Source organism: Callorhinchus milii, unplaced genomic scaffold, assembly GCF_018977255.1.
Source record: "Callorhinchus milii isolate IMCB2004 unplaced genomic scaffold, IMCB_Cmil_1.0 Scaffold2, whole genome shotgun sequence".
Classification (NCBI taxonomy): domain Eukaryota; kingdom Metazoa; phylum Chordata; class Chondrichthyes; order Chimaeriformes; family Callorhinchidae; genus Callorhinchus; species Callorhinchus milii.
The window spans coordinates 50,429,452-50,501,540 of NW_024704743.1; the positions used below are offsets into that span (position 1 = coordinate 50,429,452).

Sequence of the window (72,089 nt, forward strand, 5' to 3'; positions counted from 1 at the left end):
TGTATGCTTGTTGTAGACCTGTTGCCTTGGTGAATTATGAGTGTGCAGCGGGGGAGGGGAGAATATCACATGGAGCTATCACATGGAATATTAAAAAAATAGCATTGACTGAGCTGGAGTTTCAGGAGCTTGGGCAGGTCACAGAAGGGGCTTGCTCTGCACTGGGCTGATCTCTGAAATCTGATTTACTAAAGTACATCACATTTTTGATAAACAACTCAATACTTAAATTACAGCGCTTTCCACAGGATAGAGGGGAAAATGCAGCAACTGATATTTTTACCTTGGGGATTTATTCTCCTCGCTCCCACCCACCCTAACCCTATTGACTGCTTTTGACTCCTTTTTTTATTTGATGTGAAAAGTATTATCAGTTTTAATATATATTGCTTCTTCTAATTTCTGTTTCAGAAGCAGAATTCTGCCCTGGATAGCCAGCCAGTTGGGTCTATTCTGTATTGTTTCCGATGGCAATCTCCACATCAGCTTCTGGCTCATATTACTGAAGAATTGGATTGCTTCAGGGACATTATGTGGGTCATTAGCTTATTGTGGGTAGCCAGTATGCTTCACCCACAGATGCTCAAGTGTTTGGTCTCAATTCCAAGAAGGCTGATAGTGAACTGCATTTAGCTTTGTACATTAGAGGATGATGTTTCTGGCTTTAGCCTTAAGGTTTTAGCTTTTAAAATCATATGGTGTTAGCCTTTGACGGTTCTATGTTTATTACACTTGCTTAGACATGTGAAAATGTAATGCTCCAAATAGACTTAACTGGACAGTGATCTAAAATGGGCCAATTTCTCTATTCCTTAGCCCCAGGCACAGTAGCCAATTTTAGGGAGGCCAGCTAACTGTGCACAGGCTAAGGATCAGTGAGGTCTGTATTGCTCGGTTCACAGGGGAGGGCCCACATCTCTGTAAACCATACCACCTGTCTGAGGGTAGAGTTACCGAGTGCTTCCAATCACTCTATTCGACCCGTGGCCCATCCCTGCAGTGTTCCATCTCTGGAACACGTGAGCATTACTCTGCTCCGTGGCTCTGCTCATCGTCTTTGCGAAAACGATATTGCATATAAATTTTTATGCATTCTGTGCAACAAATTAATTGGCAGGAACTCCACTCAAATCAAGCTGCAGCCATGGCTGCTCTGTTCCACTCCCTTCTCCTGTAACTTTGTCCAGCTCCCTCGACAATGACAATTTGTACCCTTAATTCGGGGTAATGTATCAAAGCACTTAACAGTGGTGAAGCCTAACGCTGAGCTGGGGGAAGGGAGGAGGTCACTGTCAGTACAGTCAAAGAGGAAGATTTTGAGGTATGGTCTGAAAATGAGCAAGGAGCGGGCAAGGTGGAGAAATTGAGTGAAAGTTCTAACATTTTGTGGCGTAGTGGCTGAAAGCATGGCCGCCGATGGTGGAGCGGAGGGAACGAGAAACAAGCAGCAAGCCAGAGCCAACCTAGTGGAGGTGACTGGGTGGTGGAGTGGGGAGTAAGCACGTTGGAGAGATAGGGAGGTGCCAGGGTGTGAAAGGGTTCAGCCAGACTCCTTTGATTTGCTTGGCCTGCCCCACTCTGAATCTAAATTTCTGCATGAGTTACTTTAAAAATCCTGGGTTCGGCCCATTAGTACTTTACCATAAAATATATTTAATCCACTGAACCATCAGTACAGCTAATTTCACATTTTATAATGAAGTTCATACAAACATACAAGATCCACAAGATTGGTTTGAATGAAGAAGAGCCTTCAGCCCATCTGATCTCACTCTTCCAGAACACCCACTACCATTTTCCCAACACTGCATCAGCCTCTCTTTTAAATGAGTCCAACCATCCTTCCTGGTAATTACCCTCTGGATAAAGAAATATTGAAGTTACCCATAGGATGCTAAGATTGGCTAGTTCACGCCATCACATACAGCGTAACATTCTTGTAAACATCCTAAAAGAACTCTGAGATGCTACTCTGTTAAAACAACAATAATTTGCATTTATGTAGAGCCCTTCCCGCAAAGTCCCTGATCCCAATCCCCCAGCACCTTGGGACATCCTCTCGATGTGAAAGGCGCTATACAAATGTAATTTTGTAATTGTTGTATTTGTCCAGACACTCGCATTAAGCTTAATGCCCAATACCGCAAACCAGCACCTCAATGGTTAAGATTCATAAAGAAAGACATTGCATTTTATAGCACTTCATTGTGGTGAAATATCTTGATGCATTTCACAGGTATTTCATGTTGAGTATAGTGACTCTTCTTGTAGGTATGGTTACCAATATTTAGTGTGAAATTGTGCAATTTTCAACCCTACATTTCCTTCATCACAACCTGAGTCAACACATAATAATAATAATAATAATAATAATAATAATAATCCTTGCATTTGATATAGCGCTTTTCACGTTAGGAGGACGTCCCAAAGCGCTTCACAGAACACACTGTAAAGTGAATTGACTGTATATTTGTGGGCGAACGTGGCAGCCAATTATAATATAATCCTTATAATATTGCACACAATTGCGCACAGCAATGTCCCACAAACAGTCGTAGATTGAAAATGACCAATTTATTATTGGTTTTGGTTTTGGAGGGATTATTATTAGGTGTGTGGAATAAGGGAACTTGCCCAAGGTTTCGGCCTGCCTGGAATTGAACTCAGGTCTCTCGCTTGCAAAGCGAGTGCTCTAACCACTGAGCTACAGGACTCCACATGGGAAGTGAATAGAACCATAGAACCATAGAATTATACCGCACAGAAAGAGGCCATTTGTCCCATCGTGTCTGTGCCGGCTCTTTGAAAAGGGCTATCCAAATTAATCCCACTCCCCCGTGCTCTCCCCATAGGCCTGCAAACTCGTCCTCCCCAAATAATTATCTATTTTGGTTTTAAAAGTTGTTATCAAGTTGGCTTCCACCACCCTTCCAGGCAATGCATTCCAGAATGTTTGCCAGATTTCTTTTAAGGAAATATTCCCATTCTCTCTCTGAATCCCTCAACGTTATCTAATATATTATTTTGCTCAGGATTCTTTATTATAGAATGCTATCCAATGACTATTTGAATGTCAGGAGATGTAGCTGAGCAATTATTTTGTTGTTGAATCATCTTAGTGTCAGGGCAGAGAGTGATGATGACAGGATAAAAGCAGTACTGCAGATGGTCTCCATGGCTTTGACCTTTTGCTACTGAAGCTGTCGTAGGTGTCTGTCCACACACTACGTCAAACAGTTAATTCATTTCCTAGAAGCAAACGCCGGTAGAGAGAGTGGAAATAAAAAATTCTTCTATAGTTTCAGATGGTTTCTTGCAGGGTATAAAATGGGACGTTTCACAGCAGATTGGGTAAATATTGAACGTGCTATTAAATCTGTTATGAAATGTCTCATTGTTCCCCCTACAGTTACACACACAATACAACCCTGCTACAAGCAAATGTCTGGTGTGTGCAGATTATTACCAATTATCAACCCATTTTTCACCTAGTAAGTACTGCAGTGATACACTATTTCTGTTATTTGTTTACCAGATCTGGTGATCGGCAACACATTTCACTCATGCAAGCCTTCCTGTACATTGTATGATTCACATGATAGACAGGTAGGTGAACAATAATCTGTTTTTCTGGGTAAAGTGATGAAACATCGATATTATTGCTATTATTCATATGATTATTTATATTTTGCAATCAAAACATATATTGCAGCAGTTTTATGCATGTGTGAAAGGAATCTTCTTTTTGTCAGAGCAATCTAATAAAGTTAATAATAATTGTTGCTTTTGATATAGAGCCTCATCACATCGAAATGTCTCAAAGTGATTCACAGTCATTATTAAGTATGGCAACTGTGCATTACAGACAATTATTTCAATAAGCCAGCAGCTGTGCAGGATTTAAAATCTTGAAATAATGTATTACTGCATACAACTGTTGCCAGATTTTAAAAAGGTCCAATTTTTTTGTGCCGAGTCAGAAGAGAATGGGTGTTTTTTTCACTTTTTGGACTCAATCCCAGCATGAAGCTTTCCCAGCTCAGATAGAGAACTGGTCAGAAGTAAACTAACGTTCTTTTTACTTTCCCAACGACAATCCTTATCCGTAGCTTTACAAGAGCAGCCCCTACTGCAACATTGTGATATTTCCCATCCATTAACAGTGCACTTTTATGCCTTAAATTATGTGCTGCTGACTGCCCAGGGTCATTTCCTAAGACCCTTAGAGCTGACAGCATGGGCTAGATTCAAAATTAGGGCAAGATGGTGTTCAAGTACCCTGCATTATTCAGCCGAAAGACACGATACCAAATGTAAGAACTGTTTTTATTGTTATTATTCTATGAAGTGTGCCAAAAATAAGAAAAATATGTTTCTACTTGTATTATAATACTGTAGGGAATGTGTTATGTGTTTATTTGACTTTTTTTAAATCTCCAAAAAGTACATTTTAAAATACTTTGTTTTTAATACGATTCCCGCCCCCCCTCTACCCTCCTCCAATTTTGTCTCAGCCCAAACCCTGAAGTGTTGACCTAAAAATGAGAGTGAAGGACAGCAAGTGCAGCTTTGTTCAGGAGAATTCAGGATTCATCCACTACTTTGTTCCCAGGAGAAAAAGAACTTACAAACAGCCTTCACTCTATCCCTGTAATCACACCAACCTCTTCATGATCATTTTATAATTTGCTCACAGTTTTGGATAGAGGTGTTCATGGCTAATATCAGGCTATATAAAGATACTCATGTTAATATCAGTTTACATAGAAATGTTCACTGGTATATTAGTTCATGTACACGAGCTCACTGCTAATATCAATGTATATAGAGATGCTCACTGCTATTAGTTGCTATAGAATAATAGTAATAATAATAATCCTTGCATTTGATATAGTGCTTTTCATGCCTTCTAGATGTCTCAAAGCACTTCACAGAATAGACTGTAAAGTGAATTGACTGTATTTTTTTGTGTGGGCAAAATGCGGCAGCCAATTGCGCGCAGCAGTGTCCCACAAACAGTTTGAAGTGACCAATTTGTTATTGTTATTTTTGAGGGATTATTATTAGGTGTGTGGAGTAAGGAAACTTGCCCAAGGTTTCACCCTGCTGGGAATTGAACCCAGGTCTCTCGCATGCAAAGCAAATACTCTAACCACTGAGCTACAGGACTCCACAAGTGTCCGTGTCTGTGTGTCTGTCTGTGTGTGTATGTCTTTGTGTGTGTTTGTGTCTGTGTATGTATCTGTGTCTGTGTGTGTTAATCCGGCTCAATGTGTGTATCTGTGTTTGTGTCTCTGTGCGTTCGTGTGTGTGTTTGTTTGTCTGTGTGTGTGTGTGTGTCTGTGTCCGTGTTCTGTGTCAGCCCGGCTCCATGTGTGTGTGGGTTTATGTCACACGTGCTTGTGTGTGTGTGTGTTTCAGCTCAGCTCAGTGTGCGTGTGACTGTGTTTGTGTGTGTGCGTGTCCTTGTGTGTGTTTGTGTATGTCTGTGAAATACTCACTGCTAATATCAGTTTATATAGAGGCGCTCAGAAACATCACAAGTCACTTTGAAATATTCTTGATGTTGCTTGGCACTTTATCAAGTGCAAATGTGTTGTTCTGGCTCAGTTGGTAGCACTCTTACATATGAGTCATAACATTGTGGGTTCTAAGCCCCGCATGAGGATTTGGCACTCATCTACCCTAGGCTGATGCTCCAGTACAGTGCTGGGGTGCGCTGCATTCATGGAGGTGCAGTCGTTCAAATGATGTTGAACTGAGGCCTAGGCTGCCTGTTCAGGTGACATTAAAGATCCCATGACATTATTCAAAAAGTGAATGGAGTTTCTCTGTGTGTCCTGGCCAACAATCCCCCAGATAGAATTGATCCCTTACTTCATGGCTGATTGTGCAACATCGCTGCGTGAAAATTGGCTACCGTGTTTGCTCACAAATTACACAGTCACCACACTTTATAGAATATCCTTTTGCCCACAAAATATACAGTCAATTCACTTACAATATATTCTGTGAAGCTCTTTGAGACGCCTCAACGACACGATAAAGTGCTATATCAAATGCAAGGATTATTATTATTATCCTGTGAAAAACTTTGGGACATCCTCCAGATGTGAAAGGCGCTAAAACAAATGCAAGTCTGGTGACCAAAGGCGCAGTCGAAAAAAAAGGTCTTCAGCAGAGACCTGAAAATAGGAAGAGAGGGAGCGAGGCGAAGGGAGTGAGAAAGGGAGTTCCAGAGCTTCGGGGCGTAGTGGCTGAAGGCACGGCTGCCGAGTGTGGAGCGGAGGATTCGGGGGACGAGGAGGAGGCCAGACCCGATGGAGCAAAGGCAACGGGCACTGTTGCGAGGAGAGAGGAGGTCAGAGAGGTAGGGGATTGCAGAGGACTGGAGGGATTTGAAGATAATGGTGAGGATCTTGAAATCGATCCTCTCTGGGACAGGCAGCCAGTGCAGTCTGGCAAGGACCGGGGTGATCGGGGAGTGGAGTTTTGTGAAGGTGAGAATGCGGGCGGCAGAGTCTTGAATAATCTGGATTTTGTGGATGGTGGTGAAGGGGAGGCCGGCGAGGAGGGCTTCAGAATAGTCCAGCCGAGAGGTCCCCCCTCTCCCACACAACACTCCCAATCCCCCCAACCCCACCCCCGCGCTGTCTCCCATAGCCCACAGGCTGACGCTGCCCCACTGATTGCTCACTCTCGGTTTCTGAGTGTTTTGGCTGCCGCCCCGACCGGAGTCGCTCTCCCTGAAAATGTTTCTGCTCCCACCCCCACACTTCACTACTCCCACTTTGTCCTTTTCTCTTACTGCCCTCCTCACCTCCTCTATCTTCTGGATCCCACCATTGCCTCCCTCTGCTCCAGCCTGGGCATCCTCCGCCAGACCCATTGTGGCTTCTGGTGTTGGTTGTCCCAGAGCAGCCACCTCAACTGTCACATCGCTCACTGTCTCTGCAGCAGCCCTGCTCCTCAAATTCCATGGCCACTTCTCCCCCACAACCTCAAATCCTCTCTATACTACTCTCTCCATCACCGCCCCGCACCAGCAAACCTATCCGCATTTCCCGCCAAAATGTCCGCTCCCTCTCCAATAAAGCCCTTACCATCCATGACCTCATCCTGGATCAGCACATTGATATTCACTGACTGTCCCTAATCCCAAATGCAGCCGAAACTCTCATGCCTGCATTTGTTACCTCCCTCTTGGATTACTCCAACGCACTCCTCGCCAGTCTCCCCAACTCCACCATTTGGGATTGTGGAGTCCTGTAGCTCAGTGGTTAGAGCACTTGCTTTGCAAGCAAGAGACCTGAGTTCAATTCCAGGCAGGGCGAAACCTTGGGCAAGTTTCCTTACTCCACACAGAGCCTAATAATAATCCCTCCAAAACCAAACGCAATAATAAATTGGTCATTTTCAATCTACGACTGTTTGTGTGACATTGCTGTGCGCAATTGGCTGCCGCGTTCGCCCACAAATATACAGTCAATTCACTTTACAGTGTGTTCTGTGAAGCGCTTTGGGACGTCCTCCCGACGTGAAAAGCGCTATATCAAATGCAAGGATTATTATTATTATTATTCACAAGGTCCAGCTCATTCAAAACACTGCTGCCCACATACCGACCCAAACTAAACTCGCGTACCACATCTCACCAGTTCTGGCCAGGCTCCACGGCCTCCCCATCACAAAATAGATCGACTTCAAGATCCTCACTCTCGTGTTCAAATCCCTTCACTCTCTGGCACTTCCCTATCTCCCTGACCTCCACACTTTCCAATCCACGACCCGGCTCCTCTGCTCGACTGGCAGCGGCCTCCTGCTCATCCCTCGCACCCTCCACCCCATTATCAGAGGTCGTGCTTTCAGCCACTATGCCCCAAACTCTGGAGCACTTTATTTCAATCCCTCCGCCTTGTCCCGCTCTCCCCTCCTTCAAGTCCCGCCTGAAAACTTTCCTCTTCGACCGTGCTTATGGCCACCTCCCTCTCTCCCCGGCTCGGAGTCAGGCTCCGGCACTGTTAAGTGCTCTGACACGCTACCCTGTGTGGAGGGCGCTATATAAGTGCAAGTTGTTGTTGTTAATATGGAAATCCATTTTCTTATTAATGTAACAGATATATGTGAATTTAGTCAAATCTTATATCATATTATTGCTCGCAGTAACAATATAATTGTCAGATTTCATAAAGGTGAAACACAACTAGTTAAAAGGGAGTCTCAAATCTTAATCATTCTAATAATCATAGGTAAATTGGATATGATTTACATACATCATTGATACATTATCCTCATTAACATAATGAATAGATCTGCTGAATTTCATAAAGGAAAGACGTAATGGTTTTAAGCCTTTAATGAAGCTTTAAAACAGAAGGTGCAGTGTGTCACGTGATGATAGGAAGCTCACTTATGGCCACTGTGGCAACTTACCCAGCAGTTCTGCCAAAAGAAAGTTCTCCAAAGGGCAATGACAGATTTTGCTATTCTGAGCAAGGATGACAGTCCAGGAACTGATTTCTTAACTCCTCCCAATGGCCAGCTCACCAGTGGTTTTTTTGTAAAGGCCCAAATGTATTTTTTTTAAATAAAGGCCTGGGGATGAGTTATTGTTCATACCAGGAAGAGAAGCGAAGAGAGGAATGCAAACAAAATTGCAAAAGAAAATGTGAATGCAGAATTTTTCAGCATCTCCTTTCAACTCTGCCTGTGTAGTTCAGTTATAAAGCTCTCAGAGCTGATAGATCTGATGTTGGTTTTATCATTAAACGACTGAGTTACTTTGTCCAGTTACTCCAGAGGTAGAGTCATTTCTGAACTAAAGATGAAGTGATTGAATTTTCACCATGAGCACAGCTGTCACTGGGGAAATTGTTTTTAAAATTTCATTTGAGCATTCCGGATCAAATGTTCTGATAGTGGGAGTAAGTCGGAGTCATCGCGCTGAATACTGGTTGTAGGAACTTCTTACAGAGAGGATTCTCTGAACTTCAGCTCCCAACAGCTTTGACTTTCTGTATATGGCAGGCTAACTTTTTGTAAATGGCTGGCTGCTGCTCAGTCAAACACTAACCTTTTCCAGTGGTGCCATAGTTAATGTAAGGTTTCAGCTCTGCAGTATGAACTGATTGAATTTCTATTGTGAATATAGCTGTAGAAATTAGGTAAATACCATAGAAATGGGGGAAATATTATAGAAAGAGGGAAAATTCAATGTTTCTCAAAACTATTCTCAATCTACAGAACTATCATGAGCTGCTTCTTTCTAGATTTTCTTAGTTATCTCAGACAGGATACAAAGCACTGATACTCGTAATTAGAAACGGCTTGTCATGATCATCAGGAAGGGTCTTTGAAAAGATCTTACAAAACATTTATTCTAGCATATTTCAAGGACTCCTCCAAATACTATTATTTCTAATCTGGAGGTACGACATGTTGTCTTAACAGCACATTACAACTTTAACCCGAGAAAGATGATCCCTGGCTTCTGGGGAATTAATCTATTTCTTTAATGGAACAGATATCATTTGGTGTGGCTTTAATGTAATTTCAGCAAGCTCATTACAGTAGCTACACTATGTTTGTATCAATCAATTTAATGGAAAATTAAGTGATACACTCCATGGAGCAAATATTTCTCAAAACTATTCTCAATTTACAGAACTATTATGAGCTGCTTCTTTCTAGATTTTCTTAGTTATCTCAGACAGGATCAAAGCGCTGATACTCGTAATTAGAAAGGGATTGTCATGATCATCAGGAAATCATCTTTCTCCTATTGAAACCAAGTATTGCAATAGGAAGGCACAAATTGTGTCAGCTTGGCTCAGTTGATAGCACCATCGTCTATGAGTCAGAAGGTTGTGGGTTTAAACCCGTGAAGAGACACCGAACCCCAAATCTAGACTGACACTCCAGTGCGGTGCTGGGTTAGGGTTAGTGTTAGGAAAAAATAAAATAAAAGGGAAGTTTTTCTAGTTACCAGGCCACAATCCCCCAAATATAGTTAGCCATTCATTTGCTTTGAGACATTCGTCTGACATGAAAGGCATTCTATCGAATGTAATGATTATTGTTACTATTATTATAAATAGCGCGTCCTGTCCTGTCAATAACCCCATTTCTCAGGAACGCCACTCCGATGCACCAACAACAACAACAACAACAAGATTCCATTTATAGAGCACCTTTCACGTCGGGAGGACGTCCCAAGGCGCTGGACAGTTGGGTCAGGACCCGAGCAGGGGGTAAATGGTCAGGGTGAGGGGAGGGAAGGGAGGGAGCGAGGAGGGGGTAGAGAGTCGAGAGGGGAGCTGAAGGCACGGTCAAAGAGAAAGGTCTTGAGACCGGCCTTGAAAGAGGAAAGGGAGGAGGCGGCGAAGGCACTGGGGGATAGAGTTCCAGAGGGGGCTGAGAGGCTGAAGGCCCGACCACCGATGGTAGGGCGGTTGGGGCGGGGGATGTGGAGCAGACTGGAGCCAGAGGAACGGAGGGTACGGGCAGGTATGTAGGGGGATAGTAGGTCGGAGAGGTAGGAGGGAGCGAGCCCGTGAATGGCCTTGTAGGTGAGGATGAGGATCTTAAATTCGATCCTCTGGGGGATGGGGACGCAGTGGAGGCGAGCGAGGGTGGGAGTGATGTGGTCCCGAAGCCTGGTGCGGGACAGTACACGAGCTGCAGAGTTCTGAATGACCTGCAGCTTGTGGAGGGAGGTGGCGGGAAGGCCGGCGAGGAGAGAGTTCCCATAGTCCAGCCTTGAGGTGATAAAGGCGTGGACCAGAGTTTCAGCAGCGTGAGGGGTGAGGTAGTGCCGTAGTCTGGCGATATTCCGGAGGTGATGGAAGGAGGTGCCAGTTGTGGTGCGGATATGAGGGAGAAAGGACAGCTCAGGGTCGAACAGAACCCCGAGGATCCTGACTGGCTTTGAGAGGTGGAGAGTGCAGCCTTGGATGCTGATGGTGTCAGCGCCTGAGGTGCGGAGGCGCTGACGTGAGCCAATCAGGAGGGTCTCGGTTTTACGCACGTTGAGCTGAAGAAAGTTGTCTCTCGTCCAGGACTCGATGTCGGACAGGCAGGCTGTCAGGACATCGGTGGTCGTGGAGTTGAGGGTAGAGGAGGAAAGGTAGAGTTGGGTGTCATCCGCATACATGTGGAAGTTAACCCCATGTCTGCGGATGACGTCACCAAGGGGGAGCATATAGAGGGTGAAGAGGAGGGGACTGAGGACAGAGCCTTGAGGGACACCGCACGAGACAGTGCGGGGGCCGGAGGAAAAACCATTCGTGGAAACAAAGTGAAGACAGTGGGAGAGTTACGACCTAAACCACTCAAGGACAGAGCCTTGAAGGTTGAGATGGGAGGACAAGCGGTGGAGGAGGTGGTGGGTTTCAGGGATAGGATGAGTTTGGTGACAGAGGGTGGGGAAACGGGTACGAAAGTGTGTAGGGGAGGATGGGTAGGAGTCGGAGTGTGGGAGGGAAGGGGTGGGGGGTGGGTGGATGTTGGAGGGGAAGTGACCGCAGAGTGAATTCCCTTGATTTTGGATTCAAGGAAATCCAGCATCTCCTCGCAGTGAAGGTTGGAGGAGATGACCTGCGCGGGGTGGCGGGGGGGACGGAGGAGTCGGGATGTGGTAGAAAACAGTAGCCTGGGGTTGTTCTTCGCCTCCAGGATTATCCTGGAGTAGAAGGACGATTTGGCCGAGGCTAGAGTGGAGCGGTAGATTTTGAGGAGGTCCAGCCAGATTTGTCGGTGGACCGTTAGGCCAGATTTGACAGGTGCGTTCAGCGGCCCGCACCTGGCTCTTCAGTGAGCGGAGGTGGGTGGTGAACCAGGGGGAGGAGCAGAGTAGGAGACAGTACGGGAGGTGATGGGGCAAGAGTATCGAGTGTGGAGGAGAGGGTGTTGTGGAGGAGGGTGAGAGGAGAAGAGGGGTCAGTGAGGGTTGAAGGCCAGAGGGAGAGGAGTTCAGAGGACTCCAAGGCAGCGGTTAGGGATTGTGGGGGTAACTTCTTCCAGGGGCGGTAGAAGATGGTGGTGGGTCTGGTGGAGGTGGTGAAGGAGATGAAGTGGTGGTCGGAGACGGCCTTGTCGGTGATAGTGACATCCGAGACACTGAGGCCCCGGGTGATCACCAAGTCGAGTGGGTGGCCGTGACTGTGAGTGGGGGAGTTGATGTGGAGGGAGAGGTTGAGCGAGGAGAGCAGGGAAGAGAAATCTGAGGAGATGGAGCAGGAGGGGGTGAAGTGCAGGTTGAAGTTGCCCAGGATGATGAGGCGATCAGAGCAGAGGCAGAGAGGTGTAAGAAGTGTCGAAATATTGGAGATGAAGGTGGGAGAGGTTTTAGGGGGCCAGTAGAGGAGGAGGATTTTGAGCGAGAGGAAGGAGGGGTGGGAGAGGGTGAGGTGCTCGAAAGACGGGAAAGAGCCAGAAGAGTAGGGGGATAGGGCAAGTGGTGTCCTTGAGATAAGGGCTACACCACCGCCACGGCGGTTGGGGCGAGGGATGTGGTGGGAGGTGTAGCCGGGTGGTGTGGCCTCCGTGAGGGGGAAGGTGTCGCCTGGGGTGAGCCAGGTTTCCGTTAAGGCCATGATGTCAACGCTCTCATCAAGGATGAGATCGTTGATGACCAGGGCCTTGTTACAGAGGGAGCGGACGTTTTGTAGTCCGATGTGGAGGGAGCGGTTGACAGAAGGGTGTGTGGGAGGGGAGGGGGGTCCAGGTTGTGAGGCAGGGGTTGGGGAAATGGCGATAAGGGAGGAGAGGTTGGCTCACCGGGTCTCTGTCCGGGGTGGCTGCCGAGTCTGGTGGGGAATGGGGCAGTCGGTGTGGCTGCTGCTGGACAGCCAACGCCGAGTGCCACGGTGAGCCCGGCGGAGGATTCCCAGGCTGGAACAGAGGGAGGTTGTAGGAGGGTCAAGTGGGGATAGAAAGCGAGAGGGATGGAGAGAGAGGAGGACAGAGCGGGAGAGATGCAGAGGGGAGAGGCTTTGGGGGTAGAGAGGAGGGAGGGGTTGAGGGGGCTCGGGTCAAAGCGGCAGCCATAGTGCGCACGCGGGGACCGGGAGCGAGCGGTCAGGTGGATGGCATTATCCCATATGCTGTAGCTGGGGCAGCCAACCCAACAGGACCATGGTGGGCTCTGATGTGAGCCCGGGGGGGTGGGTGGGGGGGGCGCTGAGGTTTTGTTTTTTTTGCGCGCGCACACTCCTGAAAACTAAACTAGGCAGTAAATCAGGTCAGAGCTGAATTCCCATGAGTCAGGGTGACACGTGTCCAGTTACTGACATGAGTTGCTATTTGCATTTTAGACCCCAATACTTAGTGATTAGGAAATCACATCTACGGAGGGTGGGGTGGGGGGGGGGGGGCACTAGGTTGTGGACATGTGGAAAAAACAGTGTACAATATCTTAATGTAACAGACAATTCCAAATCATTTTTCCAACTTAGCAGTATGTGCAGGTCACAATGACTTCATCAAATACATTTAAATTAAACAATGTGATGAACAAAACATTTATTCTAGCATATTTCAAGGACTCCTCCAAGTATCTCTCAGTTCTAATCTGGAAGTATGACATATTGCCTTAACAACACATTGCAACTTTAACCCGAGAAAGGTGATCTGGCTTATGGGGGATGAATCTATTTCTTTAAAGGAACAGATATCATTTGGTGTGGCTCTAATGTAATTTCAGCAAGCTCATTACAGTAGTTACACTATGTTTATATAAATCATTTTGATAGAAAATTAAGTGAGACACTCCATGGAGCAAATAATTGTGACTTTTCATTATGCTTAGATTGGGTGATGGGGAAGAGTATGGTGTGCAGCATAAAATGCACAAATTGGTATTAACCTACTTATAGTCGAGAAATCCCAGTTTTATTCCAGATATGCATTGATAAAACTCACAATAAAGAGAGCCGTATCACCTCTGTACCAAGAGGCAATAGCAATAGTACATGCCAGCATCTTCTCATCCAAAGCTGAATACTAAACAGTTTGGCTGCATGCTATAATGGCAGCACTGCCTTTCATCAACAATGACCGAAGGCATGTATTGAGATGTACTGTCACGTCTGCTAAGTGCAGAGCCTTCCAGTGGAGTGGAATAGATCGAGATTCTGGCTGAAGGAATTCAATGTTTGGTTAAGTTATAAGATTTTTGAACTGCAAATATTATATGGTGCATTGCTTTCAAAAAAAGGCCCATTGTATCCGTTCGCCCACAAAGCAATCACTGCACTTTACAGTATATCCTTGAAGCATTTTGGGTCATCCGCCTGACATGAAAATCACTATACAACAACTTGCATTGATATAGCGCCCTTTACACGGGGTAGCATCCTGGAGCGCTTCACAGTGGCGAAGTCTGACACCGGGCCAGGGGGAGAGGTAGGGGGGGAAGTGACGGTAAGCACAATCTAAAAGGAAGTTGTTTAGGTGGGATTTGAATGTAGGGGAGGGGAGTGGGCAAGGTGGAACGATTAGGGAGAGAGTTCCAGAGTTTCGGGTCGTAGTGGCTGTAGGCATGGCTGATGATGGTGGAGTGGAGAAGAGGGGCAAAATGGAGGCCGAAGCCAGATGAGTGGAGGCTAAGCAGGTTGGATAGGTAGGGAGGTGCGAGAGCATGAAGGAATTTGAAAATGAGTGAGAGGATCTTGAAATCAATCCGTTCAGGGATTGAGAGCCAGTTGGAGCCTGGCAAGGACTGGGGTGATGGGGGTATGGAGTTTTGTGAGGTCAAGTATCCGGGCGGCAGAGTTCTTAATTAAATGAATTTTGTGTATGGTGGAGCTGGGGAAACCAGCGAGGAGGGCATTGGAATAGTCTAGCTGGGAAGTGATAAAGGCTTGGCCAATGGTTTCAGCTGTGTCAGTTATGAGATACAGACAGAGGCGGGCAATGTGATGGAGGTCGAAAAAAGAAGTCCTTGTCAGGGAATGGATATGTGTTAGAAAGGAAAGCTGGGTATCGAACCTGACACCTAAGTTGCGCACAGGTTCGGAGAGTCTAAGGGAGAGCACGGGGAGGTGGAGAAGTTCATACTCGCAAGAAAGATGTTGAGGGAGCCAAAGAGTACGGCTTCCGTCTTACCGACATTCAGCTGCAGGAAATTAGCACTCATCCAGGCCTTGATATCCATCAAACAAGCTGACAGAACATCAGCGGACTGGGAGTCGCAGCTGAAGTAGAATTGGGTGTCATCCGCATACATGTGGAAGTTGACCCAAGTCTGTGGATGACATCGGCAAGAGGGAGCATGTAGATGAGGAAAAGAAGGGGGCCAAGGATTGGGCCATAAGCTACCACGCAGGTGACGGGGCGGGGGAGGGAGGAGACCCATTTGCCAAGATGCATTGTTGGTGGTTTGGTAAGTAGGACTTGAACAATGCTAGTGTGGTCCCACTAAGGTTGATGAGGGAGGAGAGGCAGTGGAGGAGGATGGCGTGGTTGACTGTGTCTAACACAGCAGAGAGGTCGAGGAGGTCATATACCAAATGTAAGTATTATTATTATTATTATTATCAGCTAGTGCTTAAGCAGAATGGTGTTTGGCCACAGGACAGGGGTTTAAGGTTGTAACATCAATAATTTAATCTCAAAGATCAGGGTATATAAAAATCACACAATAAATAGACACCACTCTAGATGGGGAGGGTGGCAGAAGCCATAGCTGAAGAGAAGGTTTTGAGGGGCAGACTGGCAAAGAATAGGAATTAGGATGAACATGGGCATTTAAAAGCCTTCACAATTTTGATATCATTTGTAAAAGGGACTTTACATATATGATGTTTCCATTTGGCTTGTGACAAAGATTGCAAAATAATATCATCCTCCCACTCACCCAATTGATGTTTAAATAGCCACATATTAATTGTTTGTCAGTACTGTACATTGAACACAGAAATAACAAAACAAATGATTCAACATTTTTTTAATATAAAAAAGGCTGCACATGAAAATCCAAGAATTTGTATACAAAAATGTTATAAATCTTAAAAAAAAGTCAACAGATGTGTTACAGATTTATTGAATAGGCATTTTTTATACACAACCAAAGTTCCACATTGCACCTGTGACTTTGTACAAATAGAGCATTCCCAAACGGAACAAAAATATTCTGAAACAAAGTTTCATCTAATTACAAGCATTCACAGAGGGAAAAAAGTACAGTTTTCCATTATGAACAACAATATGTACAAAGTTCTACCAACATAGGGGTTAACCTCTGCTAGGAAATGAACTGGAAGATGCAATATGTGTATATTTACAAGTTTTTTCCTGCATAAATCTGGAATGGAGCTTAGTGACAAATGTTGCTGCTTGAATCACATGTTGCAGTTGTGGCCTGATGAAATGGGTTACTTTCAGTTGGTTGATTTACATTCAAAGTACATTGTAATGCTGTAGTTGGGTGATCTCTGTGGGATCTTGACAAGTCCTCAGCATTTTTAACACCATAAATTCTGTATTATGATTATTGCACCAAATGAAACTGTGAAGTGTAGTACTAATAGTTACCAACTGGACATACTGTGAATTAATGTGACATGTTGGAAGATTGCATCCTTAACCCTATGCCGTGGGTGCTCCTTGCTGTGCAAGCATTGTGCTGCCTGATTTAGTTTATTTAGGAAGTTAAGAACCTAATGGCCTAACCATTCAGACTTGTGTGCAACACCTAAGTGCCTCTCAGTGGATTAGCTTTTATATCCCACCATTCCCAGTTAGTAGTTCTTTAAGCAAAGAATTTGATAATTTACAGAACTGAGACAATAGGTAGTGACCGTTTCATTGATTACATGTAAGGTAAGAAAAAATAACAAACAGTAATGTGAAGACTATTGGAGTCAAATTTGATATTTCAAACTCACTGGGACTATGAAAAGAGGCCATCACATATCTCTTCCCCATCCCATCTTCTCGTGACATTTATAGAGTATTCCAGCAGGATTCAATGGCTACTATGTTTCGCCCACAAAATATACAGTCAACCTACTTTACAGGATATTCTGTGAAGCGCTTTGAGACATCTCAACAATGTGATAAGGTGCTATATCAAATGCAAGGATTATTATTATAATGTCTTTAGGAGGAGTGGAGAAATTTGTAATAGGAAGGAACTCAATGTTGAAACGCCGATGACACCATATTATTGTGGAAATGTTTTTTTGCTGTGTCCTAAAACACTTACATTATTGTATAGTTCAAATGAAAAATAAACTAAAAAATTACAAATGTTCATGCTGCAGGTGGTAATTTGGTGTATGGTTCTACGAGTCTCATTAACTCTCCTGGATTCATTCTTATTCGACTTGTGTGGGGGCATCACAGCCAAACATCCTGTAGTCAACCGATGACCATGCAAATATACTGCATGGGTGCCCAGACACAAACTCATAGGTGTGCGCACATATGCATACACTGGTGCACACACAATTTTCAGTGGGAATCAGTGAACAACAATCAGACCTTGGCCTAATTCTCTCCATTCCCCTCCTCCAGTCTATACAAGGGCCAATTGTAGCACCATACCTGCTGCTCCAGATATTAGATAACTGTCTGATCTGGTTTGCTTATCTTCATTCCACCCTATTTAACCATAGAGACCCCAGGGAAGCCAGGAAAGATGGAGGAAAACAGAGGAGAGGACAGAAAAAATCTGCTGCAGCATGAACTTTTGGAATGAGTTTTTACAACTTTTAGTTTTTCGTTCAAACTACGATTAAAAGATGAACAAGTAGAGAATCCTGGAGAGTGGCCAGCAGTGTTTACCCAGTATTAATTTCCCCTTTGTAACTAGGGTCACTGAAGCCAATTGTAGCAAGCTTAAAGCTGCCTTGGGTGTGATCATCTAACTGACAAGACTGGGTATGAAACCTGAGACCTTTGGCTACAATAACAACTTGCATTTATATAGCGCCCTTCATGCAGGTAACATCTGGGAGCGCGTACTGCAGTGTGATTTGGCGCTGAGCTGGAAAGAGAGGGGAGGTGACTGAAGGCACAGTCAAAGAAGGAATTCTTCAGGGGTGAGAGAGGGGGCAAGATGGAGGGATGTGGACAACATCTCGGAGCGCTTAATACTACTATATAGTGTATAGTAGTATCAAGAGTATATTTATACAGTGAGTTAGGCTAAACTACTAACTCCCTGTGTAAATTTGCTGAGTCATCGGAAGAGCGTACAGCTTTCTAACTAGTACTTCCATTCGCCGACAGGCATTAAAACATGAATCAATAATTGTGCAAGTCTATCAAACAGTTTGTGACCTAATTAACATTTTGAAACAAAAAGCAGCACATATCAAGCTTCCTGGCAAGGTGTCCATTACATTGCATTTCACAATGTTTATTTGAAAAAATCTCTGGAGAAACTTTGTAATAAATAATGTTTCTTTTTTGACAAGGGGAATTTTTTAAAAATAATCTAAAGACAAACTGTGTGGTACTGCATATTTAACACACACCCACAAATGTCCTTTAAACATCCTTGGAAGGTTTCGCTGAAAACCTACCTTCACATTGAAGAGATCACCAGCACAATCCCAGGCTATATCATTTATAGGTTGGTTACTAGGAATACTTAAATGTTAATATAGGCATAAATTCCTTGGTAAAACAATTTGTGGTACTTCAATAGCTTCATGTGAAAAAGCCATATTTTACATTAGATAGCCAATAACTGATCACTTTTGAATGTTGAGACTTTCATTTCCGAAGGCTGCAGTCTTTAAGATTTCATGTTGTGGTGTTCAATCCTTCACAGAAAGTCTCCAGCTCTGCAATGTATTGAGACACTGAACTAGGGAGTGCTTCGATGGCTGTCGCCTTCCAACCTTTCAGTGTCTCTAAAGCTTCCTCTAGGTTACTTGGAGCCAGCTCATAAACTGCTTGCGCAGCTGCTATCTGCACTGACCATGGGACACCTGTAAGCATTAGATACATCTGTAACTATGATCCAAACCTATACCAATACAATCCCATACCTAGTTAGAAAGCAGGTTTCTCCTTTATTCATTGACATTAGTAATGATTTGTGACAAATTATTTTGTCCTCCAAATACTGAATTTTCACACAAGCATTTTTCTAAACTGGGTACTAATACTATTTGCTTTCTTGTTTTCCCCCTGTTACCATTTCAAAATTATTGTCAAGATGCAGGCCAAGCTATCCAGACAATTTTCCCTATTGGATTCAAGTCTATGTCATCTGACATTGTGCAATTTCACACTCCTTACAAGGTAACATTATGCATATACTGCATTAATAGTACGTTAAGATTTTGCTCTAACCCAATGTCTCTCCATCCTACTTATTTGGGTAAAATTCTTCTTTTAATTCTAAGAATACTATGAGTTAAGATATCACATGGCTTTTACACATTTTTCCAATTCTACTTCATTATATTTCTGGGTTTGAAAGTCATTGATTGCTAATGCTGCCTTGCAATAGAAAAAGATGTATTTTTGTAAAATTACCAAGGCCTTAATAGAGACCCGTCAATGCAGTATGCATTCTGCCAATCTGGGTGATAGTTTGGCTCAGTTGGTAGCATTTTTGCCTCTGAGTCAGGAAGTTGTGGGATCAATGCCCACATTGGGACGTTAAGCTTTACAGAATGACAATCAAATGTAGTTTGAGGGAAAACACTGTATTCTTAGAATCATAGAATCTTACAGCACAGGAAGCCATTCAGCCCACCGTGTCTGTGACAACTCTTTGAAACAGCTATCCAACTAATCCCACTACCTCTGCTCTTACCCTATAGCCCTGCATTTTTTTTCTTTTCAAGTACCTATCCAATTCCCTTTTGAAATCTACTATTGAATTTGTTGCTTTCGGGCAGTGAATTCGCTATCGTAATAACTCTGTGTAATGAAAAAATTCTCCTCGTCTCCCCTCTTTTGCCAATTATCTTAAATCTGTGTCCTCTGGTTACTAACCCACCTGCCAGAGGAATCAGTTTCTCCCTATTTACTCTATCAAAACCCCTCATAATTTTGAATATCTCTATTAAATCTCATCCGAACCTTCTCTGCCCCAACTTCTTTAGTCTCTCCAGATAAATGAAATCCCTCATGCTTGGCATCTTGGAGATGCCATCGTTTGAATAAGACATTAACTGAAATCCCATGTACCTATTTGCATCACACTATTTGAAAAGAGAAAGGGGTTTCTCCCAGTGTCTTCACCAACAATCTTCCAAATAAAATTGGTCATTCACTTCATGGCAACTTTGTGGGACCGTAATTGGCTACTGTGTTTGTCGACAATACTATCACTATCCTTGACAACAATTCCCTACGAGGTGCTTTGGTATTATAGGAGCAATATTAAATGCAAGGATTATTAATAGAATAGAAATCACTTACCCTCTTTCATGGATTGCTGAAGGAAAAGGTTCATCACTACAGACAGATGCTTTACTTTGCTCGTATATCCCTTTGTTATTCCATGCTTACCCAGCCGACCTGGCAATTAAATCAAGCTCAGTTTAGTGCAAATATCTGACAATAATACTGGTCAGAAATGATCCTGGTCTTAAACAAGGTCATTCGCGCTCATTTACTCAACAGATTTGAGGACTGTTTTTACTTCTGTCATTTCTGAAGAAAATAATAACTCCAATACTTTTCTGCCACCACTAGGCAAAACACATTGCGATAGGCAAACGACTGCTGGGCTTCACTGGGTAAGAAACAGCAGGTCCAGTTACAGAGATGTGGAATGATAATATCTCATTGGTAGGGCCAATGAGGTAACCTTCTGCATGTGTGTATGTGGACTGTGCGTGTGGAATATATGTGTGTGTGGTGTGAATGCGTGAGAGACAGATATATGAAAATGATGTGTGAGCGAGAGCTTGTGTGAGTGGTTTATGTAAGAGTGGTGTAAGCATGGATGTTGAAGAGTGGCGTGTGCCATTTGTGCCACCCGCATACTCACCCACATATTCATCAATCAAAATTGTATTATATAATAATAATCCTTGCATTTGATATAGCGCCTTATCACATCTTCGAGTCGTCTCAAAGCGCTTCACAGAATATACTGTAAAGTGAATTGACTGTATATTTTGTGGGCGAAATGCGGCAACCAATTGCACACAAACAGTCGTGGATTAAGTGAACAATATTTTTTTTTTAACAAATTATTACCTCCGGAAAAGCGATCCGGCAATCGACTTAACAACCAGGTTCCTACATACTGCGAGGTAAACAGGCGTGTGGAGTAAGGAAACTTGCCCAATGTTTCGCTCTGTCGGGAATCAAACCCGGGTCCCCCGCTTATGAGACAAGCGTTCTGAACACTGAGCTACAGGACTCCATCTCCTTAAGTCATAGCAACCACAACTATACCCAGTACTCCAGAGTACAGAATACAACTTGACCATAACTTCTGAGGCTCCAAACTCAATTAAGCAATTGTACTGATACTCCACATTTTTATAGAATCATGGGTTTAAAAAGAAGAGTTATATTTCACAATAGTATTACTTGGGTGCTTGGAATTGCACTGGGATTGATGACTATTATTAGTGTGATTTGCGGCAGTAGCAAAGGCAAGGCAATCTTTAACCAGATGCACTTACCAATAAGTCTCAGCACAGCTCCAACAGTGACATCCTGAATGTGTAGAACATATGCTTTTCCTTTTCTGCGCTTCACCCATTTATCCATCAGAGGCCACAACTCTTTACTGAAAAGCACCACAAAAACAAGAGAGGCATTAACCACCTTCAAGGGAAAATGAGTACCATAAATTTATCACTGAAAGTCACAGCACTGAACAGAAAATTACTATCAATGAGATACACATATTTCCCTATATTTCTGCCATTTGAATCAAACTAGAACCAAAGATGACACATTCTAAATGAAATGGGCCTTCTTCCTCCAAACCTCCCTTGTGATCAGAGAGGAAATGTTCAGCAGATGGACCATCCTTTTTTTCGAAGAATAATAGACGTCAGTGGTGAATCATGTACAATCCCTTCTCAATTGTGACTGTCAATCAGGTAGTTATGAGCAATTTGATTTAAAAATATAAAATAGCTCTGATAGGATCATGAAGGGAATAATGGATTCTTAAGATTGACTACAAATCAATGTTCTCATAAAGGATCAGTTGATATAGCTACCATATACATTCTTCTAGGAAATAGCAGCCTTTAATTATATATACATATTTTATATTTGTAAATATATTACATGCATAATTTTATCTGTAAACATAATTAATGGGACATCCTCCCAATGTGAGACGCTATATGAATGGAATTTGTTGTTGCTGTTAATGAGAATAGTTTTATTCAATCCCTTTCTCCTGGTCGGATGACAATGGTGAAGTTTGGAGTCACTGACCTCTGATGACATCCTCATGAAAGAATCAATCATTTTACTATGCAAATCAACATTTGATTACCAGGAAATAAATCAATGCAAAACATGTCAAGGAAAATGGCCAGGATAAGGCCTGTGAGTGGGAGTTATACGGTAACTTGCTCATCTCTGAAATACCTGATGACATTGTCGTGCGTCAAACACCAGGGCTGCTGGGAACACAGGAGATCGATAGCAAAGATCAGCTCCCACATAACACTATTGAAATCCGTCCCCAATTCCTCATGAGCTTGAAATTTTATTGTGGGACTCCTCTGCATTGCCACCAAGAAACTCGAAACCAACTGACTTGCATTCAGGGGTGGATTCTAGGTGAAGAATTTTAACATTGAAAATTTTAAGTCAACAATTTGCTTTTATGTAAGCCTCTTTACATGGAGTAGCATCTCAGAGTGCTTAACTTCATAATAATAAGTTGCATTTATTTACACTTCTTTCAAATAAACATACATTTCAAAATACCTTGCAAAATATGATTATAAATTAAAGTGAATATTGCTATAAAGGTAAGTGTGGCAACTAATCTACATGAGCAATTTCCCATAAACAAAGAGATTAGGGCAAACTAATTTGAGGGTATATTTTGATTTGAGGGTAATATAAACCAGGATAATATCCACATTTTTTGAAATAGCAATGGCAGGCTGTACCTGTCCATCCACCTGAATCGCAAGATACTGTGATCCATGTAAGGTTGGGGAACGGCGAGATGGGTGATCTTATTGTCTTTTCTCCTCTGAAACCTAGGGTTGAATTCAGTCGCACCTCATAGGATGCAAGACTCTTCTATCTAAGCCCTTCAAGGATCTTATGTGAACTAAATTAGGCCATTCTGAACTCAATATCTATGGGCACAGGCCCCCTCCATAAACCTGCTATAATCCAGGGTTAACCAGCACTGAACCAGAGCTCTATCAAAAAAGAGCATAAGGATGGTTGCTGCAACAATATAGGTCTTTACACCTTGTGCCTTCAGTAAAAATATGGGTGCTGATCTTTTCTTGTGGGAAGTGGGATTGCCCAGATTACAATTGGGGTGATATGAAAAGAGAAGACTTTTTCTAGAATATTTTTTTACACACAAAATACTTTCCCTCTCGCTCCCCCAATTCAGACAGATACTATCAAATAAGTGCTGTTGGCTGCTCTCTACTGCCTCAAGTGCAAGTTGATTAATCTGCAAATATTACCTTTTTTCACCATAAAACTAATAAAGCCACTGTTATGTGTGAAATGTTTTGGGTACTTATTACAATTCAAAAGAAAATTTACACAAAGTAGCTCTAAAGGATAACTGCAATAAACACAATACCTTCTGCCAGTCGAGGTATACGGTCAAACACTGCAAAACATCGTCTTTGGCACGTTGCCTGGCAACAACTTGCATAGCCTTGTTAAGTGGTCCCCGCATAGAGAATATATTCTTCCAGACACTGGTGATAAATAGTATGAGTTTGTCTGAATCTGGAAAATCTGGGGGGGTGTTGGATGAGGGAAAAATGAAAAGTATAATATGGATTATGATGAAAGAACTATGTTATTAAGACTTCGGGTTGGAACATGAATCACATAGGATATTACAGCACTGAAACAGATCGTTTGACCCAACTAGTCCGGCCTGGTATTTGTACTTATTTATAAGATCTCTTCCCTCCTAATCCCCTATCCCTTACCCCTCTATTTTCTTCACCTTCATGCATATATCATTTCCTTTTAAATAAATTGATGCTCTCTGGTTCAACGGCAGCTTCTGGTAGCGAGTTCCACTTTCTCACCATCCTGTGTAAAGAAATTCCACTAAAACTCACTTTTACATCTCCTGGATAGGCATGAGTTCAAAAGAGCATTCATTGGAAATAGAAAATGTCAGTAAAAATACAGTATTGAAAATAAATCTACTTTTACTGTGATTTTACATTGCAACGAATGGGTTAGATATGGGGCAAACCCTTTTCTAACTCAAAGATTCAGGGGCACAAATTCAGACCCAATAGCCTCTATGGTGCAGTGGATACAGTTGCAGCTTACGGCCAAGGAGTCCGGGGGCTTGAATCTAAATCCACGCTCAGTTTTTGGGTCTCAAGGTGAGGGTAAATTTGCTTCAGCCTTCGCTGGGTCAGGGAGGGGAAAACCAAGAGTTCCTTCTCCTGGTCCCTCCAGCACCATCTATTGGTTGTGTGGATGTATACCAGCAAATGAGTGGAGGTCAGACAGTTGTAGCGCCTCTACAGTCAACTAGCCCGTCAATACTTAACGCCAAAGCTCACACATAAACAATAGCCACTTGGGCAGGGTATTGAAAGGCAACTTGTATTCGTTGAACAGCACCCCAGCAAGATGAGACAAGACTGGGTGCCGAGAGGCATAGGTTAGTAGCGAAGAAAATTTAGAAAAGGATGTTTGTAACTGGCTTGCCTGTTGGAAATGGATGACACAATTGGCAACTGTCCACGTTCCCTATTGGGAGCAACTAGTGTGCGAATTGGCAGATCAACTCAAGGCCTAGTGCCCTTTACTGATTGGGAGTGCTGAGTGGCTTCAGATATTCATCTGTTCATATCACAGGGCATGGAAGTGCTGCAGAAGGTACGTCTGCCCACTTTTGGTGTTTCTCACGATTCCTAGTTCTATTCATAGAATCATAGAATTATACAGCACAGAAGGAGGCCATTCGGGTCATCATGTCTGTGCCGGCTCTTTGAAAAGAACTATCCGAATCAATCCCACTGCCCCGTGCTCTCCCCATAGCCCTGCAAACTTGTCCTTCCCAAATAATTATCTACTTCTCTCTTAAAAATTGTTGTCGAATCGGCTACCACCACCCTTTCAGGCAATGCATTCCAGTCACTGGGGTATTTTCATACTGTGAGCTTACTGTTGAATTCAGTAGGACAATCAACAACAATCTAACAAGCCCATGTTATCATTACTATACAGGAGAAGAAATCAGATTCCGAACTATACAAGAGGAGAAATCCAAATCAGATTCCGAATGATTTCCAGCATGTTTTAAAACCACAGAGAGATGTTTTACTTGGCAACAAATGCCACATTTTCTCTATTGAACAAAATAACAGGTTTCAACTCTAGTAGTTGAAACCTCAACATCATAGCATCGACAACAAAAAAACAATTTTACATTTATATGACACCTTTCATGTCTCAAAACACTTTGCGGAGTCCGAGCTTGGAGTGGAGGACCAGAGGGCGAAAAGTGATCAAAAGAGTGAGAAAAGTGACCAAAAGTTCTTAAAGTAGGCTTTAAGGGTAGAGGCCAAACAGAACACAAAAGACATTGTATGTCTCAGGATGAGTAATTTCCTTACCTTCTCTAAGAATATCAAAGCAAAGGATGCGAGCTCTTTCCAAATCCCCTTGCTGTCGGCAGATTGCTGTATAAACTCGACAAAGTGCATGTAGATAGTTGATATCGAGAGTTAATCTCTCAGTCTTCAGTTTCTCTTGAATTGCCAGAAGTAAAGCTTCTGATAACTCCTGCCATTAAAAGAATAAACAAAGAGAACAGATGCAATGATTGATTAAAACGATATGCCAGAAGCAATTCCGACTCTGGGTAAGATGGTTGTGGGCTCAAGTTCCTCCTTTGGACTTCCGGTGGTGGCAGTCTAGGGTGGCGTTGCAATACATTGTCAGAGATGCCATCTTCCATGAGACATTAAAATCAAGTCCTGCTTACCTGTTCAAGTAGGCTTCAAAGATTTCATGTCACTATTTGAAAAAAGTCAGTTTCTCCAGTGACCTTGCCAACAATCTTCCAGATTAAATGGCCATTCACCTCAGGCCCATTTGGTGAAAGAGCAATTCATCTGGAGGATTGCTGGCCATGAGAAAGTATCTTTTTGAATGCTGTCATGGGATCTTTTAATACCCACCTGAATACAAACCAGCGCTCTCTCGATGATACACTGAATGGTCAACCTAGACTATGAGCTTAAGTCCCAAAGTGGGATATGCGCCCACAACCATCTGAGCCAGAGGGAAGAGTAAAGCAGGCAACTTGTGTTGACATCACAGATCTCAAATTTTAATTTCATTTTGTTTAAAATACCTTGCCTGTAAACGGCTTTAAGAGCACCAAATACAGTAAATGTCAAATAAGTTCAATCAATCGGTCGGTCAATCAATCAATCAATCAATCAATCAATCAATCAATGATCTACACTGTGCACGCATAATTTAATGCAACCAGTAAGTGCGCATGCAGTGATGAGTCAAAACTACATTTCCCGAGATTCACAGATCTTATCAGATAGACACTTATCAGCAAGCATTGGAATTGCGCTGAATCGCAGGAAAATTAAGTTCTTCTGCGCAAGCATCAACAGATCAAGACTAAGTTTCCTGCGTTTTGATGTAGCCAGTAAGTGCGCATGCGTCAACAGCTCAGGATGTCATTTCCCGCGATTCAATATAGATTCAACTTAGTGAGGGAGTAATGGAGGGTAGGGGAGCGGCACTGCGAGTTAGGAGGTAAGTAATACGAGTTGTACTTTTTAGTAATGGTTTTGATAGGAAACTGAATGGGATTTTGGTGAATGTACGACTTAGGTAATTATATGACTTATAAAGATAAGACTTATGGGAGTTTTACTGTAGATTACGCACTGTCAGCTACGTTTCTAGTTATATTATTCTGTCAGTGTGAGCTAATGTGAGCCAGGCTGCCATCTGCAGGATGAATTCTGCATAAAATAACTAGCCTATTGAGCATTGCTCCATTTCTGTCTGTGATTGTATAACTGTGATCAGATGTTATTATAAAGTTTAAAAAAGGGGTTGGAGGACGTTGGGAGGATGTCCTAAGGCGCTGGACAATCAGGGTTTCGGACCCGAACTGGGGGTCGGGATCGGGGAGGGTAGAGGGCAGGGGAGTGGAAGGAGAGTGACCGAAGGCACAGTCGAAGAGGAGGATTTTGAGACAGGTCTTGAAGGAGGCAAGGGAGGGGGCGAGGTGGAGGGACTGAGGGATGGAGTTCCAGAGGGTGGGGCAGAGTGGCTGAAGGCCCGCCCGCCAATGGTGGGGCAGGTGAGGCGGGGGACTTGAAGTAGGTGGGAGCCCGCTGAACAGAGAAAGTGTGCACATTTGCTATCAGGATTTCAAATGTAACAATTTATATCCCAATGAACCATAATATTTGTCCTCTTTTAAATATATAGAACAGTGCTATATCTTTAGAAAACACAGTACTATTAATCAGGCAAAAGGAAATTTACTATCTCAATTATAGCCCCAATTCCTTGCACCAGAAGGTTTTAAATCAAACAGACACCATCTGAATTAGATTTTTAGTGCAACTGAATTCAATGCATTTGAAGGTTTCCATTCTATTAAGGACCACACAAAGATGGGTAGGTTTTGCTTTCCATCCATCACTTCCTCCTAGTTTAGCCTTCATCTAAAAAAGGTCTTTAACAATGCTGTAACTCTGGGTTTTACAATGCGGTTTCCCCAGTTACTGGTTGACACCCAGATTCTAATGTAAAAAAAAATCACTTTGATAAACAGCTGTAACTACATCACATGGAAGAAGAATATTGCTAATATTACTGATAATTTAAAGCCTGATCTGACTGGTAGAAGCTGGTTTGAAAGAATTACTCCGAAGATGGTTGCTTTTAATATATTTCTCAGCCAACTGAGTGAATTTCTGTTGTGGCTCAACATCAAGTGACGGCCAATTACACAATCCATAATTTGTTGTATAGGAGCTGATAAACTAACTGACAAAGGCAGTATATATATTGAATTGTAAAGATAATTTTGTTGTGTCTATATCGTAACTATGTCTGTAGACCAGATGACTCTCAGTAAACATTACAGGATTCTACATCTATTGCCCTAGGTTGTCATTTTAAGTTGGGAATGGCTGAATCTCAGTTTTGTGTTGGTAATAATAAAAATAATCCTTGCATTTGATGTAGCACTTTTCACATCTTCTAGACATCTCAAAACGCTTCACAGAATATACTATAAAGTGAATTGACTGTATATTTTGGGGCTAAATGTGGTAGCCAATTGCGCCCAGCAGTGTCCCACAAACAGTCGTGGATTGAAATGACCTATTTTATTATTTTTTTTGAGGGATTATTATCAGGCGTGTGGAGTAAGGAAAGTTGCCGAAGGTTTCACCCTGCCGGGAATCAAACCCAAGTCTCTTGCTTGCAAGGCAAGTGCTCTAACCACTGAGCTACAGGTACCTTGGGGTCTGATGTCATTTGCATCTGATGCTCAAGAAGAACCCAATCAAATACCATTATTGAACAAATAAGTGGAATATGTCTCAACAGTCCTTTGTCACCAAAATAGGAATAAAACAAAGAGGAACGGGGAGGGGAGCATAATCCTTATTCAGCCTTGAACAATTATTGGATTTATAAGTACACAGAAGATAAAACTTTGCCTGCATTTAACCAACCAAACACTACAACAGTTTGATTAGATGTTTCGCTAATACACTCAGAAGATATGGAGAGATGGTAAAATAATATAAGCAACAGCTATTAGATAAATAGTTATCAAATTAATAGTTTGGCTTCTATTCCGTTCCTTGGTATATTATTCCATCAAACACGTTTCGCTTTTTGAGTAAAGATGTTTCTCTTGATATCTGTTCTAAATATACTTTTTAAAAACGTATTTCGATTCATGTCTTCTGGTTTGCATTTACGTAATTTTAATTATTTAGCTAAGCCGCTTAATATTTTATCTACTTTAAGGAGGTTTGATTTGGCACAATTCTTCAATTTGGTTTCAGAAAGGACTGCATCAAATGCAAGAATTAATGTAATATTACGATATAATTCCATGATGGAAACTATGAGTCTAAACTAGGAGAAGCTATAACGGAAGCTAAAGGTGCAGTATAAAATCAGATTCTAGAGGCATCAATTGAGTCATGCTCCAGGAGGAGGTTTCTGAACAGAAAAGATATCAGCTGCAATATGAATCCGGTTTGTACTGCAGTCCACTGCAAACGAATTCAACTAAAAAAATATTAACTTTCAAACATTTGTGGGAAATCTGATGGACCACTCTCAAACTTTTGAATGTTCAAAATAAGCCCTGCATTTGATCAGATCATTGATGAGCTTTGTCAGCTCTCCAACAAGATTCAAACATTAATTGGCTCTTAATACTGGTTAGCGTACATAAAGTGTTCCCCTCAGACCCCAACAAAAGGGATTTAGAGCAGCTCAGCATAAATTAGGTTACTTCTCTTTGTTGCTAGGATCAATATCAAACCTTTCCAGCAGCAGTATATACATATTATATTCTTCGTTCCCATTGTCAGTGACCTTTTTGTTAACTTTTATTCTTTAATATATAGAAGAGCATCCCTTTACACCCTAGCATCTCCGTATCTCTTTGATCTCCTACCACCCCATTCGTCTGTTCACTGCCTTAGCCTTGGCTAACTTGGGCTCGTTTCACATCCCTCGTTCTGCATGTAGCACCACCATCCTCAGCTGAGCTTTCTAAAACTAGAACACTTTCCTTTGATTCCTCCCTTTGCCCCCTCTTGATCAATCTAAGTTTTGCCTTAAAATCTACCACTTTGACCACGCTTATGTTCAGTTCCCCTTCCCCTCTGCTCGGTGTCCATCCACAGCACTGTAAAGCACTCAAGACATTATTGTACTTAACGGGTATTTATAAATGGAAGTCATTGTTGTAGTAGGCGTACCACCACCAATACACATCATTTTAAAAGGCATTGGCTCAATTGAGTTTACAACAGAAGTGACTTCACATGACCTATCCTTACCTTATTTTCACTAAATTCACTAATCACTTGCTTCTCTTCATCTCGCAGCACTGGGAGTGAAGGAATATTCCCAACAAATATGTGGCTGCGAATAACTGGGAGCAGATCAAAGCAGGACTGAGCAAGTTTTGCTAATGCACAGACCACAGCCTCTTCACTGGACTTAACGGGTTGTTCTGGTGGCAGGGAGGAAGGTTCAGGACTAGCTTTATTGTGGGGTTTCTGTTCTGCTAACTCATTGTGGAATGGTTTGGTTGTGCCAGCAGCAACTGCAGTAGAGGACTCATTTGAGGCAACTATAGGAGAAGGATGGTCTGCATTCTCAACACCCTGTGCTAGTTTTATTTTTTTAGGCATTTTCCCAACAAGGTTTTCCGCAGCTCTTTTGGCAGCAACCTTCTCTTCTTTGGGAGTATCTCCCTTCTCAGTCACACTTGCAACTACTAGCTGTTTCTGCTCTGGATCCGTTGCACGCTCCTTGTTCATTCTGCATTCAGATCTGCAGTTGTTCCCTGCTTTTACAAATGCAGTTGCAGTTGAGTTGATTGCTTTGAATCCCACAATTTGGTTCACGGCCCCGGCTTGGCTCTCTCCGTCTGGAGGCCCACGCATACTGAGTTGAACGTTCCCACGGAGAATATTTAAAGTCCTGGCACGGGCTGAAAGGTTGGGATACATTGCATCCAGGATTTTGACTGAGTTCTCCTGAGGCAGACTTGTAGCTACGGTTGCTGACGCAGACTGAGGTAGTCTCCCAGGAACAGGAACTGCGTGTTTTGGGGTAGCAGTACAAAACTGCAAGGGCGAGGACTGGATTCTTTCATTCCTTGCAAAATCTAACGGGGACGGAGAGTGTACAGATGGAGATTTCTGACGAGCCTGATCAAACAGAGGTGAAACGGAACAAGGCTTTGGGAGCTCCACTGAGGAAAAGGACAGTTCATCCACAGGCGAATGCACAGACCGTACATTTGAAGCTAAAATCAAAGGTCTGATTCTTGCTGTGGTTCGAGGTGGTGTAGCTACAAGTGGAGCTAGCAGAGGGGGCAAAGGCTGCCCCATCTCTAACATAACTTTGTGGATGTTACCTGCACTCAGTGGTGATACAGAAGTGTCAGTCTGAGATTCCCTAAGTAGACTCTCATGGTCTGAACCTCTGCTCTTCACTCTCGAAGTGACACGGCGCTTGACAGTCCCAACCTTGAACTTCTTTGCATTGCTGCCAGTTTGCTGGTCATTCTGAATTTTGTCAGTTGAAGTGAGGAGCAAATCCTTGTCCAGCCGCAGCTTCTTGCCTTTTCTAGTCTTCCTGGGAATTGGCTCACAATCTGAAATTTCAATTGTGTTTGCGGCCATTGGGTCATCCAGTGTGCTTTCAAACACCTTGTTTTTGAGCAGCATAGATGGCTCACCAGATGCCCCAGTATCAGAAGCATCATTGAGAAAGGTTGGGTTCCACAAGCCACTACACTGAGAGCTCCTTGTCTCTAACTCACACCTCCCATTACCTTTTTCATCAACTTCCATCTCCGGGGCGGGCAAAGCAACAGTCGATGGGTCTCTGTTGATGTTAAGCGTGTGTTCCATACTACTAATTGACAGTTCAGTCTGCGAAGAGGAGTCCACTTTCTGTGTGGTTGACATGCAGCTGCAGCTTTTCTTTTCAGTTTCATTGGCATGTGTAGAACTATCTGCTATTTGATCGTATGAGATGGATCCAGGCATTTCCTCGACAGTTGTAGTATTTTCCTCATTCATTTGGACGCTAAAGTGCTCTTTTGTACAAAGGCCGCTCTCAGTATCAGAACAACTTCCTGCAGACTTGTCCATGCCTCCTTGCGATTTATTCTGGGAATTATAATTTGCAGGTAAATTACTTTTTCCTGATTCACTGCATTCTGACAATGTGTTGGTCTTCGGCAATAATTCAGTCCAAGTCTCAATGGGGTGAATGTTTAGCTTAGAGTTACCTGAATTTATAGGTGGAGTTTCACACCCCACTGATATGGCATCTGTGCTATCTTCATCTGCCTCAATGTTTTCTTTTGAGTCAGCGTCCGTTTCCAGCTCAATTACTGCACAGACAATTTGTAAAAGGTTACTCGTTGTTTCTGTCAGCTCCATGTTACTCCATTCCACGTTCTGGATTGGCCTATCAAGAGGAATGTTGATGAACTCTTCTTCAGAAGTTGCTACAATTTCCTCATTGAAGATGCTTTCTTTTAAGTCAGGTACATTTTGGGAACCAAGGCGCAACTCGCCACATTTATCAATGAAACGATCAACATCATGATCAGCTTTGTGACCCTCTGACCAACAATTCGTATTTTCAGTTGTTGGTGCAGTCTCTGTTCCAGCTTCTTTGTGGCTACTGGTTCTGTGTTGTTCATTGCTATTCACTTCTGTAGCTTCAACAGGTGATTCCTCAGGAGTCATAGACTCAGAGTGCTTTTTACTCCTGACTTTTAAAACCAACACTGGTTTCTCTGGTTCCAAGCTTTGAGCATCTTCACTTGTCTCACAATTCTGAGCTGTGCATAATGGCTGAAGGGATAATGTTTCCTGGTCATTAAAAGGTACTTCCCTGCTTTTCAAAGCTAAGTCTGTACTTTTTTCTGGATTTACATTTAGTTTGGAATAGACTACGTTATTATCTGTATGGTTATCGATTGGTTTCTTCTCCCTGGCCTCAGTAAAGCATTCTTGTCCAACACTATCCAATGACACATTTGGACCTTCAGATTCATCTGCAAAAGTATAAGCTCTAACACAATCTGTTATCTTCTGCTCAGAAGACGATTGATTATCCAAATCCCTTGGAGCACCATCCTCATTGCTGAAATTACTCCCCTCATTTTCTTTTTTCTTTAGCTGGTCTTTTTCTTCATTCAGTTCACAGAATGGATTTTCACACACCACCTCTTCTACTGTTCTCATCTCAACAAGCACACCTTTGCTACTGTCCCCCACACCCAAAATGGTGGATTCTTCCCTCAATTCAGAGATTACAGTGAATAAATCTTGCTGTTCACACTGGTGAGACAGTTGCTCAGTAAAACTGTGTTCCATAGACTTGACACTCTGGTTGAATAAATCCTCAGTAGAACTTAACTCCACAGACTTGTCTTTCTGGTTGGCTGGATCCTCAGTAGAATTGAACATTACAGACTTATCCCTCATGTTGGGCAGGTCCTCAGTAGAACCAAACTCGACAGGCTCGACCCTCTGTTTGGAGAGATCCTCAGAAGAACTATAATCCATAGATTTGTCTTGAGCCAGGCCAGCTACCACAGAGCAGTCTGATGCAGGAAGTGTCTCCATCAAGTTAGCAGTGTCTTTTTCCTCTCTCATTGTAAACTCTCCCCAATTCTGCTTAGGGGAAGTATGGGCAGAAGCCACTGCGCTTTTAGCATCCTGACCAGCAGATATAGAACTACTGGGATTGACCTCTTCTACCTCATTATTAGAAAAACAATCTTTGAAGTTGTTCTGAGCAGAAATAGATAGCACAGAACAGTCAGATGCAGGAAGTAAAGGCAGCTGTTCTGCAGAAACAATCTGCATGATTTGTCTCCCTGCTACTGCTGGTTTCATTTCACAAAGTTGTTTCCTCTCCCTTGTTGAACACTCTTCTTGGGCCACCTCGGCATCAGAGGACTCAGCAGCACCAGCTTGCACTGAACAATTAAACTCTGGCAAAGGAACTATTTGGCTTTTTTTTCTTTCAGACTTTGGCTCAGATTGTTTGACATCAGAGAACTCCACTAACATTGCTTCAGATTTATCCCCATTTTGACTGTGAGGTGTGAAACTACCTAGACTGGCTCCCTCTATCTCATCTGTAGAAACATCAACCTTGAACTGATCCTGAGCAGCATCAGCTGCTGCATAGTGGTCAAACTCTTGAAGGAAAGATGCTGTCGACTCCATTTTATGAAGTGGGCTTCTCTCCTTTGTCGTATACTCCGTGTGGATGAGTTCAGTAGAGGATTGCACTGAAGTTACTCTGCATGAATATTTTTGACTATCAGACATACCACAGTTTGAATTAACTTCTCCCATTTCATTCTTCCCCCTGAAAATGCATTCTTTTATCTTGTCCTCCACAACATCAGTCATCGCAGAATACTCAGGCTTAGGTAGGGGGGTTACCATCACCGTTTTCTCCTTCGTCATAAATTGAATTTTGGTGTGCTCCATTTCACACACTGGAATTACTCTACGCTCATATTCGGGGTCTACAGGTGCAAACCCATTGGATTTAACACCTTCTAATTCTATAACAGAAGTAGAACTACCCTTGTCCAACTCAATTGGATCACAGGCAGATGTTATACTTTCCAATTCTTGATGTGGCACTTCATCACCCTCATTCTTTGCCATAGATTCTGTTTGGGCAGCATTTGTAACAAAGGGTTTAACTGAAGCTTTTACCCATTCAGTATCGAATGGTAAAGTATTGGAATGAACTTCTTCCATTTCCATTGGTTCAGTATTCAGTTCACATGCACGGCTTTCCTGTAGTAAGATTTCACCCTCTTTCTCTACTTGAAGAACAGCTTCTAATCCATTCTCTTCTTTCCTACATGGCATAGTTCTTTCATGTTCAAGTTCTATCCTTTGGTAACTAGATATCAATGAATCTGCAATGTCTCCTGAAACTTCTGTATTGCCAACATGTGCACTGCTGCCACCATTACCGTGATCATGTTGAGGAGATGGTAATTGATCTTTATAAATAGCATCATGTGCAACAGCAGAATCAGTACTCTGTGTTTCTGAAATCGCTGGTGCATTGGATTCCTTCACATCTCCCTGAAACAAAACTGTACTTTCTACTTCTTTTTCATCTTCCAACTGTAGATTTTTACACTGTATTTCTCCAGCAGTCAAACAAGGAACTAACAATTCGCTCTCCACCAATTTGCTCTCTGTTTCAGTTTCCATCAAGCTGGACTGACTCAAATCACCCATTTCTGTATCTGAGCAATCTGTTTTTCTGGCTGGCTTCCCTTTGGTAACACTTTGGAGAATGATTGCTTCCACCTTTGGTGTTTGGTCTGGGTTTGGCGGCTCAATGCACACAGACACATCCAGAGGTTCAGCTGCAGTGCCAGTGTCCAGATCACCACCATTGTAGGTTCCTCCAGATACATCGCCAGCCTCATCATCACTTGAATCTGTAATATTTCCAAACAAAGCTTGCTGTGAAAGATAAGAAAAAGTCAATTATTTTTTGTAGTTATTTATCCTTTAAATTTGTTCACGAACAAAGTTATATTAAAGTTTCATTGCATCTTGAATAACAAACACAATGTGAGTCATAATGGGACACTAGCCCCGATAACAAAAAAAATCAGTTAAATCAGAAGTGTGCTCTTTAACGTGGGACTTACTCCTACTGACCTAGTGCTCCGTGGCTATGATGCAGAAAAGATGAACGGCAAATATTATCAATAAAATTTTGATCAGGAGACCCTATTGTATGCCATTCCTGCTGGAACAATCCAGGTTAGAACTCTGCTTTGCAGATGGATGTATTTAGGGGAGGGGGAATCTCTTCAAACAACACAGTGCCCTTATCTGCTTGTAAAACAGAGTGCCACTGGGCACATGAGCCCCTACTACGGATCGCATTTTCTCATGGCATCATGGAGTCTCAACTAAACCATTTGCCAGATAAAGGTAAAGGGGTTGTAATTTTCCTATAGACGTAGAAGGTGAACAATTCATCCAGTGATGCTCTGGCAGCACAAAAATACAAAAGAAACATTGGGCTGAACACAGGATTATTCATTTCAGTAACTAATCGATTACTACAGATTTATGTGAAAGAAATATCTTGAAGCTCTTTATGGAATAATCATAATTAGGAATAAAGTGAATGCTGTTAGAGGGAAAATCTGGTTTATATTAGCAACATCCTACAACAATGAGACATATACCCAATTAACTTGGATTTTTGGGCTGAATTTGGGTGAGGAGGAAACATAAACCAAGATAACCAGGGAAAAATCCACTTCTCTTTGAAGTGTGAGAGGGGTCCATTCAGGCCCTCTTGGCATACGAGGCATAAATCAATGACTCAATCGAAAAAGGGATTACGATTGGGAAATTAAAATGATAAACCTATGTTTAATATAGGCAAATGTTGGCAAACACAGCAGCCAAACTGCACCAGCAACTGTCCACACACAACAAAGAAGAGAGCAATGACTGTTAATGCAATTGATCATAGTAGACTGAAGGACAATGAAGCGATCAAAAAAGACTGAATTAAATTGTTCTTGCACAACTATCACCACTTTGCTCAGACGTGCCTCTTTAGCTGAAGGCGAACATGGTAATGGAGACAATTGTGGAGGAAGAGGCTCAGTCCAATCAAGTATCTCTTGTAGTTGTTGGCTTAAAGATTCTTGCTCAGCATCATCATCATCATCAGTATCAGTTCCAGAAATGTACTGACAGTCAGCTGGATCTTTCTGGATAGTCAGTTCAACAGTTCTGTCATCGTAGAAGGCACGGTCACTAATGTTTTTCAGTCCCTCATCATTCATACTCTCGTCCACCTCGATGTGAAATCTATTTTCTTCGTCGTCGCATTTAAGCTGAGGTGAGGGCAAAGACTTTGATAGCTCTGCGATTTCCAGTGGACTGCTGTTGCTTGGATTAAATAAACTGTTCCTCAGTTTAGATTTAATCCGTGAACTCCTTCGTTCGGCTGCAACAAATGGGAAAAAAAATTGTAGAAACATTCATAACTTTTGCACTTTTTTTCAAGTTGAGGAACATTGGAGACAGTTCTGTCCACTTTTGTACAGCAACAGCAATACACAATCGGAATATGTACAGCACACACGAGGTTCAGAGTAAAGCTCCTCGTGCTATCTCAGTAGTAGAACAGCAATATCGGTTTCTGTAACTCAGTAATATTGACAAGTTGCAGCAAGGTTCCACTGAAAACCAAGGCTGCATACAGAGAGCATTGAATCAGTTTGGACATAATTAAACTCATGTTCTAGGAACAGCAACCCTCGGCCTCCGCAGTTCAGTAAAATTGACAATCTACAGGGATTTTGTGCGGTGTTCTGTTGAAAGAGGGGGTCGAGGCTACCAACAGACGCAGAGTACTGGGAGATAATTAAACTCGCGTTCCGGGAACAAAATGAAAAAATAGATTCCAAATCACTCTGCTCCCCAGTTCTTTTGCAGTTTGTATCCAGTCTGCTCTTCCTCATCAAGTACTGGAACTCTGTCGTCACCTCGGCCTCCGTCTCGCTCCCCGTTCTGTTCAAAAACCTCTCTTCAACTGAGCCTTTGTTCACCTCCCTCCTACCCTATCTATTCCCGATCTTGCTCAGGTTTCTAAATAGTAATCCCTATATTTGGTATAGCACATTTCAAGTCAGGAAGACATCTCAAAGAGCTTCACAGGATATACTGTAATGTGGTGTTACTGCATTTTGTAGGCAAACATGGTTTGAGATATTAGCATATGAAAGAAGCTATAAAAACACAAATTGGTAGACATAGTTAAATAACCACATAATTGATAAATAACCAATGTACTGTTCTTAAGCCAAGGGTTGAAACATTTAGTACACTGTTCATGATGGTTCTGGTTCATGTCCGCATTATATCAGCTGATTAACATCTCAGCTGGGGCAATTTCTCACAGGACTGTGTGGTTCAACAGTGAAGCACCGAATCGCTAGAACACTAGACTGCCATAAATAACTCCTATCACCACACAGTCATCCATAAAAAGCTCATACATATATATATAGTGTTCAAAAATAAAAATAAGACTGTTCCAATTAATACATCACTAAGCAAATTATCCCATCTTCGATCTATGTGCCAGAAATCTAAAATGGACACTGAGACCCAATGCTTTTTTGTTAACTCTAAATTTAAACTCTGCTTCACATAAGCCATTCAAGACTTGTGAGATACTCAGCAAGATTGCAAGTATAACCTTGCTATAACATTTCTAATTTTTCACTCAAAGCTCCTCTTTACTTGGCAATGCAAGGGACCAATACAGTTCATTCCAAGATTTAGTTGTGCTCATTTAATTTATCTGAACCTTCTTTCTATATTTTGAGCATACCTGGGCTGTATACGTCCTCCTTGTCCGGGGTCGTTTGTGCACTGGGTTTTTCAATACACTTCCATACCTCTTCCAGCAATTCTTTCACTTTCTCTGTGGAAACAATGAACAGTCGGCAATCCAGACTCAATGTATCATTCTACTACTACTACATGCTACCAAAGCTATCAAATCACTAAAATGTACAAAAACACATTGAGGCGATGTTTGAGGTTAACATACTTTAATGATGAAAGTTTTTTTGGGGTTAGCTGGGTGTCTGACACATGCGTAAACCCATCACCATACTTAACGGTATACAAACCAAACTTTTTTCTTGAGAGTTCCATACATCCTACCTACACATGGAGATTCCAGAGATGATTTATCAGAATGGACTGTGGGCTCTCTCCCTGCTTACCTAATTCTAGAGAGTATGAGGTGCAGGTTAGCAACAGTCGAGGCTTAGGGGATCCCAGAGCGTGCACTGTAGTACTGCCAGCTAAAATCACACAGCTTGCCATTGATATTGCTGTCCAGCCAGCTTTCCTGCTGCTTGTCCAGCTAGGACCACCCTACCTGTTAGGGTTTTGCTTGCAGGATTAATGGGAGATGAATGGGAAGAGTACCTACCCCCAGTGACAGGTCTGCACTTCCAAGTCCTGCCAATGACCTAGGCGGGCTGTGCTGTCATCAGCAGTTGCCTGGAATACTCCGGACCCATTTGGTTTAGGAACTGGACTACCGAGACCACCACAGAGGGTGGACTCAATTACGACATTCCATTGCCAAATATGTCACATTAGAGCCAGTTCAGCAACAAGGAAATCTCAGGGGGTATATTATCTGAACATGAAGCTGTTTTTATTTTATCCAGCAGCTCCCTTTTAAAGAACACAGCAAAACACAGATACTTTCACACATTATGTGATGTTGAGCACTTACTTTTATCTATTGTATGCAGTGCTTGTTCATTGATCTTCCTGTTCTGCACCTGCTTTGAAACTGTAAAACATAAACTCTTGTCTTCAGAAACATTTTGTGCTGCACACCAAGGGGAATTATTTTAGAATGCAGATTTCACTTCTTACCTTTTATGCCATTTTCCTGCTGATCCATTAGTTTTTTCTATTGATTTAAAACAAATTTAGATGTATCAAACCTTCAGAAAAGAAAACATAACCCCCCAACTCACCTTCAAAATTTCTCACATGGAGCTTGAAAGGTACAATGAATACAGATAAGTGACTAACCATGAATATTATTGAAGAATCACAAAGATGCACAGCTCAACAGTAGCTGTAATTTATCTTTCTGAACTGGTTACAAGTTAAGATTGTCTCAAGTATTTTTTTCCAACCATTTCACGCTGGCAAAAATATGCTCATCTATTTAAGCATACTATAAAATAAGCACTTTAAAGATCCCAAATGAGTTTTCTATCAACACCAATATCAAAACTAGGATCATAATTTCACTCCTTGAACTTTACAGACTTTTCGGCTGCTTCTTGCATGAGGCAGTGGGTTCGATATTGGCATTTCACCTCTGGGCTCACATCCAGCTTGGAAGATGGGAATACTGACTGTAATGGTCTTAAATGATTGGCCTCAATCCAGTTATTAGTTGGCATAGACTCCCAGCACAAAACTGGTTTTAATTCAGGACTTCACAATCTGACAGAGAAGAGCCACAGGATGACTGGTACAGAAAATAGGACACAGAGAATGCCACAGGGTGCAGTAAAGGATACTGTTCTGAGGTGTAGAGCCGAAGCTGCATCTGAGTGCTTGATCCTAACACCATAAAGATACTTAAATATGCTGCAAGCAAAATACTTGGTTTAATTTTGATGTAGGTTTCCCATACAGTTTACATACTTAGGGGATGACTCCTTTATAAACACTGAGGTGTAAAATACAAGCTGTAATGGGATTCCTTAATAATAATAATCCTTGGATTTGGTATAGCACCTTTCCATGTTAGAAGGACTTCTCAAAATACTTCACAGGATTTAATGTGAGATGGAGTGACTGTGAATTTGTAGGCAAACGTGGCACCACAATTGCGCACAGCAATGTCCCACAAACAGCCATGAAACAAATGACCCAAGTTTATTTTGGGGGATTGTTAAGACACAGGATAAACTCCCTTGTCTTTTCAAATTGTACCATGGGATCTTTAACATTCAACAACAAGAACTTGCATTTGTATAGTGCACTTCAGGCTGGGTAGCTTCCCAGAGCACTTCACCTGAACAGTTAGACGGGACCTCAGTTTAATGCCTCATTTGAAAGACGAAGAACAATTAAGTCGCAAGTTAGGAACATGTCCAGGAACATTGCAACTCTGTTCCTGGAATATATTGTGTTGGAGATCTCCTTAGTTGGTGAGGCTCATTTTGTCCCCATTTTCTTTGTGGATTGTTATTAACGAATCCCAGTAGAAATCGCTGCATTTTAAAACTAATTCCCATATTGCTCAAACAGATGTCATACACATGTGGGATTCTGTGGACATTATCATTTACCTAAGTAGATTCTGGCTCTTACCTGAGTTTTCCTTAAAGCCTTTTCCAGTGACAATTTCTCTTTTTTCACTGCTTTCAGGTCTGCATTTTGCTTTGTTGTTGTTTCTATTGAAAAGAGATAATCAATGAAAAAAAATTAATAGATCGGAACAAGACATCCCCCAGATTATTCAGAGCTGTAGTTTCCATTGATACTCCAACTCATGTTGAATTTTCCAAGGCAGCAGGAATTTACCTACTCATCAAATTCTAATTGTGAAATCACTTCAAACTCAAGTTATTAAACATAATTGGCTACATTTCTAAAGTTAATAATGGTCTCCACTTGCTAAGAATGTCCACGCCACTATAAAGCACTCTGAGACATTATTCTATGGGAGTGCTGTTTTTGAAATGCAAATTGTTACTGTTAAGAGTTTTGGTATTCTAACAGAAAGTGTGCAATAAATATCTCAGCACATTTGTACAGGGGATTTGAGGGAACATTATGGTATTACAGGGGAATCCCTTTATAACACCCTTCAATATAGCACCGCTTTGCTTACAGTAATGGACCTCAACATATTGTGATGATAAACAATGAAAGATTTTTAACATCCACCTGAGGAGACAGGGCCTTGGTTTTAATGTTTCATTCAAAGAAGAGCACCTCTGACAATCCAGCATTCTCCCAATACTGCTACGAGCTCTTAATGTGGGATTTGAATCCACAATTTTCCAGCCTAGACAGGAAAGGGCTACTAAATGAGTCGAGATGTCATTAGTTAACAGCAGGGAGAGGGTTGCTTGACAACACAGGTAAATATGTATAATGCTCTGCCCACAAAACCTGTAGAAGTGAGTCAATAGGGCCATTTTAATGAGAGACACACAGACGCTTGGGAAGTACAAAGGATAAAAGATATGGAAAAAATGCTGAGTTTGGAATTAAAAGATCTCCCAAGATCTAATAAACTGGCAGAACAAGCTTGATAGGCTGAATGGCCTCCCCCGGTCCCATTTTCCCACACTCCTATGAAAATAAAAGAAGCACATTGCATCTGGTTACCTTCCAGTTTCTTTAGCCGTGCTTCCAATTTCTTCTTCCTAAAATTCAAGTTGGAAAAAACTCTTTAAGAATCCAAAAGACAAAAACCAAAAATGTGTGTACAACATAAAGTGGCATAAAAAAAGCCAGTGGTACTCTGCACTTACAGCATATCGTGTTTTGCTTGTTCTTGTTTCAATACAGTATATTCTGAGTAATTCTGTTGGTACATCTTAATTGAGCTCTGTTGAGTGACAAATAAGAGAAGAAATGCATTGTGAACCTAGAAAGCTTGTTTTTTTTATTGGGAGCGAAATTTCCACTGGTCTATTCCAGTGTGCTGCCTTATATACATTACCTTCTTTTCCTCCAGCTCTATCCTCATGGTCTTCATCTCATCCTTGCATTTCTCCACAAGCGTACATTTTTCCAACAACTCATCCATTTGATGTCGAAGTGTTTTACACTCTCTGTGGAGGAAGGCAAAGGTGACATTTGAAAACAAGCACCAAAGTAGCCACATTAAATTGCATGATAGGACAAAGGAGATTATTTAATGTAATACAATGGCAGAGAGAAACTAAATCATTATTTATGCATTTATCATCAATATTTTCAGTCCCTCAATTGGTGCTTTCAGGGTGAATATCCCTTCCGAGTTGGACTTGCCGTTACCCCGCTCACCTTTACCCCCATCTCTCCCTTGTTTCCCACTCCACATTCATACCTTACATGAAGCCTACAACCTGCTCCTCGACCACCTCTCCACCCAGTTGATGACTACCCAATTTACCATCCTCTGCCTTAGGGCCAAGTTGAAAGGATACTGAAACAGCTGTTCCACATTAACCAGGCTCTCTATAGGTCTGCTGGCTGGCTAAGAGTCAATAAATTACTTAATTGCCATTTTCTAAGTGTTCATATTTTTCATTTTTTTAAAAAACACACACGGAAGGTGGTAAAATGGTACCTAATCCACTCAAGATTTTCAGGATCAAACCCTAGTCTCTGCTAGGTGTAAGGATCCTCCATGAAAAGAACTTGGCCAATCCTAATTCAAATGCCAGTGGAAGTAACCCACTGCCAAAATCTCTTCCTTACTGGCAAGACCTGGCACCTCATAAGGATGTGTGATGCAGTTTACTTTCCCTTGTCCCCGCTTCACCCTCATATCTTACACGAAGCCCACTAGTTGCTCTTTGAACCCCACCCACCACCCATCCAGCTGATGATCACGCAACTGACCCTCCTCTGCTCCCTGCTGGCAGACTTACTGGTGGGGGGGATAGGGGGGTAAAATTGAGGATGCATTGCCCTGCAGCTAATTATACTAAGTGTGTTAATGCTGACACTTGAGGGTAAGTTTCTAATAATAATCTCGCTCCACCAAGGTCAATTTACCAATCAAAAGAGAATCAGAGGTGCTCACACCATCAAGACCATCCATTGATTGACCAGTGGAGAGTGACTTCTAAAGTGCCTCCAATAGGAACTCGTTCCATCCTTCTGCCTTGACAGATACTGACATTCACACGTAACATATAAAACCTTCCGGATTTGCATTTAGTTAATCTGAAAACAGTGGTCGAATACTCTTAAGCAATAATAAAACTAAAATATTCATAGAAAAAACACACTGTACCTTTTTCAAACTGTGCAGNAAAAAACATTTAATTGTGTCCTTTCCAATTCTTTTCCCTCTGGTTATACCAGTTGGTGCTCACTTATCTTTGTTCCCTGGGAGCATTATAGATAAACAATACTGCTGCGCTCACAGTCCGTAAATCAAAGGTACACCATGCAGCTTCTAATGAAGCAAACTTCACACAGCATGGGGGTTGCCCTCAATGTCCACATTGAACAATAGTTATTAGTTGGAAAATGGGTCAATGCATTGCATTTGGCTTAAATAATTGGGCACAAAGAATTGGATTGCAAAACTGAAAACATATGAGTAAGAAAAGAAACATCAGTGTTGCAATTATCATCTCAGCACATCACTATGGAAAAATAAAACATTCTTACCTTTCAGTTTTTTGGAGTTGTAATAATTTGTTAAGGAGAATTCACATCTAAATGTAAATGAGCTTAGCATCTTTTAAAATAAAGTCACATTACAGTTCAGTAAAACTGTTCCAACACACAACACTCTTACTTATAGCAATTGCTAAAATCAAGCTTTGTGTTTACACAACATTTTTACTTCTTGTATTGCAACTACTTTGTGTATTGTGGTTAAGAAAATGACACAAACACTGTACTGAAAAAGTTATTCAGTGGTTTGACTGTCAAATGTGCAAGCACGAGCATCTGCTGTAAATACCAGACATGCATGATTTCAGCCGAAGAATGTGATCTACATAATTTACTAACAGGATTCAAAACATCCATTTCATCAGCAAAAATGATAAGCCTTTAATAATAAAACAATGCAGCAAACCATGAAAAATGCCACTTAGCTTTAATTTTATAAGAAAGCCGAGATGTACAATACAGAAAGTGTAAAGATATTTTATTTAGAGCATTTTGAGAGAGAGAGAGATAAAAGCACCACTGCATTCATTATACCATTTATATCAAGAAAGGATATCATCACACTTTTTCTGGTATTCTGTGAGAATATGGCTGTAAAAAGAAAAAAAAATTAAATTATTTGAGAAAATATTTCTGCCAGTCTTCTTGACAAGGTGAATGTATAAAAAGGGATCTTAAGACATCTTATCAACATACAACAAAACATATTGAAATCATAATGGACACACAAGTCATCACACCAGCATATATTTAAACCTGGAGCTCTTAAAAATAAATGATGAGATGCAAATGGCCTAAAATTGCATAAAAGGACAGTCTGTCCCAAAGAAAAACAAACATTCACTGCTATCTCCCAAAACCCTCAATAGATGTATTTGCCAAACATCTCTAATTCCCCCTTGAATGTGCTAACACAATCTGCAGCCACCACCTTTCTGGGTAGTCTATGCAACATGTTTAGCATTTTCTGTGAAATAATTAAATTTAACATTCTGTTTACACTCCCACTTCTGAGTGCAAGCTCTCCTTTTTATAGTGTGTGAACATTTTAAGCATATTACTAGGGTTTAGTATTACAATAACATCTTCCCAGTCTCTTCTGTAAAAGTACAACATCACTTTTCATTACCCGCTATTTGCTACATGAAATAATACTTGTTTATCAATGGGCTCGTTATCATCAGAAAACTTAGCTTTATTTCTGTCCCATTTCCATAATTTATGCATAATATAAATAGCATTGACCCTAACCAGATCCCCAAGGCACCTGCTAATTGTCTCTTTTTGCTGATGCAGGTTTACCTACAACCTCCTGCTGTTTCCTATAATTCAGCCAATATCCCAGGATGAATTCTTTTTTTAAAAAATAGAACACACAGTGGGAAACGTTAAACCATTTCAGCTGTGAAAGCATGAATAAAAAATCCTCGTGAAAATAAGCTGAAAGACAGATCTGCACAATTGGCATTATTATATTTTTCTTAAATGGAGAATTTAATTTATTACAATACATAATTTTTACAGAAAAATTCTAACAGCAGAAACAAAATTACAGTCTGTGAACAATAAATCATGTACTTACTCTGTCTCAACAATTTTTTGCTTCATTGCAATTAATGCAGTTACATATTCATTCAAATTCTGAAAGAGAAAGCAAAAATGACATTATTAAAAAAGGGTAAAAGGGTATTTTAATATGATTATTCCATTACTATTTGCATAAAAGGAATTATAGAGGTCACCAGGTTGTTGCTATATTCAGGGTCAAGGTCCTGTTCGGCTGGTAGCACACTTGCCTCCAAGGTAGAAGTTTATGGATTCAAGCCCCATGTTAGTACTTTGAAAACTCACATTCTAGGCTGACACTACAATGCATTGAAAGAGATGCACTCTAAGATGCTATCCTGTGTGAAGGGCACTATATAAATGCAAGTTATTGTTGTAGCTGTGGTTCCTTCAGATGAATGGTTAAACCAAGGCCCCTTCTGCTTGTGCAGGTGGACATTAAAGATCCCGTGGCACGATTCAAAAGGGATGTCCTGACCAACAATCCCCCAAATAAATTCACTTAATTGGCTGTTTATGGGTCACTGCTGTACACAAATTCCCTGTGTTCATCTGCACAATACAGTCAAAGAAACTGGCTATCAAAAGAGAGGTAACTCCCTCTAGTGGCATTGAAAAAAAATACAATGTATAATTTAATACAGTAGAAACCTCACTAATCCGGTCACTCAAGTGACTGGGCAAAAGTGACCTACTTCGTGAGGTGACCTGATCACTGAAACGGGTCGGGTGATTCAGGTCACTGATGTAATTTTAAGGGCATTGGTAATGGGGAAGGGTGATGAACATTCAACAACCATACTTATTAAAATAAAGGCAATGTCACATTTAAAACAAAAGCCGTCATGTATTTAGATTTCCTTTCGAGAATGCATTCAACTTGTGTTCTGCCAAATCCATAGATCACAGCTAACTGTCTATGACTTTTGCCCTCACTGTTTTTGATTAAGTCCACTCTCTTACGTAAGAACAATTCCTTCCGTGGTAGCACGTTTACAACACATACCAAGAATTGGCGGCAGGAGCTCAGGTTAGGCCGTGGACGGCGGGTGAAGTCGATTTCCCGCTCACGTTGCTTCCACGATCCCAACACTCCCCGCACCGCGCAATCGAGACCGAAGTCCACTCCGCCCACAGTAGCAGCGTCGGGAAAACAGCGAGAGAAGTCCGAGGCCTAACGCATTGTGTACTCTGCAGGTTAGTAGCGGAGGGGGGTGTTTGTACCGTGTTTGAAGCGGAGGAGGGCGCTCTAGTGGCCACAATCAATGACCATTGTCTTGAATAGTGAGCTGCCCGGCTTACTGAAGCAGACAGACAGCTTATCTTTTAGTATAGACCGTGAAAGAGACTGTGAAAATGTGCCCGCAATTGTGAGGTGTCTGGATTACCGAGGTGACAGCAAACCGGATTTCTACTGTACTATGTCATACGTTTGTGGGAAGTGATTAACAAGACTTTAGAGTGCAAGTACATCCTGTTAAACGCTTTGAGATGTCCTCCCGGTGTGAAAGGCGCTATATCAAATGCGAGAATTATTAACAAAAATCAACTATGAAAGTATAATAATAATAATCCTTGCATTTGATATAGCGCTTTTCACGTCTTCTAGACGTCAGCGAGTATCAGTCATGACATTTCTTATGTTCTTTGACTTAAAATCTTAAGATTATGCAGAACTTCGGAAAATTCCTAAATTTGGTCTTCCAATTTAGACATTGGATTTCTGCAGTTTCTAAGAAGACTGAATTCCAAATTAAGATTGAAGTTAAAGGATTTTCCAAGATTCTGCATCATTTAAATTTTAAGATTTAAAGTTAAGACCATTCAATACAAATTTATATTTATATCATGCCTTTCACATCAGGAGGACATCCCAAGCACTGGACAGCGTTTGCATCCGGGCCTGGGGTGGTGTCTGAGGAGGGGGGGAAAGATATCCGAAAGTGCGATCAAACAGGAAGGTCTTGAGGTGGACCCTGAAGGAGACAATGTAAGGGACGACTCCAGGATGAAGTAAATGAATATTTTTACACCTGAGAGAATAGGTCCAAACTGCTGCATGATCAAGTTTATGAATTATGACACAATCTGAATGGTATGATTCGATGACTCCCCATACAGGTATACTAAATTGTATATTGTAATTTTCCCGGCAGGGCGAAACCTTGGGCAAGTTTCCTTACTCCACACAGAGCCTAATAATAATCCCTCCAAAAACAAAAACAATAATAAATTGGTCATTTTCAATCCACGACTGTTTGTGGGACACTGCTGTGCGCAATTGGCTGCCGCGTTTGCCCACAAATATACAGTCAATTCACTTTACAGCATATTCTGTGAAGCACTTTGAGACATCTAGAAGACGTGAAAAGCGCTCTATCAAATGCAAGGAGATTGCATCATCAACAGTGCTTTCCTGTAATACCTTCTTTGGTGCAAAATCTGAAAAGGCCATCTCCATATCAGGAAAACAATTACAATACTATTTATAGTATATAAATATCAGAGTTCAACAGACATGCATGTTATAAGACAATAATTAAAGTGATGAAAGAAGGAAAAATGCCAGAGCATTTTTGGAGTGTCAAAATAATATTACCTTACCAGGTTTTGCAATTTGTTTTTGAATTTTCTTATATTTTCATAGTGAAGGATGTGATGGATAAGAGATAACAGGTTGTTGTTAAATTGTAGGACAGACTACTGCTTGCACCTGCTCTCAGTACAATATACTTCAAAATTATTGGACCTATTTCCAACTTTACATTGCTCACTGCAGCCAGCTCACGTCCACAAACTACTGACCACGTTGAGGAAATGATAGACTGATTCAATGTCTCGTTTTAGGCTAACATTTTATGATTTTATGAAGATGGTTGGGTGGAGATTCACTAAAATAATAGCAGGCTTGACAGGTTAGTTGTAAGGTGAGACTTGAAAAATTGGAAACATTTCACTAGATCACAGAAGGATGGAAGAATCGAATAGTTTTCAAAATTATGAATGGTTTTAATACAGTAAATAAAGAGAAACTACAGCCATTGAGTGGTTCAGTAACAGGAGAGCATAAATTGAAAATTCTCATCAGAAGATAAAAAGAGCTTAGGAGAAATTGTTTCACATGGAGAGTAGGTTAGATTGTTGAACACCTTACCACAACAAGAAACAGCAGTAGCAACTTGCATTTACATAGTTCCCTCCACGTAGGTTAACATCTCAGAGCACTTCACTGTGAGAGTGTTGAAGGGCTAGGAGAAAGGGAGGGAAGCGGGGGAAAGAGAACGGTAGGGAATTTTTAGGTGTGGTGGAAGAGGTAGGTGTTTAGGTGGAATATAAAGGTAGACAGAGAAGAGGCGAGGTGGAGGGATAGAGACAGGGAGCTCCAGAGGTTGGGGGAGTAAGGAGATTCTCAGCTATCCTTCAAACCCCACATTCATGGGTGACCTATTTTACCTTTCCCCACCTCCGCAACATTGCCCGCCTGTGTCACTGCCTCTCACCACAGGCTGCCGAGACACTGATCCACGCTTTCATCATGTCCCAGCTTGATTATGCCAACCGCCTGCTCGCTGGACTTCCCAACTTTTCCCTCCACAAGCTACAGATTACTCAGAACTCTGCAGCCTGTGTCCTCTCCGCACCAGGCTCCGCAAACCAATCACCCCCGTTCTTTCCCAGTTTTATGTTTAATACTTTTGGGAAAATATAATATATGTATGCTCATAAAAAACTCCACATGTCTTATTGAATGCACAGAGATACTGCTGAAAATAAGCTGCTAAATATCACTGAACATGCAGCATGAACAAAATATACTATGAGGACTTGTGGTGAGGTTAAGATAACATAGGCACCTTCAACTCATTAGGTACATCACTGAACTCACTGGATTAATATTTCAATAAAAATAAATCAAACTCCATTACAACTTTTTGCACATAGATACAATTTGTTTATGCATTTTTTTACTTGTGTCAAGTCAAGTCTGAAATAATTCTATATAGGGCAGTTTTCACATCCCTGTGGCTGCTATAAATTGTTCACTGCACCTGATTCAACCTCTCCTTTGAATCTGCAGTAACATGCACAAGTACTACTCACTTTCGTACTTGCTCTTTATTTAGATGCCGGGTTATGATGCTGCAGTTCAGCAAATTTAGTTGGTTTTATTCTCACTTCTCTCACTGTTTTTTCTCTGTGGGTCATTCAATGAGATTTTGAAAACCTCAGCCCGGATGCACTAATTAGTGAAAGTGTAATTGTGCCCTTATGAGATTTTAACACTGAATTGAGACATTCCTTTACTCTTAAAGTTAACACAAAAATAACACTGCAACAAAAGTATCAGACACAAGATATTCAAAGTACACGACATCAACACTTGTGATGAGAACATTGCAAAAACAAAGATGTTTAAAGTAAAATATTTTAAGTTCAGACTTGTGCGGTAAAGGCGTAACTCGACTATAAGAGGTCTGACAGGAAGATGTTCAATCAATGATCGCACCCAGTATTAATGTGCATATTGTCGACATTTTGTAGACATCACGTTTCACAATGTTACATTTATGTATTTTATTATAATATCACAATATCATTACCATTATTCTTTGCACTTCACAGAATGGACCTAGTTTATGATAAAAATTTATTGGAAGTGTTCGGTTTCAGCTTGAAACAGTTTAAAGACTAAAAGACTAACCCAGTCTTCACTTGCAATGGAACCGAGCTAAGAAGGGCAATTCAACGTACCTCTTTACCCAATTAGGTTTATCTAATTCAGCCTTAAAATGAAAAAAATAAGAGAAATTATTGAGAAATTATTTCTGTGGAAAAGGATTTATATTCATTTTTTGTGCAGTGACTTGAGCTTCTTAGATAAGTTAACGAGATCACATGTTCATATGCAGTAACATAGAAAAGCACGGAACAAAGAAAGCCATCAAAACTGCTCCTACCAACAAATCATATATAATTAATAATATTAATAACCCTTGCATTTGATATAGTGCTTTTCACAACTTCTAGATGTCTTCACAGAATATACTGTAAAATGAATTGACTATATATTTGTGGGCAAAACGTGGCAGCCAATTGTGCACCGGAGTGTCCCACAAACAGTTGTGCATCGAGTGACCAAATTATTGTTTTGGGGGAGATTTCTTTTGAGGGATTATTATCCCCGAAAAGCAATCCGCCAATCGACTAACAACTGGGTTCCTACTTACTGCTAGGTAAACAGAAACATGTGGAGTAAGGAAACTTGCCCAACACTTCGCCCTGCCAGGAATCGAACCCAGGTCTCTCGCTTGTGAGGCGAATGCTGTAACCAGTGAGCTACAGGACTCCACAATTCATGCTCGGCAGCATTTTGACTCATTTCATCTCTAAAGACACTTCTTCCACACAGTAACACGCGCACACACACACACACACAGTCACACACACAGCAACAATGCAGTAAAGCTGCAAGATATCAATCGAACCTCAAAAAATGCTATTATTCAACTCCAAGAATCTGCTTTCACAAATGGTATTTCCAAGGTCCTGTAAATCATAGGACCAAAGAATTATGCAGCACAGAAGGAGGCCGTTCGGCCCATCGTGTCTGTGCCGTCTCTTTGAAAAGAGCTATCCAAAGCAATCCCACTCCCCCACTCTCTCCCCATAGCCCTGCAAAAGTTATCCTCCCCAAATACCCATCTACTTCTCTCTTAAAAGTTGTTATCAAATCGGCTTCCACCACCCTTTCAGGCAATGCATTCCAGGTCCGAACAACTCACTGTATGAAAAAATTATATCGACAAAATCCCTATAATATATTCTCTGTGTATTGCATTCCAACTGAATATGAAGTACGAAGGATCAAAAAGATTTGTCAGATCTTCTTTGACTATACTGACTAGAATTCACATTCTTTACCTGTTACAAAGTGTTACACAATTTACTTATACAAAGCTCAGTCAAGTGCATTCCACTATGCATTTATATAACAGATTTTGTTCCTGACATCAAACATTGATATAGCACCTTATCACGTCTTTGAGAGGTCTCAAAGTGCTACATATAATACTCTGTAAAGTGGAGTGACCGAGTATTTTGTAGCCAAAACGCGGCAGCCAATTGCGCAGAGCAGTTTCCCACAAACAGTGATGGATTGAGTGACCACATTATTATTATTTTTTTTGAGAGATTATTACCCCTGGAAAAGCAATCTGCCGATTGACTAACAACTGGGGTTCTTACTTACAGTTAGGTAAACAGAGGTGTGTTGAGTTAGGAAACTTGCCTAAGGTTTCGATCTAGAGGTATTGGTTGACTAATTGCTCACTATATCAAAACAGTGTGATGGGCAGCAATAGACAAGACAAACAGAATACTGGGTTATGTTGCTAAATAAGTTAAGTTCAGTTACCCAGAAGTCATACTCAAGTTATGCAGTTCTCTGGTTAGGCTGCACTGAGAGTACTGCGAACATTTCTGGTCACTTTGACACAAGGGGGCTGCCCAGGGCCCAGAGGCAGTGCAATGTAGAGCACAAAGTATTAGAAAATTTAACTATGAGCAATGATTNAAAAAACTATGTCTTGACAAAGTGCATCTCAGAGGGGACCTTATAAAGGTGTATAAGATTTTAAATTAGATTGAGAAGGTAAACCCAGAACACTATTTTCATTCACTGAAGCAAAACAAGAAAACAAAGGTTCAGGGTTGCAAAGGGGAATTTCAGACACCAGGAAGGATTTCTTCACCTGGAGGGTAAGTAATGGCAGAAACTGGCTACCAGGAATGGTCACCGAGGCCTGGACACTGGACTGCTTTAAAAAACAGCTTGATTCTGTGATAGGAAAATGTTAAGGTGCCTGGAAGGATGATAATGTGAGTCGAAGGGCCCTTCTTCGTCAAAAACCTCTGGGGATTGTGTGAAGATATTCTTTCGTCTTGGACCTAACCCATTTTACCTTAATTTTTAGGTTTGTCCTCTTGACGTACCCACATCTTGACAAACAACTCTATCTCTGTACCTCTACCCTGAAATACAGGACCAGTGCTATTCTGCTGTCAGATGTAAAGTCTTGGATGAGCTCCAACTTTCTTCAGTTAAATGTAGATAAAACAGGCTCTCCTGCTCAGCAACTCCTCACCTCAGGCACTGACAGCAACAATCTACACAAATGTACACCCACCTCACAGAGCCTGTGCAGAACCTCCGTGTCTTGTTTGACCCTCAACTGTCCTTTAAACGGCACATCCATACCATGATATGTTCTGCCTTCCTCCATCTCCACAACATTGCTCACCTCCGCCAAGGTCTCTCCCCTCAAGCTACTGAAACTCTCATCCATGCTTTCATTATGTCCAAGCTTATCTCTGCTAACTCTCTGCTCGTTGGACTTCTCAAATCTTCCCTCCACACAATGCAGATTAAGGTACCACGACCAGTGCTGTCCTCTCCTGCACTAAACTATCACCCCCACCCTTGCCAGGCTCCCCATCCCCAAGATGATAAGAGTTCAAATTCTTTGTTCTCGCCTTCAAAGCCCTCCACGGCCTTACTCCTTCCTATGATCCTATGACCTATGATCTGTTGAACCATTACCTGGGCCAATAGAAAAATGCGACTGTACTTTTCCCACGGAATCTGCTACAGTGCGCTAGGCCCCGCTACAAACCCATATACAGTGTGGTAGATAGACCCTGCACACTCAACGCTGCTGCTCTGGTTGAGCGGCTCATCATGCGTGTGTAGCCCGGGGAGTGTTGGGATCGCGGAAGCGACGCGAACGAGAAATCGGCTTTGCCCGCGAGTGAGAGAGCCATGAAAGAAATAGCAGGTGCGGGACACTACTGCCACTATTTGCTCAGCCCTAAACTGAACTCTTGCAACAAATTCTTAGTAAGTGCTGAACTATTCAAATTAACATTTTTCGTATTTTAAACATAGCTACATGTTCAGGAAATATATGCTTATAGTTTTAACCAGGTTGTTTGACAAAATACGTCTCTCAATAGCACTGTTGAAGCCCCTGCAACTTTTGGCAAATATTTCTGCAAATTTCTATTGTGTTGTCCTGTAGCTGTGTGGTTAGAGCACTTGCCTCACAAGTGAGAGGATCTGGGTTGATTCCCGGGAGGGCAAAACATTGGTTAAGTTTCCGTACTCCACACCCCTCTGTTTACCTAGCAGTAAATTGGAACCCGCTTGTTAGTCGATTGGCGGATCACTTTTCTGGGCATAATAATCCCTTCAAAAAAAATAATAATAAATTGGTCAGCCAAACCACGAATGTTTGTGGGACACAAACATTCGTGGCGCTCCCCCTCCGACATGCAACCCCCACCCCCTCACTGATCTCCCCCTCACCACCTCGCATCCCCCCTCTCCCATTGACCTTGCCGCCCCCCCCCTCACCGACCTCGCACCCCCCCCTCACCGATTTTCCCCGCCCTCACCGACCTCCCCACCCTCACTGACCTCTCCCCCCCAATCACCGATCTCCCCTTCCTCACCGATCTCCCCCCCTCCTCACCGATCACCAATCTTCCCTCACCGATCCCCCCCCTCACTGATCTTCCCCCCCCTCACTGATACCCCCACTGATCTCCCCATCCCTCACTGATCCCCCTCCCCCTCACTGATCACCCTCACTGATAATAATAATAATAATAATCCTTGCATTTGATATAGCACTTTTCACGTCGGGAGGACGTCCCAAAGCGCTTCACAGAAGACACTGTAAAGGAATTGACTGTATATTTGTGGGCGAACGCGGCAGCCAATTGCGCACAGCAATGTCCCACAAACAGTCATAGATTGAAAATGACCAATTTATTATTGTTTTTGGTTTTGGAGGGAATATTATTAGGCTCTGTGTGGAGTAAGGAAACTTGCCCAAGGTTTCGCCCTCTGCCTGGAATTGAACTCAGGTCTCTCACTTGCAAAGTGAGTGCTCTAACCACTGAGCTACAGGACTCCACTGATCTCCCCCCACCTCACTGACCCCTCTCGCTGCCCCTCCCCCCCCGACCCCCCCCCTCCCTGACCCCCCCCCCCTCACTGACCCCCCCTCTCGCTGCCCCCCCTCTCGCTGACCCCCCCGCACTGACCCCCGTCACTGACCCCCCTCACTGACCCCTCACTGACCCCTCACTGACCCCCCTCACTGACCCCCCTCACTGACCCCCCCTCACTGACCCCCCCTCACTGACCCCCCCTCACTGATCTCCCCCTCACTGATCTCCCCACTCGCTGCTCCTCTCACACTAATGTCTCTCTCGCGGTCACTAACAACAACTCACACGTGTGTGCAGCGTCTTTCAGGTCGGGAAGACGCCCCGAGGCGCTGACTGTCCCTCAGCCTCACACACACACACACACACTGACCTCTCTGAGGGAGTCACAGTTGGGACACGGGGCGGGGGTGACGGTCGCTGGCGCGGGGGCAGCTCGAGCCTCCCCCGGCATCATATCGCTCAGTGCGGGCAGCACCGCCCTGCGTCATCAGCCGCCGACCGACACAACCCGACCCGACCCACAGCCACTCAGGACCCACAGCCACTCAGGACCCAACCACCGGCTGCCTGCCCACCCGCCCGCCGGAGCAGCTCAACGCCACACCGAACGAAGACACAGTAGGCTACAAAGAGCAGGGCACGGAACGGAGACGGTTGTCGATCCATTTTACATTGAAAATGGTGTTTAATAAACAGGCAAACTCTCTGGACACCTCGAGAGTGAAAGTGGACCCCCCCCCTCCGGGCCCGTGTGCAGCGTCGCAGTCACCGACACTGAGAGTTAGAATCGTTGACACCAATTGATCAATCACTGACAGCGTCACAATCAATCACCGACGCCGACAGCGTCACAATCAATCACCGACGCCGACAGCGTCACAATCAATCACTGACGCCGACAGCGTCACAATCAATCACTGATAGCGTCACAATCAGTCACCGATAGCGTCACAATCAATCACTGACAGCGTCACAATCAGTCACCGACAGCGTCACAATCAATCGCCGACAGCGTCACAATCAATCACCCATAGCGTCACAATCTCTGACAGTGTCCCACTCAGAGCTGGTGGCCCAGTCAGTGCTATGGCTGAGCTGCCATCAATAGTTCCTGGTGGACTACATACCCTCCACTTATCCCATTTGCATTTAACCCCCCCGCCCCCGAACTGAGCTAACCCTCCCCCCCACCCCTCAAAACACCCCCATTTCTACTCCCCACCCTCCGCTACTCAGCCTCAGTTCTTCTCCCCCATCGCAACACGCGTCGATGGTTGTCCCAGAGGAGCCACCCCGACTGCCCCACTGCCCACTCCACAAGACTCCCCTGCCTCCAGAATGCAAACCCCCCTTCCCTCATCCACATCCGCACCCTTCCCAACTCTCCTCCCCCCTCAAAACCCTCAGTCATTTCTCCCCCCAAAATTTGCAACCCTCAAAACCCCTACCCCCCTCAGCCCCTTCACCCTCTCCCATCGGCGCACCTACCCGCATCAGCCTCCAAAACATCTGCTCCCTCTCCTACCCCATGTCCCCCACCACCCCCATTCCTTCTCCACCCTTTGCTCCCACGGACCCCAACCTACATTCCGTTTCCCCCATCTCTCCTTTCTCCCTCTCATCCTCCATTACTCAGAAGAAACCCACCAGCTGCTGCCTCGACCCCCTCCCCACCCACCTGCTGGTCGCTCAACTCCCTCTTCTGTCCACTGCTGGCAGACACCATAAATCAGTCCACTCCTCAAAACTGCTGTCATCACCTCACTCCTTAAAAAACCTACTCTTGATCCCTTCAACCTCGCTCGACTGTCACTACTGTCCCATTTCAAACCTGCCATTCCTGGCCAAAGCCCTTCAATGCATTGGTACAAACCAACTTTGCTCACATCTCACACCTCGAACCCCTCCAGTCCGGTTTCCTCCCTTCCCACAGCAAAGACAGCGCTCCACAATGTAACAAAATGACATCCTCCCTCTGTGACCAGGACGCCCTCTGCCTCAAAGTCCCCCTGGACCTCTCTGCGGGGTTCGACAAAGTTGAGCGCGCCACCTTCCTCCACCGTCTCTCCTCCCTCATCCACCTTAGTGAGACCACACTCGCATGGTTCAAGTCCTACTTAACCAACAGCCAGCACTTCATCTCGGCCAATGGTTTTTCCACTGATCTGTGGGGTACGCCAAGGCTCCATCCTTAGCCTCCTTCATTTCCTTATCTACATGGTCCCTCTCAGCGATATCATCCACAAACACAGTGTCAACTTACGCATGTATGCGGATGACACACAAATCTACTTCTCTCGGTGCGACTCCCAGTCAGCTGATGTCCTGTCAGCTTGTTTTGACAAACATCAAGGCCTGGATGAGCGCAAACTTTCTGCAGTTGAATGTTGACAAGATGGAAGCCATATTCTTTGGCTCCGTCAATATCTTCTCTCCTGCAGTTCAGACCTCTTCACCCTCTCCGATCTCCTCACCCACACTGATCTCTCCCTAAGACTGACCGAATCCCTCCCCAGCTATCCTTCATACCCTACAACCAGTCGCTGACCAGGACCTCCACCACATTGCCATGGCCATGACTGTTTCCCCCACCTCTGCCACATTGCCTGTCTCCATCCATACCTCACTCCAAAAGCTGCCGAAACTCTCGACCACATCTTCATCACCTCCTGCCTTGACTACTCAAATGCCTTCCTCGCTGGTCTCATAGTCCCCCTGGACCTCTCTCCACTATTCACAAAATTCAACTAATTCAAATCTCTGCTGTCCGCATTCTCAACCGTACTAAACTCCGTACCTAGCTCAGTGGTTAGAGGACTCGCTACGCAAGTGAGAGACCCGGGTTCGATTCCTGAGCAGGGCGAAATGTTGGGCAACTTTCCTTCCTCCACAAACCTGTTTACGAAGCAGTAAATAGGAACCTGGTTGTTAGTCGATTGGCGGATTGCTTTTCCGGGGGTAATACTTCCTTCAAAAAAAATCCATGACTGTTTGTGGGACCCTGCCATGCACAATTGGCTGCCGCGTTTCGCCCACAAAATGTAATCAATTCACTTTACAATATATTTTGTGAAATGTTTTGAGACATCTCGAAGACGTGATACAGCACCCTGGGGAACACTACTTGTCACGACCGGCTAATCAGAGAACGTTCCTTTTATCCCTACTCTGTTTTCTGCCTCCCAACCAATTTCCAAGCCATGTCGCAAAGTTACCTCCAATTCCATGCTCTTTCATTTTTGCTAATAACCTCCTGTGCCGCAGCTTATCAATCACTATGACACAGCCATACATTTCTTACAGATGTGTTTCCAGTTGTGAGGAAGGAGATTTAATGGATGAGCTACAGTAGCCCTAGAGCATTCACCACACGGAGTGATAAATATCCACATAGGACCACCCTGCCGGCTGTTAACTTGGCTCAGTTGGAAGCACTCCTGCCTCAAAGTCACGAACATGTTAGTTCAAATCTCACAAGGTTCTTTTTCCGCTTGATTTGCTAGCCTCAGCTTTGTCTCCTTCTTCCCCTTTTTCCGATCACATCTGAAAACCTTCCTCTTCAACCGTGTCCCTCCCCCTGTCGCGCTCCGCCACTATTTAGCACTCCGACGTGTGACTCCGCATGAAGGACAACTTAGTGAGGGCTCAAACCTGTTCTTGTTGGATGTCAAATGACCAGCTATTGAGTATCCTCAAAGGGGGTGGAGAAGGGGTTTGGAGGTAAGCGTGGTCTCTTTTGGGCTAAATTAACTCAGGGCTAAGGTGACATGCCAGGTAACAATATCAAATTCGAGTCAGTCATAACATAATAGTGTTAGCGGGGTGGTGCGGTGGTGGGTAGGCGAGGGGAGGGTCTGCAGTACTCCAGGAACTATTGTTGGCAACCCAGCCTTGGCTACCCTGGGATACAGGTAGCCAAAGCCCTATTGGGGAAAGTGATCGGAGCTGGACAATCCGTGGGAAGCTTGCCAGAGAGGGCTTGTAATCAGGCCTGAATTAAACTTGATGGGTCCCAGGGCTGTTATAGTTTGGGAGCCCCTCTAAGGGAAAGATGAAGGACCAAAGAGAATTGTGTTTTTTAAAATATATTTATTTGCAGTTTATATTTAATGTTACAGAAATAAAGCTACCATCAAATTTAAATAATTTTCTTACTGTATGAATGTTTCAGCATCATAGTGTGGGAACAACATAAGAGACAGTGTGGCTCGTAATTCAAAGGTTAATGAAATTGAGGGAGCAGAAGGTCTCAGCCAGTGTTATGGCCAAGATAAGTCTTGGCACAACAACACACACTGATTTTATCAGTTCGATATCAATCAGGAATTGAATGATGCTGTTTCATAGATGCACTTGATCCCTGGTTCAGTGATTTCTCCTCATCTGCTGCCTCTTCTTTCCATCTCACACTTCACACAGCGCATGCGCGAGAAGCTGATAATGAGGCGCAAAGGTACTTCAACCTCCCCTCAAAATCCAGGGCCCTGGTCTGCAGCCCCTAAAGACCTGCATTACTCCGGCCCTGCTTGCAATAGCACGGTGTATGGTTTTAGCTGTTTAACTCCAGCAGTGCCCCCAACACACTGGGTGTCCCCTAGTCTCGGTTTTAACCAACCTGCACTTAATACGTCCCAAGATTATGTAAGCAGGATGCATCCCTCAAAGGTAGAGCATGCGCATTCCATTCCAGACACTGGCAAATGTCCATGCATAATAATAATAATAATAATAATAATAATAATCCATATATTTGATATAGCGCCTTATCACTTCTTTGAGACGTCGCAAAGCACTTCACAGAATATACTGCAAAGTGAATTGACTGTATATTTTGTGGGACAAAGTGCGGCAGCCAATTGCACACATCAGTGTCCCACAAACAGTCGTGGATTGAGTGACCAAATTATTATTTTAAAAAATCTACATTTTTTTAAGGGATTATTACACCCCCAGAAAAGCGATCCACTAAACGACTAACAACTGAGTTCCTACTTACTGCTAGGTAAACTGTTGTGGCATTTTGAAGTGATAGGTCACTATAGAAATATTAGTTCTTTTCTTGCATTTAGTATAGTACCTTTCATGTCAGGAGGACAACTCAAAGGGATTCACAGGATTTTACGGTGAAATGTAGTGACCATGCATAGGTAAACACAAAAGCCAGTTTGCGCACAACAAGGTCCCAAAAACAGCCATGAATTGAATGACTAACGTCGCATGGGAAGGCTCTGACAATGAAGCACACTCATAGCACAGTGTGGAGTCCTGTTGCTCAGTGGTTAGAACACTTGCCTCGCAAGCGAAAGACCTGGGTGCGATTCCCGGCAGGGTGAAATCTGATAATAATCCCTCAAGAAGAAAAAAATAAATAAAATTGGTCACTTCAATCCACGACTGTTTGTGGGACACTGCCGTGTGCAAATGGCTGCCGCGTTTTCCCACAAAATATACAGTCAATTCACTTTATACTATATTCTGTGAAGCGCGTTGAGACTCTAGAAGACGTGAAAAGTGCTATATCAAATGCAAGAATTATTTATTATTATTATAACACTGTACATTGTTCAAAGTTGGTATACCCACAATCTTCTGACTCAGAGACAAGAATGTTACCAATTTAGCCAGGCTGATGTCTACCTACCCACTCTAGCTTTGATTCATAGGGTTGAGGGCATGCTTCATGAATGGGCTGGTTAGGATGGTCAACCATCAACAATACCTTTAAGTACTGCTGCTGTATTGTCTGCATTATATATAATCCACACACTTTGGAGATCTGAAATGCTCATGACAAAAGGGTCTAATTTCTGATTTTTAACAGGTGTTACTATTTGTTTGACTTGATTTTCTACGTCGAATGAACCTGTGTTCACAATGGAGCTTCATGTCTGTGGAGGTTAATATTGAATCATGCTGATTTTTGCTGGTGCAAATGATGGGAAGGGAATATCCTCGAGAAACATTAACATTTTCTGTGCAGAAGAGGTCTTCTGTGCAATGGCTTGAAGTAGATCAAATTCAATATCTTCATCCTCACATCCAAATCCTTCCATAGCCTTGTCCCACCCTTATTCTGTGACCTGCTCCAACCCTACTGATCTGATTGTTGTGCTCTCCGCTCAGTGAACACCAACCTACTTTATGTCTCATCGATGGGCGAGCTTTCAGCTATTCTGCCCCTGCTCTCTGGAACTCCATTTTGGAGTGGCTCCAACTTGCCCGTTCCCTCTCCACTTTTAAATCCTGCCATACTGCCTGAACTGTGCTTTTGGCGATGTCTGTAATATATTCTGTGAAGTGCTTCTCAAAGTCTAGAAGATGTGAAAAGCGCTATATCAAATGCAAAGATTATTATTAATTTTTATTTTATTCCCCCCACCCGAGCTTGGGTGGCCAGCCGGTTGTGTGAAGCATTTTGAGACATCCTCCTGACATGAAACACGCTATGTAAAAGTAAGTTATATACAATACAACACAAATTTGCATTTATTTAATGCCTTTCACGTTGGATGTCCGAAAGCGCTATATTGTACGCTGTCTGTTGCACGTAGCACCTGTTTTAGAAATGGGGAATGGTGATCTTAGGCACGATTTTGCTTGTCCATTAACTTAACAGAAACAGCTTTGCTGTGTGGAGCAAACTTCCCTTCACGGCCCCTCCTGGTTGAAGCCTGTTTTTCTTTCAGGCCAAATGTCCACGAGAAATTGTTTGTTGAATAAAGAAGTGAATCCTTGCATTCTCGTGAGGGAAATGACAAGTCCCACTGGTTATCGTGTATTTACTCAGAGGAATACACAGACCCAGATGTTTCTTGTCAATTTTATTTTTGCTGCTTGGGCGAAACTCCTACATCTTTGAGTAAATGGCAGCTCTTACAACTAATATTACATACAGATATTGTGTCTATTCAGTATTTTTACCTACAAAGATACGCAGTCACTACACTTTACAGTGAAACCTTTGAAGTGCTTTCAGACATTCTCCCAACTTGAAAGGTACTGTATCAAATGTACAGATTATTATTTTAAAATATCAAAGGGAATACCAGGGAAACCATTTTGTAATCAAATACAAATTCAAGAGGCTATTATGCGAGTATGTGAAAGTAGGCCAAGCATTATCAGTAACTGATATTACATTCCTCTGTTTCTCAACGTGAAAAAAATCAAGCTTTGCTGCCAGATTTGTTGGAGTAAGCTCAGACCTGTTCCTGTTACCATGCCTGGGGTCACTCCTTGATATTGCCTGTCACACACCAGTTTGTACATATTCATCACTTTTAATTTACTATGAAGAGCAAAATCACCTAAGAGGATACCTTGTTGTATCTTATAGATGTCAGAGGAGGGAAGTGAAATGTGGTATGTGATAGTTAGTACCTGTGTTAATTATCATATCATATGATACATTCCCCTCCCCACCCTTCTTCAGTGTGATTTACCGTAGTTCTACCTGCACAAACTATTGGGAATCCTTGTAAAGCTTCCTTCCTTCCTTCCTTCCTTCCTTCCTTCCTTCCTTCCTTCCTTCCTTCCTTCCTTCCTTCCTTCCTTCCTTCCTTCCTTCCTGCCTGCCTGCCTGCCTGCCTGCCTCCCTCCTTCACTCTCTCCTGCCTCCTTCCCTCCCTCCCTCCCTTCTTCCTCCCTTCCTTTCTTTGTCTCCTTCTCTCTATTTCTCCTTCTCCTTCTAACCTTTAAGGATTTGGCTTTCAGGGATAAAGAGGTGGCTCCACATCCACGTTTACAAGATGAGCCAGACATGCTGGTCAGACATTAACAATACCTTAGATTATTGCAGAATTACTCAGAGACAGTAAAACTGCAGGGTAAACCGCGTTCACTTCCTGAGGAGAATATTTTCAGGCTTGGTGGTACTCATTCTTTTGACCTCAAAAGAATAAGGGGTTTGACCCCATAACCCTGTGGATTTCGTTCTGGTGCTAAATCAACTGAGCTACCTGGGGGGTGGGGTAGTGGAAGAATTCTTGGATGTCTCCAAAGCAGGCTCCTGCCTTTTACTGCCAGAGGACAAGAGAAAAGGAATACAGAACAAAACAAGAAAATTTTTTTGACTCTAAAGCCAGACATTGCCAACATATGCACTTGGGAAAAATGTTTTATTCGTTATTTGAATCGGGTCATCCCAGACAACTCAGTCAACAACATGTACAATGCCATAGAGTATCACATCAAACAACACATACAGGAGAGAAAATTATGAAGTGTTTAGAAAATATGGATGCAACCAACTGAACAAGGAACTATAAATCAGTCAGAGATTTAGACAAGTTCCTTGGGAATGATAAGGATTCAGGGTTATTAGATGAGGTAAATTGTGTGGAAACAGTCAAGGCCCTGTCCTTGAGTGGTTTAGGTCGTTCCTCTCCTACCATTTTGTTTCCACAAACGGCTTTTCCTCCAGCCCCCGCACTGTCTCGTCCGGTGTCCCTCAGGGCTCTGTCCTCGATCCCCTCCTCTTCACCCTCTATATGCTCCCCCTTGGTGACATCATCCGCAGACATGGGGTTAACTTCCACATGTATGCGGATGACACCCAACTCTACCTTTCCTCCTCTACCCTCAACTCCACGACCACCGATGTCCTGACAGCCTGCCTGTCCGACATCGAGTCCTGGACGAGAGACAACTTTCTTCAGCTCAACGTGCGCAAAACTGAGGCCCTCCTGATTGGCTCACGTTAGCGCCTCCGCACCTCAGGCGCTGACAGCATCAGCATCCAAGGCTGCACTCTCCACCTCTCAAAGCCAGTCAGGAACCTCGGTGTTCTGTTCGATCCTGAGCTGTCCTTTCTTCCTCATATCCGCACCACAGCTGGCACTGTCTTCCACCACCTCCGGAATATCGCCAGACTACGGCACTACCTCACCCCTCACGCTGCTGAAACTCTGGTCCACGCCTTTATCACCTCAAGGCTGGACTATGGGAACTCTCTCCTCGCCGGCCTTCCCGCCACCTCCCTCCACAAGCTGCAGGTCATTCAGAACTCTGCAGCTCGTGTACTGTCCCGCACCAGGCTTCGGGACCACATCACTCCCACCCTCGCTCGCCTCCACTGGCTCCCCATCCCCCAGAGGATCGAATTCAAGATCCTCATCCTCACCTACAAGGCCATTCACGGCCTCGCTCCCTCCTACCTCTCCGACCTACTATCCCCCTACCTACCTGCCCGTACCCTCCGTTCCTCTGGCTCTGGTCTGCTCCACATCCCCCGCCCCAACCGCCCTACCATCGGTGGCCGGGCCTTCAGCCTCTCAGCCCCGAGGCTCTGGAACTCCATTCCCCAGTGTCTTCGCCGCCTCCTCCCTTTCCTCCTTCAAGGCCGGTCTCAAGACCTTTCTCTTTGACCGTGCCTTCAGCTCCCCTCTCGACTCTCTACCCCTCCTCGCCCCCTCCCTTCCCTCCCTTCACCCTGACCATTTCCCCCCTGCTCGGGTCCCGACCCAACTGTCCAGCGCCTTGGGACGTCCTCCCAACGTGAAAGGCGCTCTATAAATGAAATCTTGTTGTTGTTGTTGCTTATGTAGGTTGGATGCGTAGGTGATGAACCAGTAGTCTTGTTTATCACCCTTACTACAGCATGGTACTTGATATATGAGAAATCTATTTTATCTACTGTATATTTCTATAAAACACAGAGTGAAACATATCTATAAATTCACAGTAAAACCAATGGGGAGAAGCTTTATCTGGGTCTAGATTTCCTCTATTTACGCAGCACCTCAAAGAGTCCAAAATTTGGCTAATACTTAAATACAGCCTTGATTTAGAAGCCGTTTATACAATTATTAAAATAAATTACAGAAAACTTTCAAAATAAAGGCTGTGTTTAAGAAATTGCCAAATTCTGGAATGTTCTAAAATGCTAAGAAAATGGAGTTAATCTAGATCTGGGTAGAATTTCTCCCCATAGTGTTTTCTAATGAGGAATTTTCTGCAGTGAAAATCTTATGTTCACTTTATCCAGCTGGAGTGCAGAGTGCTGAGTAAAGAGTGCGGCCAACAGGTGGCAACATCTCACTACTCCTGACAATCTACCACAATATTGTAGTTTCAAACCTCTGTGCAACAATAAACATAATCAGCTTTTTGGCTCAAATGGCTTGGACATGGTCATTTTGGAATTAAATGCTACAGTTTTAAAATATAAAATCTGTCCTAAATAGTAAGGGAAATCTGCAATTCTCTAATATAAAATCTGGTCTTGACAACATTGTATCTGTGCGGGGAATTCAGATGTTCACAAGTGGAAAGAGCCATATTAACCATATTAGCTGTAGACTCCATTCCAATCAATCTGCTTCAAGTCGGTACAGCAGTATGTCAGCGTAACTCACATCTGTTTTCCAACAGGCTTCAACATTTACGAATCCTGTTACGAGTACCACTCTTTAACCTCTTTGTTAGACCGTTTCCTTTTTTGACAATATACAGAATTCTAGTGCCAACAGGTGACTCAGGCATTAACATTTACCCTGAAGGTACCAGAGTTCAATAACTGGTTTGACACATGGCTCCAGAATGTAAGCTGGCCCTCAATTTGCAACTTTACAACACAATACAATTTACAATCCAACACAATTGACTTTTGTACAGTCCTTTCACTTCACATCAGGAGGACATCTCAAAGGACTTCACACAGATGGCTGTACCCCCATATTTCTTATGTTTAACATAGTGCCTGTAACCTGAAAAAAGGCAAAGCGCTTCACAGGTACAGTATTTTGCTATCAAAAGTAGTGACTGCATTTGTAGGCAAACCTGTGACCTACATTAGTTTATTTTTATTATTATTATTTTGCTAAAAAGGAGGTGGTGATGATGGAGGTGGGGGTGTGGGAGGTGAGAGTTTATTGACCTTTATCACTGAAACACAGAGCAGTTCAGATGTCCATCATAACCCTGGGTATATCATACATTAACTCTGTACGAATGGGTCCTAGAACGTCTGTTCCTCCTGACTGCAGCCCCATATCATCCCTGTCACCATGCACAGAAGCAAAACATAAACAAATCGTATTAAATGCAGTTCAAATAAGCTTTCATTTCATTATCTCAAAAGAAATGGATTTAAATCACAATTTTGGCAGTGTCTGCTCTTTTTGACAAGTCTAGTAATATTGCTTTCAGGAAAAAAGTGATTATGAGGGAAACAGCACTAAAATGGAGATTGTATGCAGAGTGAAGTCACTTCCTCCCACAAGCTTTCATGGAGAGTTGAGTGTTCGGCATATTGACAAGACAGGCAGATCTTATTGAGTACATCTGGACCCATGTTAGATGTACTGCATGCTGTGGAGGAATCAAATTCATTCTACACATCAGGGGCCATTGCTGTTATTCCCCTTAAGGAAGTCGGTAATTTTCCCATTAAGGATGATTGTAATTTTATACTTGCACCATCAAAACCACCCAGCAGCCATCCAGCTGCCAGGGGATACACCGGATAAAGCTATAATGTAACTTGCAGGTTTTTAATGTTTTGGGGGTCCATTTCTTAACTAATATAAAATGGTCCAAGGAACCACAAGACATATTTATTTATTCCCCACCCCACCCAAGTCTTATTATACAGTATGTTCCTCCCCCAACCAGCCACAAACCATATGGACACAAGTAAAACTGCAGGAGTTACCTGGTACCTTTGCTTTTGTTTGATCTGCCAGTGCCAGTTTCTATAACAAGATCTGTGACATTGGAACCTGAGCAGAATGTGCACGGAAGACTTGTTAAAATAAACCTGCCCACGTGCCACAGCCTTAAAATAATAATAATCCTTGCATTTTTAAAAAGCGCCTTATCACGTCTTCAAGCCATCTCAAAGCGCTTCACAGAATATACTGTAAGGTGAATTGACTGTATATTTTGTAGGCGAAATGCGGCAGCCAATTGCGCACAGTGACGTCCTACAAACAGTCATGGATTGAAATGACCAAGTTATTATTTCTTTTGAAGGAATTATTACTCCCAGAAAAGTGATCCACCAATCGACTAACAACCGGGTTCCTACTTACTGCTAGGTAAACAGAGGCGTGTGGAGTAAGGGAACTTACCATGTGCACCACAGCCTTGCCAACTTGTACCACAAACATGATGACAGAGTTCTGGCAGGAGGGGAAGGGGAAGGATAGGATCTATCAATAAATGAAGATATGGACTGGCTGCACTTTAGTGTTCATTAACGTATCATACATTCATTAACATTTCACAGGTTACTTTTTTCAACCCAATAACGTGGAAAGGTTTTGACGCAAAGCTGAATGACTGTAGACCTGAGTGATATCTTATCCACAGCATAAAACGATTGTTTAAAAATGAAAAGAACAATTCTACAAGTTCCACTCACATTGGTGAAGTGCAGCCTTAGCCAGTCGAGCTTGTTAGATACAATTGAAATGGGGCCAATTTTGTGTAGGTACGTGAGTTAAGCAGACTTTGAGAGTTGGTGTGAAATTACAATCTTGGCTCTAATGTTACACCAAAGACATTGTCACTTCTTGTGTTCAAAGCTGCTTTTAGATTTACAGTAATAGCAGACACTGATTTAACTGTGGGACAGGCAATAATAGTAATTTACGATATCAACTGAGGCCCCTTGACTGACTTGCTGTAATATTTAATTTTTTTTAAATCAGTTCTTGACTATATCTCTTGGTGGCAGGAAGAATATGGAAGTGTTGAGGGAGCATTGTGCCAGTGAGACAGAATGTCTCCCATTGCCCTGCTTTGACCCTGCTGCCTGCGCGTGTGCAGATTCAGCTGTGTGGGTATGTTGAAAGATGTCCTGAACCAGTTTCACATGGCGAGGCTGGAGATGCTGAGATGGGGGAGGGGGTGGTAGTGTGGAAGAGAATTTGTCTGGGAAACTAAAGAAGCCTTTGACAGTAACATATACTGACCTTCAGACGAAAGGGGAATCCAAGGCCTGGTCTGCTGTCACCTGACCATTACGAGCAGTCACATCAAAGTTCTTGGTCATCCATTTCTGAGTGGAGACTGAATACATTTTCATGGCCTGCTTTCATATTCAATGGTACAAATCGATATGCTACCCCTGCAAGGCAGTCCCCAACAGACTGGCTCCAGCGCATGTCACTGGCAGGTCACACACATTACATTTATGTTTAAAATCTTATGTTTACTGATCTTAAGTCCACAAATGTGAACCTCCCTCACCTCCGTGGATTTAAGATGTTCCAATGTAAGATTGTGTAGAATCTTGGAATATTCTTCAGTTCAGTCTTAATTATTGAGAGTCTAGTTATCTGCAGGTCTTAGAAAGAACAATTTTTTTCAAATTAAGTCTGATTTAGAACATATTCCATAAATCTTCTTAAACACATTCTTCCTGCGTGCGCAGACAATGAATATTGGAAGGCTGTTTGCCTGTAGAGGGTTTGACAACTGACCTGATACCGTTGGTGGAATCCTGTAGCGTATTGGTTAGAGCACTCGCTTTGCAAGCGAGAGGACTCTGGTTTGATTCCCGGGCAGGGCGAAATGTTAGGCAAGTTTTCTTATTTCACAAACCTGTTTATCTAGCAGTAAGTAGGAACTCGGTTGGCGGATCACTTTTTGGGGAATATTAATCCCTTTTTTAAAAAAAAGCCACTCAATCCATGACTGTTCGTGGGATGCTGCTGTGTGCAATTGGCTGTCACGTTTCACCCACAAATATACAGTCAATTCACTTTACAGTGTGTTCTGTGAAGCGCTTTGGGACGTCCTCCCGACGTGAAAAGCGCTATATCAAATGCAAGGATTATTATTATTATTATTTATAGAGCGCCTTTCACGTCAGGAGGACGTCCCAAGGCGCTGCACAGTTGGGTCATGACCCGAGCAGGGGGGAAATGGTCAGGGTGAGGGGAGGGAAGGGAGGGAGAGAGGAGGGGGGAAAATTGGTCAGGGTGAGGGGAGGGAAGGGAGGGAGCGAGGAGGAGGAAGAGAGTCGAGAGGGGAGCTGAAGGCACGGTCAAAGAGAAAGGTTTTGAGACCGGCCTTGAAGGAGGAAAGGGAGGAAGCAAGGCGAAGGCACTGGGGGATGGAGTTCCAGAGCCTCGGGGCTGAGAGGCTGAAGGCCCGACCACCGATAGTAGGGCGGTTGGGGCGGGGGACGTGGAGCAGACCGGAGCCAGAGGAACGGAGGGTACGGGCAGGTAGGTAGGGGGATAGTAGGTTGGAGAGGTAGGAGGGAGCAAGGCCGTGAATGGCCTTGTAGGTGAGGATGAGGATCTTGAAATCAATCCTCTGGGGGATGGGGAGCCAGTGGAGGCGAGCGAGGGTGGGAGTGATGTGGTCCCGAAGCCTGGTGCGGGACAGTACACGAGCTGCAGAGTTCTGAATGACCTGCAGCTTGTGGAGGGAGGTGCGGGAAGGCCGGCGAGGAGAGAGTTCCCATAGTCCAGCCTTGAGGTGACAAAGGCGTGAACCAGGGTTTCAGCAGCGTGAGGGGTGAGGTAGTGCCGTAATCTGGCGATATTCCGGAGGTGATGGAAGGCGGTGCCAGTTGTGGTGCGGATGTGAGGGAGAAAGGACAGCTCAGGGTCGAACAAAACGCCGAGGTTCCTGACTGGCTTTGAGAGGTGGAGAGTGCAGCCTTGGATGCTGATGGTGTCAGCGCCTGAGGTGCGGAGGCGCTGACGTGAGCCAATCAGGAGGGCCTCGGTTTTTCGCACGTTGAGCTGAAGAAAGTTGTCTCTCGTCCAGGACTCGATGTCGGACAGGCAGGCTGTCAGGACATCGGTGGTCGTGGAGTTGAGAGTAGAGGAGGAAAGGTAGAGTTGGGTGTCATCCGCATACATGTGGAAGTTAACCCCATGTTTGCGGATGATGTCACCGAGGGGGAGCATATAGAGGGTGAAGAGGAGGGGACCGAGGACAGAGCCCTGAGGGACACCACATGAGACAGTACGGGGGGTGGAGGAGAAGCCATTCGTTGAGACGAAGTGAAGACGGTGGGAAAGGTAAGAGCTAAACCATTCAAGGACAGTGCCTTGAAGGTTGAGGTGGGAGGACAAGCGGTAGAGTAGGATAGCGTGGTCGACCGTATCGAATGCTGCCGATAGGTCGAGGAGGACGAGGAGACAGAGGGAGCCCTATAAGGCACTATATCAAATTCAAGGTTTATTATTATTATTATTATCTACTTGATTTTAATTTCAACAAAAATTGTCTTCAGCTTCTTATAACCATCAGATATTTCAAGGTCTTTGAATATTAGTAATAAAAATGAAAGAACAAAGGAACTGGAGTGGATGAGACGCCCAGTGAGGGTTGAGACAGTGCTTGTTGAGTGCGAGGGAGTGAGGGAGGGAGGGAGAGAGGGAGGAAGGGTGGAGGGGGGGTGGCAGGAGGCACGGAGGGGAGATGCGCCTGGTTGTGTTAGTTGAAGTCTGGAATGTTTTTCTTAGAGCAGACCCTAAAGATTTGAGACCTGGAGCCTGCAAGAGAGGTTGAGGGAAGCCAGTCATTGTCCAGGAGCATTTTGAAGAACATATGCATTGGGAAGCAAGCCATCTTTAGTGAAACAATCTTTAGTGAAGCCATCAAGTTAAAACCTTGCTTGTGTTTTTCTTACAGTTCTGACCACTCAGAAAGTAAAGGCATGCAGGATTCGATATTCACAAATTACTCTATTTTCAAATCTTGTTAAGAATATCGCAACTTAATAATATTAGAAAAACTAGCATCTGATTTCAGAGTTTTGCATATGCACCATAATCTTGATCATTGCGTTTGTCCATCTAATTTTATGCCTTAATTGCAAAATAATTGCTATGCATTTCACACCAGAATAAGTCGCTGGAATAATTCTCTAGTTGTACAGCCCTGTTTCACAGATTGATGGCTGTGATGAGTGGATGCTGATGTCAGTGGTAAGTCTACAGCTTGTCAAAATATGAACTTTTCCCTTGGCGACAGAAATCTCAAGATTAAATATTATTGTGTGCTTTGACTCCCTGTGACTACAAGGTGATCAATTGCTTTCATGGAATCCGAGGAATCAAAGCCTGAAAGATGCCATTAGGGCCATCAAATTTACACAGGTGCTAGCTCCTCGGCTGGAGTCTAATCCAACTTCCCTGCTCCTGATCCCAGCTCTTTAATATCGGGTCATAAATGTGACATGTGCCGATGAACATCACTGGTGATTAATAAATAAATCTACGACTGTTTGTGGGGCACTGCTGTGCACAATTGGCTGCCACATTTTGCTCACAAAATATACAGTCAATTCACTTGACACCGTATTCTGCAAAGCGCTTTGAGACGTCTCAAAGACGTGATAAGACGCTATATCAAATGCAAGGATTATTATTGTTATTAATACAGCAGAGGTCACGATTTTCACCCCATGCCACTGCCAAAACTTACTAACTGGTGGTCACATCTCTGAAAAAATGCTATCATATGGAGAATAGTGTTCATTTCAGTTATGCTTTAGCTCCTGGTGACTACTGACAGGAAAGTTATGCCCCTTGAGCCTTGCATAGATTTTATACACAGTATATCACATTCCCACATCTGAGAAACCAGGCCACTTTTCAGTTCCCAAGGTATGGAAACAGCAGAATTCCAAGGGCAAAGATGAATTGAACGTATAATACAGCATATTGGTTTTCTTATCACACGTTTTCATGCTTCATTTGATTTAATTTGCCCTTATATGTGGAGAAATGGTGCAATTCATTGAACTGCTTGAAAATACATGAATCAAGGTTGATAAAGATTTAAATGAGGAGCAGATCAATTGCAGTTTTTTGCAATTTATTAACCTACGGCCTTCACCAGACTACTATTTCAAACATGAAAAACAAGTTACAGTTGTTCAAACGTAAACATTTTTATGACTCGTAAAGCCTTAACTGACTGCTCTGTGGCCTGCTTAAACCCCTTCACTGCTTGTTCTAAAGAAACTCTCAATGTTCTGATCCATGCTGGTTCTGCTGATACTTAGCTGTTTTGGCCATTATTTTCCTGTTAATTATTGGCACGGTCGGTTATAATTGTTTGTTGAATTGTATCTATTTGACGTTCCCGTCACTCACAAGATGACACTCAATCCTGCAACTGAGGTTTATAATAATAATCCCGACATTTGGTAGAGTGCCTTTCAGCCATGCTGTTTATGGCATGATACTCCAAGTTGAGGATGGAAGCATCATTTTTCATGAAGATGCATCTAGCAATAGAATCTCCCCTTTGATCCCACATGACCTGTGTTGATGGCACGATTGGCACTTTTGTCACCATCCTGGCCCCAAGAAGTGACGTTCATCACAACAACAATAATAACAACAACAAATTGCATTTATATAGCACCTTTCATGTGAGGAAGATATCCCAAGGCACTGGACAGTCAAGGGTTTGCACCCGTGCTGGGCTCAGTGACACTTCAAACTAATTTTCAATTCTTAATGCGTTAGAGCTGAAATTTCACCCACAATTTGGTCTTAAAACATAAGATCATGAAGAGATATGTAAGAACTTTTTGCCAAGTTCTTTGTAGGAGGCTTAAAAATTACAAATTTAAGAATATCCCCAATTCTGCACAATCTTAAATTTTAAACCAAAATGGTCCAATAGGCTAAAGCCTTG

The 72,089-nt window shown here is 42.9% G+C and overlaps 1 protein-coding gene across 1 annotated transcript; it reads right to left on the reverse strand.

The window, feature by feature from the left end:
• Positions 1-15,931: 15,931 nt before the first annotated feature.
• ice1 (KIAA0947-like (H. sapiens)) lies at positions 15,932-55,005 on the reverse strand. Its single transcript, XM_007900542.2, has 19 exons — positions 54,841-55,005; positions 45,472-45,530; positions 44,446-44,480; positions 43,881-43,899; positions 42,214-42,325; positions 42,023-42,099; positions 41,877-41,914; positions 40,851-40,933; positions 39,390-39,426; positions 39,244-39,303; positions 38,320-38,412; positions 36,509-36,927; positions 30,207-35,411; positions 25,746-25,914; positions 23,732-23,892; positions 22,537-22,727; positions 21,609-21,715; positions 20,389-20,487; positions 15,932-18,941 (listed from the first exon to the last, which is right to left on the reverse strand). The coding sequence occupies exons 1-19, from the start codon at positions 54,922-54,924 to the stop codon at positions 18,754-18,756; spliced, it is 7,236 nt and encodes a 2,411-aa protein (XP_007898733.2). The 5' UTR covers positions 54,925-55,005; the 3' UTR covers positions 15,932-18,753.
• Between the last annotated feature and the right edge of the window lie 17,084 nt (positions 55,006-72,089).

What these genes read in the sequence shown, in the direction of transcription:
- ice1 (XM_007900542.2), bottom strand. Translation starts at nt 54,924, where the DNA reads ATGATGCCGGGGGAGGCTCGAGCTGCCCCCGCGCCAGCGACCGTCACC. An exon ending in ACTGTGACTCCCTCAGAGAG is followed by an intron (nt 45,531 to 54,840) that starts GTCAGTGTGTGT and finishes TTTCTCTTTCAG; the next exon opens with AATTTGAATGAATATGTAAC. An exon ending in GTGAATTTAGTGAAAATAAG is followed by an intron (nt 25,915 to 30,206) that starts GTAAGGATAGGT and finishes TTTTAATGGCAG; the next exon opens with GAGTTATCAGAAGCTTTACT.